This window comes from Diadema antillarum, unplaced genomic scaffold (assembly GCF_040938485.1).
Source record: "Diadema antillarum isolate AM-2024a unplaced genomic scaffold, OU_Dant_1.0 seq00002401_RagTag, whole genome shotgun sequence".
Classification (NCBI taxonomy): domain Eukaryota; kingdom Metazoa; phylum Echinodermata; class Echinoidea; order Diadematoida; family Diadematidae; genus Diadema; species Diadema antillarum.
The window spans coordinates 35,206-107,294 of record NW_027273012.1 but is presented as its reverse complement, the minus strand read 5'-3'; the positions used below and the strand labels follow the sequence as shown (position 1 = coordinate 107,294).

At 39.3% G+C, this 72,089-nt stretch overlaps 2 protein-coding genes across 2 annotated transcripts; both read right to left on the bottom strand.

Annotated features, from left to right (window-relative positions):
• Positions 1-14,398: 14,398 nt before the first annotated feature.
• LOC139714742 (syntaxin-5-like) lies at positions 14,399-28,692 on the bottom strand. The gene is given in 10 exon segments (XM_071626411.1): positions 14,399-15,315; positions 15,919-16,100; positions 16,102-16,151; positions 18,443-18,512; positions 19,087-19,215; positions 20,058-20,170; positions 20,788-20,843; positions 21,352-21,422; positions 22,429-22,664; positions 28,588-28,692. Coding segments are annotated over 9 exon segments (1,041 nt in total). The 5' UTR covers positions 22,639-22,664; positions 28,588-28,692; the 3' UTR covers positions 14,399-15,155.
• A 14,892-nt stretch (positions 28,693-43,584) lies between these two features.
• LOC139714741 (proteasome subunit alpha type-3-like) lies at positions 43,585-55,896 on the bottom strand. Its single transcript, XM_071626410.1, has 9 exons — positions 55,767-55,896; positions 53,025-53,231; positions 52,034-52,066; positions 50,037-50,105; positions 49,342-49,415; positions 47,900-47,969; positions 46,491-46,618; positions 45,000-45,132; positions 43,585-44,224 (listed from the first exon to the last, which is right to left on the bottom strand). Exons 1-9 carry the CDS (start codon positions 55,785-55,787, stop codon positions 44,180-44,182), a joined length of 780 nt encoding a protein of 259 aa, XP_071482511.1. The 5' UTR covers positions 55,788-55,896; the 3' UTR covers positions 43,585-44,179.
• Positions 55,897-72,089: the final 16,193 nt, after the last annotated feature.

The following is a 72,089-nucleotide window of genomic DNA, read 5'->3' as shown; positions in this document are numbered from 1 at the left end:
ATAAGAGAGGCCACTTTTGTACCGGTCGTTTTCTAGGTCCTTCCTTTCTTTGTGTTATGAATTCGATGCGATGTGGTTTTTATATTTACACACTGAGATTAAGGTCTACATCTTTATCTTCTTTAGTTCTTGACACAGACAAAACTGAATATCGAGGTTTGTGAATGTTAATGAATACGACCTTTTTTACTCTATTTCAACAAGATTTATGTTTCACACTGTATGCTGCATACTGTGATTTTGATAGTAGGCCTGGCATAACAAGTATGATAAGCATAACAAACACAAGTATGAGATGCATAGAAAAAGAGCAACCTTGACGTTTCACTCTCAATAGAGCATGTCGTGATTAACCTGTCTGTTCTATATCTCACCAGGATATGAACGGTGTATGACTTGGTTCCTCTTTGAATTCCTCATATTATTGTACATAATCTACATGTATACGTTTTATCTCCGACCATTGCATAGACAAATTTGCATAGATATAATTATATCACACGACAGATAACATAAAGAATTCAAAGGCATTTCATTGCTTCTCGTTGTTGTTGTTGTTGTTTATACATCAGGATGCATGCACAGAGAGATGCATTTCAGGTACACCCGATTAACATTAAAGCTTGGGCTTGGGGCTTCTCTAACAGCTTCCACCATGGTAGGCCCTAAATATTCAATTAAGAGTAGTTGTTGTTGTTGTTGTTTTATAGAAAGAAAGAAGAGAGAGAAAAATGAGTGAGAAAAAATGAGAGAGAAAAGAGAGAGAGAAAGAGAGAGAAATGAAGAGTAGGCGCGAAGATGACCAATACAGCCTATAATGAGTAGAGGCATTTTATCAAAGCAACATGGCGACTTTTCAATGCTATACGTTCTTTTGGTGTGTACTGGGATACACGAAGGAAATGTTTCTTTCGAATACGGTGGTGGAGGGCTACATCAATGATCGATGTCCAACGGCTAGACCTTTCTACAACCTCTCCTGTTTATAATGTTGTATATTATGCTAAAGATAAATAAGCAAATGCTCAACGAGAGGTAAACATAGTTATAAGTGGTGGCATGCATGATAAAAAAACAGCGGGGTGGATGGATGAGAGAAGGGCATATCTTACCGGCCGCTGAATCTTCATCTTCCATCGACGAGTCTTCTGGCTCGAGGATGAGCGGCCGCCGAGCGGTTCTCGGCGTCCCTTCCGTATTCTTGGCCGATAAGAAGGCGGCGTAAGCGAGGAGGACGAGGGCAGCGAGAGTGCAGGCAAACGTGACTCTGCAGCGGAGTCGGCAACGGGGAAATCGAACTAGCCTGATTACCCTCATACCGGGCCGATGTCATTCACGAGTTGGAAGAAGCTGTTGCCGTCGTCATGAGAGTTGCTGACAACAGGATGCAAACCGACGAGCAATAATCTAGGTTACTATGTTTTCAGGTTCACAATTTTGTGTCACATATTAGCCTTGCAGTATATCGCATGTTGTGACATAGTCTGTTGTTTATTTTTATTGTTTTTGCTATGAGCTTATAGAAGACGCGGAATCGATGAATTTTCTGGCTAAAATTGCTTTTCTCTGTAAATCTCCTAGAAACGCTGCTATGCATTCAGCTACTCCCATCTGCCATGCACGCGCTGATAGTGTCGACCAAACTCCTCCAGTGCAAATAATCATCACACAACAAATCTCTGCAAATCTTTCGCTTCGAATCAGACTTACAAGCGAGTATGACAAGATACTTTTTAGTATGTTGGTTCCAACTCGTGTAGAAAACACAAAACAAGGAAGGCAGCTCGGGACGAACAATGTTCCGCGCCGTTACAAAGCGATGCTCATGAGTGCAGCTCCATACGCCCGGGGAACGACTTGTTCGCGAGCAGTGATCTAATGGGGGAAGTGAAACAGACAGACAATGGGGTCGCTACTTTATCTATACTTGTTTGAAAGGCGCGTGTCGTCTAAGAGCATTCAACTGCAACTGTGTTCCAGCGCAGGTAAAAAAGAAATGACAAGTTTTTGGTAAATATGTTCATCGATCTCCATGCCATTGTTCCGCGCCGAGGAAGGCTCTGGGATAACCCGGGGAAGATCGATGCTCTTCAATGTGCGGTACACATCCACTTGAGCTGTCTAAATAGGATCCCCGAGAGAAAATTTAAATAAGACGCACCTCGCCGTGCTGGGCGACAAGCACGTGAAGAACCCTAACGACCCCCACGGAGTTTCTCCACTCCTCGCGAGTCGAGAATGCTTCAAATTCTCACTGACGAAAGATGCAGATTTAACGAAATCGGCTTTCCTTCAGCCGATTGAATTGCGTCCACAAATACGTTTGTTTCTAAAGGTGGTGTCAATCACATTTTTTTAACACTGGCCATCGCGCTGTTATAAGTAGACGAGTACAATACTACCGAGCAGCAATATTACGCAATAAACAACACGTTTTCCATATCTCCTTCAAAATACGTCAATAATCTATCATTCAATCTTGCGCAGATTTCGTTACTTTCATCTTTACAACACATCCGTCGCCGCGTCGCGGACTCAAGCATCTAATACTATATATCACTGCCCAATATGATCTTTCTCTTCTTTTGAACATTCTGATTGCAGATCGATATATTGGGCTCCAAACTTGAAAAAAAAGTCTTAAACAAAAAGTGTCCAAAGTCATTCTCTGGCATGGTGCCAGCAATGACGAAGGTATACCCCCCCCCCCAATCTAATAAATGGAAGACTTTTGAATTGGGTTTGACTATTAAAGCAAGACATTTTAAAGGCACGTTAAGGAATTGTTTTGTTACATGTATATACCTTAGGTCTATTTCTATTATATTCATTCATTGTGCTCTATATTCCATATTGCACTGAGGATGAACTTTCCACACACTTTGTTTTGTCTGCTGTTAAAGGGATGGTACAGTATTGGTGGAGATGAGAATTGGGTTTTAAACTTTTTGCAAGATAACAAGAAAACACTTATGATATAGCACAGAGCATACCATTTTAAGAGGAATTCAGAGTTTATTTGATGAAAATTTGGTTTAGCTGAAACATCACAAAATAAAATAAAACAAAGCGATCGCAATAAGGTGCGGGTCCCGCACTTTATTAGAATCGCTCTTTTTTGGATATCGCAGCCATTTCAAAACCAATTTTCATCAAATAAACGTTGAATGCCTCAAAAAAGTACATGCTCTCTCATATTTCATAAGAGGTTTCTCATTATCTCACCAAAAGATTTTAGAATTCTGAAATTAGGTCTCAACCAAAAGTGTACGATCCCTTTAAGGAGTGCCCAACACACACTTTGTCTTGATGGGTGCCAAACACATTGTCATGTCTGTAACTCAATATAATTTGACCAAATGTTTAACAAAATATTGAAGGAAATAAAGTGATGTATGAATGTCCCCGATCCTGTATGTAGGTGTCGTGCGCAATGAACAGTGAGCGTTCAAGAATCATTTGCGCATGCGCTCAAGTGGTGTCTCCTATCGTCAATAAACAATCATAATTCTCTCGATATAAGATTTTCCAATGACTCATGGAAGCGATAAAAACTCACTGTTGCGTCAATTCCGCTGCGATGATTAGAACATCATCTTTTCCGATGTACAAACTAGTATCCAATGGATTGAAATATCATGGGAAAAAATGAATCAATTATATATTTTGTTGTGCTCAAAAGAGTATACTGTGTATTAATAGACCGAATCTATTCGAAGAGGTTGATAAGCCGATTTATGTACCAAAGCAACACTTCTAATTTCGGTCTGAAAGATATTACTCCGACTCACGAGTCTTCGATTATGTAGAAGACTGTAAGTCAGCATAACATTTTGTAGGGTGGATTATAGGAACGAATGATAAATTTGTCTTTGTAGCGGAATATTGTGATCAGGGGGTGTTTCATCAACGTTTGGTCAGCGCTGACAATTTCAGCAAAATCCTTGGTTTTGATTGGCTGAGATGCTCTGGGCACTGACTGTTACTATGGTGATTCAAGTTGTCAGCGCTGACAAACGTTGATGAAACACCCCCCCCCCCCCGCGAACGTCCACTCACTGAAGACAATCCTATAGTTAAGATAAGTTGTGGGCAAGTGACAGTGCTTACATCAGATTGGAAATATCACATTCACCGTACAAAAGTTTATGATATGTATTAAGGTTCAATGTTCCAAGAACATTATCCACACCTTCCATCAAAAGGAGTAAACAAGTTATTTTGACATTACATGCAATTTTATTTGTCTTCAACACATCTTTGACATGTTCATGAGGGGAAATTCGATAAACCTTGTAGGCAGAATCCTTCGGCAGAACCTGTTAGGCGTCATTAATTCGACGCGTAGATAGAGGCGAGAAGGTTATCCGTTATCGCCACTGTGCATCCTATGTCGTCTGGCGAGGAGAAACATTAGTACAGAGGAACTACTGTACAGTCTCTAAACTATGAAGTATACGTAAACCCCTGTAATATCCCAAACTATTGCATCGTTTTTCCGCATGGCCGTGAGTGTACATTCAATCTCGCAACATTAAAGTCAATCTAATCTCCGTTAGGCAAAGTATTCTGTCATCTAATTAAAGTCAAACTAATCTCCGTCAGACAAAGTACTCTGTAATTTCCTTAAAGTCAAACTCATCTCCGTTAGGTAAAGTATTCTGTGATCTTTCGTCTAATACTCATTCCCGCGGGAACACCACACCTAAATCTGCTTTTGTTCATAATACATCATGTATTACATTACATTATTCATGCTATACAGCACTGTATCCGCGAAGTAATACGATTAATGTCAGTATTTTGCCAGGGTATTGTCAATTGAGCGGCTGACTCACGCTCACCGACGCTTATATTTTCGTCATTCTTGTCCAGCATAAGATATAGTGTTTGTTTTGGTTTTTTTTGTTGGCAAACCCCATTTTTTTTTTTTTTACTCCCTGTGCTCAATTCGAGTATGAAAAACACAAACAAGAAACAAACAATAGCATGATGTTGGGCGCTTTTTTCCCTTTTTTTTGTTTTTGTTTTACTGAAACAGGGTCACGGATATGATTGACTAAACCGGGTATGTGCTAGTTATATATAATATATATATATATATATATATATATATATATATATATATATATATATTCTTTAAACCGTTGTGGGAACCTTGGGTCCTTTTTTAATTCAGTAATTAAACAGAAACTGAAATCTTCCTAATGGAACCTTAAAAAAACAACATTGTCCTAAGAGCGGAAGAGGATTCTTGGGCGATACGAAATTCAATTTTGAGGGTAAGCATACTCGTGACAGAATATGGATGAATAGTACTATCAACAGGTTTTATGCTTCCTTGTCCCAGCACCAGTAAATAATGATAAAACGCTAAATAATGTAAGATTTTATCTCAAATAAAACAATGAAACAAACAAACCCCGATGAAAATACAACATCTTTCGATCGGTGAGATTATTGATGGCGATTGCTCAAGATTCTTTACCGAGAAAGTGTATAACTCATGTTAGAATAAATATCTTGATTGTTGCAGACAGTCAAAAATGGTATTTTAAGAAAGTTTGTATGAGGCGGGGAGCTGCATGACTGGTGTAAGGTAGATTGTCGTCCTCGATTTCCACAACACACGACACGAAGAGAACTCTTCTCCCTACGCGCACGGCATGAGACACGTCTGAGGTCAACTTGTGTCAATCATTCATTAATCTTTCCAGTAGACATGCACTGGCATTTCTGTTACCGCTCAATTTTCAGCTCTAACAGGATCATGCTTTACAGCCACCGCGTTCGATCCGTGCGCGCAACACATACCCGATCACATACAGGTGCATTGCGATTTCCTGGCTTGAGCCTTACGAATTTATGGGGGTTTTCTCTTACCAAGGAATAGAGATGTTCATTTTATTGTAACATTCCTAACATACAGAGGCTCTTCGGCCCCTAATGAGTGAATGATGATCACTTTATATATCAGAAACATTATTATATAATATATATTAGAGGAATATAACGGTAAATACAAGGCAATCCAACAAGCAAACGTTCAACATGTTCACTTCTATAACCTCTCTCTACCCCGAACATGCAAATCGTATTATAAAATGGCGGGGGTGGATACAATAATGCCAAGAGAAAGCCCAAAGAACTTTCCACAGTGAACCATACTTTCAATTCATATTGTCTTTATTATCATAAAGTCCATCCACCTCCCATTTACGACTACACAAATACATGAACGCACATTTTGGCTTCACTTTGAATTAAAAGTATTCACCCGACACAAATACATTCTGTGCGAGATACTTCAGTATAACAAGATTGTGAATTAAACGATATCAGTATGCCTGACAGTGGCCACGAAACTAATCATTCAGTATCGCGTGAAATAATTTACTATCTGTGATCAGTAAGAAAAATGAAACTGCATGTAATATGTATTTTTCTTTTTTTATCTTTCACATTTCGACACAAAGCAAAAGCTACATTAACTGTCGCTATTGCTCCACGTCTCCTCAGGATAGGGCGAACCACAAGGCTAAGGATTTAAAGGACGCCCTCTTACTTCCAGGGATAAATAACCTCGCTTTCTTCTCAATTACAAGTAGTACCCTCGTACGTATTCGGGCAATTACCCCGAGAGGGCAATTACCCCCCGGCTAAATACTGGTTAGTGGTAAGGTTAGAGTAAAGATTAGGGTTAGGGTTAGGCTTAGGGTTAGGAGTTTGGGTTAGGGTTAGGATTAAGTTTAGGATCAGGATTAGGATTAGGGCCAGGGGAAGGGTCCGGGGTAATTGACCAGGGGGTAATTGCCCCCAATCGTAATTTGTGTGCTTCGACAGCATCGTCCGTGTTTCTTTTTCTGACATTTTTCCTCCTTTCTTTAGAACCACAATGCAACTGATAAACGTGAAAAAAATCAAACGCGAACCAACGACAATAATTGTCAAAAAATCAAATGTTCCAAAAGCAGAAAAATTATCACCTGAAATAAACTTTATACCTCTAATCACGAGAACATTCTGCATCAGTGTGAATAAATAAATGTATAAACAAGCAAATAAATAAAAACACTATCAAGAGAGGCAAATGATGGTCACGGGATCATTGACACTTGACTCAAGCAATACTAAGATTAAAGGTTGAAATCAATCTATACAACCTTGAATATCGTGAAATTTTTTTCAACTCACAAGTGCAATATTGGTAAACACAAGTAAATTAACTTTGAACAGAGATTGAAAAGCGCACTGATGCCATTCGTCCTACCTGAAGCTGTGTGAGATACCTTTTGATACATCTTCTGACATGTATGAAAGAATGATTTTCTAATCTTTCAGATATTCATTTGCTTGCAATGATAGAGATGATATAAACGGCAATGTATGGAGATGAACATGCGTACGCCCAAGCTATTGTGAAATGTAGTCAGTATATGAAAAAGGGCATTACAAGCCTTACGGTGTGTTTTGAGTGTCAATTGGCACTGAAACCCAATAGCATTGTACACACTGTCCAGAGTCCCTGGCAGAGAAAGGGCTGCCGCATAAATTATGTCATTTATCAAGCTTTAAAGCCCTTTGCGTGTGAACTACTGACTTGAGGCATTGATTTGGGATTGTTTGGGAGATGTGCTCCATATGCAACATGGCATCCTTTAGCCCCCTTCAACAATATTTTGTTTCCCCACACGGAATCAGTTTTAGTACTCCAATCCAATCTACTAATAACTGACAAGAGTTGATGTGCACAATAATTATAGTCTTTTGGTAGGGGTTAGTGTATTGATCAATTGCATCTTGCTATACATGTATTTTTATTCACTCTAATATCCATGATATAGAAGATAAGTATGAATACACATATCAATTAATTTTCTAAGATCAGCTACGTCATGACTTTCTGAATTCGTGCGGTGATAAACAGCCAATTAAATAATTTACATAAGCAATAAAAGCATACCATACATGAAAATAATAACAGGCAAGAATAAGCACTCTTTTCAGAGTACAGAAGATGACATTTGAATACTTCTACGAAAAAGAAATAGCAAATCTGCTTAAATTGCAATTAATGCAACTGAATAAATTGCTATGTGCAAACGTAACAGTCAGCATCCAACAAAGAAACATGTATGAAAATACTTTGATGTCATCATCATCATAAAATCAATGTTATACAGCTGAAAGAAATGGCAATAAACTGAACCACCAACATAATATGTGTATATGAAAATACGCTTCAAAATTTCATACAAATCAGTTTAGTCTCTACCAACTGACACACACCCATGGGACCCACCAATGTGTCATTACAAGTGCTAATTAACTGAACACATTGATCATATCACTAGCATGTATACCTCCAAAATCCAAATACTAGACAGGGGCGGATCCAGGAATTCCGTAAAGAGGGGGCACGTTTACAAAATTAAAGGGGGGCGCTCGCACCCCTCCCCCATTTTTTCTTTTTATTTCTTTTGTTTCAACAAAAAATAAAGGGGGGGGGGGCGTGCGCCGGTTGCGGTCCTCCCTGGATCCGCCCCTGCTAGAGGATTTCCATGGAATCTACTTGAACAGTTACGAAGAGCTCGGATATAACAAAACCTTATATATTCCTTTAGTATAACAGTGTGATTTTGCAGGTCCGAACTCTTAATATTTCTTTGTTTTTGAATCAAGATATAGTGAGAAAGTTAATATAACAAGGGAATTGTCATGGTTTTAGTTCCTCATTGTATATACCCACGATCCCCTGTAATCACCCACTACTTCACTTGGCTTCAGCGATCTGATTGACATTAATGAAGTGATCGGGAGACAGCTTCTAACATGTGCAATCCTTGTGCTCTAAATATGTCACATTTCTGACTAGAGTGGAACAGATAAATGACAAGCAGGCTGGTATGAGGATATAAACACAGAATTGGCTGGAAAATCAATTCACTTCGCATGCTTGTATAAGTGTGTGTGTGTGTGCATATTGTGTGTGTGTGTGTGTGTGTGTGTGTGTGTGTGTGTGTGTGTGTGCGAGTGTGTGCGTGTGTGTGTGTGTGTGTGTATGTTACTCAGTATTTGATTTCATTGAAGCTCCTGTATCTAGACATGATTAATGTCATCCAGAATAATGATAGTGTACCCGCTTCATTATAGTTCTGATAACGTGGAGTGGACATGTATCATGTAGTTTATGTCGTATTATGTAGTTATGGTACCGAACAGTACATGTGTTTGTGTGTGTGTGTGGGCATAATGCTATGCAGAGCATTGTAAGTTTATCATGTGGTGTATGTTTCGACTACAGCACTCTTTGTGTGTGTGTGTAATAGAGATGCCATGATACACAGCTGCAACCAGGTACAAGCATGACACTTGATATTGGTTTTGAATAGATATTCACACAAAGGCCCCCAAGGCTAGGTGCACAGTAGCTCTAGGTAGTCTTAACCATCTTTAGCCCGGAAATCAAAATGTGATTGGGAAAAAATATATACATATATTTATAAAACTAACGCTACTCAATGCCTTTCGTTGTTTCTTTTGTTTACAGTGCTTGAACTGTACATTGCTTATTAGAGCACACATTCACTTAATATTTTAAGGGCAAGGCACATCTTTCTGTATGATCCATATGTTAATGCTGCTTTTCCCTTCTAAACACTACATAATTTACTTGTATACGATTATAAAAGTTGCAAAGCTTTAGTCATGGATCAAGAGTATTAGCATATTTTACTTCTGCACATAGGAAATATCAATCATGTTTCTCTGTTGCTTTCATAGAAAACAACATTTAAAGACTTGGTTTTCTGTGTGTCTTGTAACTTAAATGAGTTAAAACAAAAACTTTGACTCAATGTAAACAACATCAAATGAAGTATTGTTTAAAAGACAGTCAAACAATGGAATGTTTTCCGACATTAGTCTTGTCAGTAAAATATATTTTGGACAGCAATTTACAGTAATCTTACAGAGCGCAGAACATAGGTCATCATCATATGAAATAATTTACGGAGTCAAAAATCAGAAATTAAAAATGGATTTACATTACAGAGCAGTTGTATTACTTTTAAATAACATACATCTCTTATATACACAGGCAGATAATATCAAAGCATACTTAAATAATATTTAAAGAATACGGAAATAATATGTGAAGTAGAAAATTTTTACTTCGTCATTCTTACTTCGTCTCTCAAAGTATCATCCTCTTCTCCATAAAGCTACTATCTAGAGTTTTTTTTTTTTTTTTTTTGGGGGGGGGGATGACCTACTGTACTCATGTTGTTCAGTGTTGAAAGGAATCGCAATATTTCATTTTTTTTAAATTCTCTGAACAAAGACTGCATTTAAAACTTCTATCAATACAGGCAAGGAAATCCTCCTTTAAAGAGTCACCTTTTCATTAATTTATCAGTTATAAAAAGTGCATTGCAGCAGTTCCTCCATGCCTTACAATGTGGTGGTGCCATAATTCAGCACTATATTCCCCATAGTCTGCTATTCCGTGCTTTGCAAACTATCGTGTGGGTTCTTAAATCATTGTGACAGTTCTTACAGAAAAACACCATTTTCTCCCATTCATATTTCTGGTCTTTATGTTACATCAACACAGACACATAAAGAGCACAAACACACACATTCTAAAGTTAATAAAAAAGGTAGAGAAACATATTTAGCTTCCCTTCCAGTCCACATGCTGTTTGATATGGTAATTGAAAACACTGTTGGACTCAATAAAATAAGTATATTATTGAGAAAGTCACATGGATAATGCAAGGCTTGTCATATCTATACTTGATAGTATACAAACTAAAATGCCATCGAACTGAAATGTGACTGGGCCAGATTGTACTGGCGATCTACAGTGAGTCCTCCCATCTCTCTCCTATGGAACAAACCTTAATTTATGATTTGGCATCAGACCAATGAGAAATGTTGCAGTCATCCCCCTCTTCTATATGGCAGCAAGCAGTTAGAACATTTCAAATTTCTTCTGCATAATTTTACATTTTAAAGCCGTTGTCTTTTATTTTAATCATATCTCTAGCAAAACAAAAAAACAAACAAACAAACACTTCCAAGTGCAATTTTGTTGTGTCTGGTACAAGTGCTACATTATGACCCTGATCAGATGCTAAGGCATATTTGGGCACATAACTAGAACGATGCATTGTAAACGAAGGTAACTATTACGCCAGAGGCCTGCCCCATAATGAATGCCAATTAATGTATGGTACATTTTCATTTAAAGACATATTAGGACACTTCAGGGGCAGAATGTATCAAGAATAATATTGAAAGCAACAGTTGCTTGAAATCCACTTATTATAATGATACTGAAAAACAGTATACATTGTATTTCATTCAAGTCCTCCTGTAGGCCTGTGCCTGGGGCATTTGAACACCGAGTGTTCAGTATTACAAGCATCAGCTTTGTTTCCGAGTCAGCAGAGTGCCTCTCAATTGAAGTTTACTACTTGCGCCGCAGACATGACATGCAATGTGATATTCCAGAATATTCTGATGAGGTCATAACACTGTCACAAAACCCTATCATCCTGCCGCCACTTCACCACACACACATTTCCATTTCATGAAGAATGATGCAAAAGTTGCTGAGTATGCACACTTTAAATACACTGGTTTTTAGTAGATAAATTGATTTTCACAGATCTATCATGCTCATATGACACTGATGAATACATGTCTCCAGTCATGTACAAATAAAAGTAAAAAGAGCAGAAAAAGAAGAGGAAGAAATAAATTAACTGATCTGATAGTTTGTCTAACTTCTTTTCTTTTCACACCTGCATTGTACAAAGTCAGCTGCAGTACAGCACAATCTTGCCCCAAACAGTTTTAAGTCTGTGTTCCTCACATTGACTGTATTCAGCACATCCATATTTACATATTCCATTCAAGATTACTCTACGGACAGTGACTTCTACTTGCACTGAAAGCTGCATTTATGGAGAACCACTGGAATCAGGCACATAAGAATAACAAATGTCACTGTTTTTCTTTTTTCTCCTCCACATGAAAATTGCAAAGGAGTATCTTTCAAAAACATGTTTCATTTATCACTGTGTATAATCCCTGTCCAGAAAACATGCTTTCAGACAAATGAGGTAACCTGACTTAAGCAGATCTAACCATGAAGTGTCTTAAAAGTGAAGATATTATGTCAAGCGACAAGCTAACATACGAATGCTACAATTCAGATGAAGTACAAAAGACAGACGATTAAAACAATTATTCATAGTCATGAAATCTTATTTCACTGTGACAGGCAAACTCGTATGTCTTTCATTCTGTCTCGCTGTCAATCAATCCTTGGCATAATAGATGGTTTTCAGGGTAAATAGATGCTGCTTCCCCTCTATCTGTTATATCATTTCAAGGTCACAGCGGCTCTCATTTTCATGGTAACCCCCCTGATATCACACTGCTTTCATTTCCAAAGAACTAACATTACATAGTAATGAATGACCAGTTTGATGCCACTGCAGGGTATAGCTGTACCATGACAGAAATCGGGCACACCTTTCACAGCAAGGAAAAATACACATGGATGGAAGGTATACAAGGTGGTATTCCTTTCCTCCCCCCCCCCCCCCCCCCCCCGCATTACACATGAACCAAACTGTCAACATGATTTTGCCGGTACGTTTTGAGCATGGTGGTTTCCCCATTTCGTTATCTTGCTGACATATCACAACTTGCATTTTTCTCCTTTTTCACAAGCAATTCATACTTTTAAACCAAACGTATGATACGCTTGCGAAACTGCAGTCATTATTTCATGGGACATTGCAGGATTATAAGTGGCAACATTTCTGAAAGGGAAACTACTTTCAACATGGTACAAATGACACTAAAACAGTTGCAGTCTCCACACTACTTACACGTACAAATTCAGCTATGCACATGCAAATTCATATCACAAACAATGACAAGCTACCAAAAAATTAACAAAGAAACAAATCAATCCAGGATGTGTCAGTGAGAGAAATTTATCACTACCCACAGTGGGAGAAAAAATAAAACACGAACATATCTGGTGATCTGATACAATAACAGAACGAATTTTATAGAGTGAAATTTTGCTCTCCCTCTGAGTAAAATGGCACACAGAATACAAAATGTAAAATGGAGCCCCAAGGCAACTTTCACCAAGCACTCCATTTTTTACCTTTCCCAGCACTTTCCAACACAGCATCTTCACTAGGCAAGCTTTATTCAAGTCACTTACCTACGAAAGCCAAGAATCAAAGTATCTCCCCAAAGCAAACACAACTGGTTTCACTCCAGCTTAATGCTGCCTAACAGAAACATCAACATACATTCGTTTTAATGAGGCCAATTAATAGAAGTCTATACCTAGGAGGCATCCTGTTTCCCTATTGTCCATGTTAAAGCTTTTTTATCATATGAGAAACCCCTTACCCTACCTGAATTAGGGGACTTTCCCCTGATCTAAAGTAACACTCATGGCACACATACATTGTACTTTTTCACACAAGCATCAGACACATGGGACTGCAAAGCAGCACTATCACATCAGAAAAACTGAAATGTGTTCAGTAAAAATGCCTGCCCATGAAATTTGGGTTTTGGGTTGCACTGCAATTCCAGACAACCATTGCTCACCATTGGGTACTTGGAAGTTCATTTTCCATCATCTTTATCATCAAATAATGTGGATAATGTAAGTTTCCATTGCACATTATAAAAACTACATACCTTCAAGCAACAAAGAACTACATAACCCAATAAACTGTGAGATCTATGTATACCTTCTTTTAGTAGATTGGTATTGCAAACCTTTCTATACAAAATACTGAATTCAAATATGTATTTGAGGCCCCTGTTAAGGAGTAGTTATGTCAACAAATATTGCGGTACTATTTCTCCTGCCATGTGTATGCTTTCTTCTCATTAAATCCCTTCTGTGTTTAGTGAAGGCTATGTTAGCTTGGTAGATCAGTATGGCTCACACAATGAAACAAGAGATCATACATCACAAGCGTAAATTCAAATTTGCATCACAAAAGTTAAACTGAGCTGTGAACACTTTCAGTTAGAAGCATAAAGGGTGCCATAATTCAATGAAAAATGAATGACTGCTTCCATGGCGTGCACTCTACATGTACAAGAACTTCTACTCCACACTACTAGTGCTTTCGAGGAAGTTTGTTATTCAGAGTTTTGAGGTACATGCTCACATATTTGACGTGACAGCGAGGGATAGGGACTAGATGACGATGGAACAAGTTTTTCTATCTGCTATGGTCCAGATGTTACTCCTCTGAAAAAATAAAAAAATAAAAAAAAATCCACATCTAAGAGATCATTCTCCCTTTGACTGACACAATATGCATTAAAAATTTCACCATCGCTGTAACCATTTTGAGGAACTCTTATTTTGATCATCAGCCATATCCCCCCACCCCCCCCCCAAAAAAAAACATACACACACACATCGCCATAACCTTTTCTCATACACGTTTACGCAAAATGAGAACATCACAAAGTGCAATCAACAATCATTTTCATTGTAAAAGACAAAAATGATTCAGGAAAATCTATACCTCATTCACATATAGACCTTATATTGTGTTCACGTAGAGAACGACCACGCATTCCCCATCAATGTCTTGTATGATCAGCACTGTGAAATAAGCAGTACGGGAAATGGTTCTTACTGACAGGAAAGAACAAATGCTGACTCTTTGATTTGCTGTGTGCCAGTTGTCGCTACGCCCACTCATCAATCATACACCATCTCACAATGAAAATGCGATATATCAAATACCAGGTAGACATTCCCAAGTTTCATCAAGACCCTTGTTCCTTGAGTCTTGACAATCCGAGAGAGGCTGCATGCAGAAATTACAGCTACTATTTTGTTTCAGCTCCTGTATCAAAACAGGTTAACTACTCTTTCTTTTGTTATTTTGGCAAAGCTCTACACGACGCAGACCAGCAGCCAGCTATTAAGAAAGAATGTCTGATTGTTCACAAAGGTCTTTTGTCCGTGTCACATCACAACACTGGCTGTGTGCCCCTAAGCAAGGCACCAGGCTGCTTGTGGCCGCCGGCAGCGATTCAGGCCAGTGCGAAAGTGCGAGTGAGGCCTGCAGGTATCGTGATCAAGCAACGAAGACAACGAAGACGATGAAGAAAACGATGAGGACGAGAAACACTTTGATCATGAGCCACCTGTTAGATGTCACTGACTGGAAATACTTCAAGAGCTCACCGTGCGCTGCCTCCACATTGGTCGCCGTGTCATCAATGTTACTGTCAATTCTGGGTGCAGAGAATAGCAAAATATATTCATTTAGTAAACTGATGTATAATCATTCTTTATAACATGTTGCCATATAGCAAAAAGATATCAGTGATGGTGACAACTGAAACAATTAGAATACTAATACTACTACTACTGATTAACAATAAAAGTGGTAATAATGAGAGGAACAAGAAGAAGAAACAGAAGAAGTCATCCTTCTCGAAAATAACTGTTAGTACCACAAAGGATACGATTGTACATGACAGCAAAAACGACAATTCCTCATGATTTTGTTTCGGCATTTTTCGTAACTGACAAAGTTTTGCAGCAGCTGAATATTTTCACTAATTTCATTTCCTGTCGATGAGTTACATGTATACCATTCCAATTTCCCTGGAGAGTATCACTTTACCCACTGTATTTTCAGACATGCCTTGAGAAATGTAACATCTTGCATGATTCCATGCTTTCTACACAACATGAATGAAAGTCAAGCTATGGGACATCACTGCTACTGTGTCTAAGGTTCGATCACAGAGAGTAATCGTACAGAGCGCAGTGAGTAGACACAAGAGCATGACATGGGGAACCCTCTGGAGATGACCATTTGAGGGACTGACCTCTGAACCTGTTCCTCTTGTTCCTTGACCATGTGAGCCAGCTGCTGGAAGATACCGCTGAGCTCCACAATGGTGCTCTCAATGTTGTGCATGGTCTCCTCCCGGCTCTTGATGTAGTTGTCCTGCTGGGCCACCAGCTGCATGGACTGCTGGCCACGGTGGCGCGTCCCATCAAAGCCACCCCATGTCGATGGTAGTGTGGCCGTTGGACTGCTGATCATCCAACAGTGAGCCTTTTTGGGGTTAAGGAAGGAAAAATACAAAACAAGGTTTCAATGGAATTTATGTAAATTCACACAATAAAAGAAACATCAAAAGTGGCATTGACTTGGGCCTGTCTTTGTTTACAGTTTTGTTTTGTTTGTTTCTAAGATGTGCTGATTGTGCTGATGAAGGTTGTGTACACATCTATCACCTTGACCAGAATCCTAATATCCATTGCCAAAAACAAGAAGAAAAAAAAAAGAATTTGCATACCATGACCTCTTAACATAATCAAAATGTAAATAAGTGAGTACCAATGGCAATCATATATACAGTATTTGCACTAGGTCTGCTTACAGTGATATTGAAATCTTATCACTCATCACAAATGAATTATAGTTCTAATTACACTGATCATAACAACTGTTAAACTAGAAATGTCGCTACGGCGACTGGTGTATGCTTCTGCCATAATGCATGGTTCTCCTAATAGGTCTATAGTACAATGTCTTGACAATGTGTGATGACAGTTTCACACAATTGGCAAAATATTAAAATGACAGGTTTGCCACAAATGTGCTGAATGTTCACTTTCCTAGAACTAGGTTCAACTGGATGAATGATTAAAACGTCAGAGTGCAGTTATTTGGGGGAACTGATGATTTTTACTTGACTTTTGACCCTTTTATAAGTTTATGCATTGAGTAATTTTCAAGGTATTGAGAAAAAGTATAATTTCAGTATCAAATGGTAAAATAGTATTATCTAAACCTGGCCTTTGACCTTTGACCTCACAGTTCCAAAGAGAATCGCTGTTAGGTAGAACATGCATAAATATGTAAGTTTCATGATAATACCTTGAGTTACTTTTGAGATATGGAGGAAGAAGTGCAATTTAGCACTTTCACTTGACCTTTGACCTTTGACCTTTTGGCAAGAAACTTCCCACAGAATATATATTGGGTTATACATGCATACATCAAGTTTTAAAAAAATCCTTCAGGCATTGCATAAATATAAGGAAAGTAGTGATGTTTTGAGGAGTTGACCTTGACCTTTGACCCCCCTGACCTTTGACCCATGACCCCCAACTTCCCTAGATAATCACTGCCTATCGGTACATGCATATATACTAAGTTCCATGAAGATACCTTAAACCATTTGCGAGATATGGAGAAAAACATGAAATTTCAACCTTTTTTTTCACAAAAATAACCTGTGACCTTTGACCCCGTGACCCTAAAATCCAAACAAAGTATCATCCCTCAAGGATATACCCTCATACCAAGTTTGATGCAAAACCACCTCACGGTTCTTGAGATATCGACAAAAACAAAACAGGACGGACGTACGGACGGACGGACGGACGACCCGAAAACATAATGCCTCCGGCCACTTCGTTGGCGGAGGCATAAAATGGCAACCTAATAAATAAAATTAGGTTGAAATGTAGGCAGTTGCTCATGAGATGAAAGCTTCTCCTTGGAAATGGTTAGCCTTATGAGAACCAAACAAACACAGGCAGACATAAACACACTCACACATACACACTTCAGTCGTCCCGACCTTCACATCTATCAGCACGTGAAGTGATTGTAAACGACACAGAATATTTCGAAGTGTCTCTATTTTTCATGAATTCTGCAATTCACTTGATCCTTCCATAATCAATAATTCTCAAAAACATTGCCAGACATAACACAAAGTCTTTGTACTGTGTATCATCTCTAAGGTGGGCAATCAACTTTTCCCTTGAAAAAAATAATAATTCTTCTTTCTCACTCACTCAATGTGGTTCTGAATCAAGAAATCAATCACTCTCAAAATTGTCTAACAAGACCCAATAGTGAAATGTATGGTGCACAATAGCAGGGCTTGACAGTTTTTTTTTTTTTTTTTTTTTTTTTTTTTTTTGGCCCATCCAGGCCATTAAAATCTTAGAATGTGACATTTTGGTGGCCCAAAAAAGAAATGTAGAGGGCAGAAATAAAAGGAAATATAAGATTTCATTTTGAAATTTAGCTGTACAATCATGCCACCAAAAGATAACCTTGTTAAAAATTTGGTTGCCCGACATAAATTTTTAGTGGCCCTGGGCCACCGGATGACCGCTAATGCTGAGCCTGATATAGTACTAGATTACGGTTTATGTTCAAAAAATATTTCCAATTTACCAGATTGTTAAAGTATTGACATTTACATAAAATGGATTAATACATTTGAATTACATATATGTTTCAATGGATGTTTCACAAATGTCATTAGTGTCAAAGATTGAAATACAAGTTTATCACAAAATCAACAAAAATAGATTTCTTACTTGATCGAGCTGATGAAGGTGTTTGACTCGATGAGAACTGCTCTCTTCTCGATTTCTGATCTTTCAAGTTCTATCAGTGAAATTCAAACATGAAATAAGTCAGCTACTAATAAGAAAGCAACACATCCATACAGCACAGAATGAAAAAAACAACAACACACACACACAATTGTGTAAAGTATGTAGTCGTGAACTGAAAATGTTGTCATTAGCATTAATGTAAGGCATAAAATTAGCAAAGATGCATAGATACAGTATCTACACAATAAGTACAAGTTGATGAAGCCTTTAAATAATTGGAGTACATGTAAATGTTTGCCCTTATTTAATCTACAATGGTGCTATAACATCAACCATAATTATGTTTCATATAACACTACAACCACATAACCTGAGGGCAATTGGATACCAGTAAATCCTACAAGATTTCTAAAGAACAAACCATGGAAGGATTGTAAAATAAATGCACGCTACTCTGGAACAGCCTATGACAGACACACACATGAAAATCTTCAATCTCCTCAATCACTTTCTTACACAGGTTAAATCATATCTATTATTATGCTGAGCAGCTCAGTACCAGTCTTTCCATAAACAGACTTGCGAAACAGAAAGCAGTTGATGATTCAGTAAGGCTGGCTTACCTGCGTCCTCACTTCAAGCACAGTTTTGAAGGAATTTGACATGTTGGCCAGTCTTGACTGAAGTGACAACACCACAGTGTTGGAATGTGTCTGTATGTGACGGCCATTCTGTCCACCTTGCTTCGCATGCTGCAACACAAAGGAGACATAAAGTAACAGTTGTAAAGCATGGAGTTCAACACCTGCTTTCAAAGGACTATACACTGGAGAAAGAATCACAATCATCAACACATTATAAATATATTTTTTAATTGTAGACGTATCAACTTTTTCTGCATTTCTACATAATAGCATATTTTTGTCTATTGATGATATTGTATCTCCAAAAGAAGCAGACTGGATTAATCGTATACAAAATCATTGTAATAAGTTCAATTTTAAGTCTAATCTTGACCTCTGACTGTAATCTTCATGGACATGTTCCTTAAGTTATAACTACACCTGCATCATTATCATTCACATCATATTCTGAAAGCAATTTTAACACATACACTGTCGATTATCTTGCCATTGCTTCTGTACAGATTCAAAGTACAAATGTATGTGGAAATTCAAAAGGTAACTTGAGGGTGTTGTTCATAGCCCATCACTAACACTAGTGGATCAATTTGATTTCAAATTTCACAAACATGCTTCATTTGAAAAAGATGGAAGGTACGTTGAGTATATTTTTATGTTGCATCACAACACCAGTGGATACATTTGATCTTATATTTTGCAAATTTGTGACCTTGGTCCTAATCATATTCTAATTATAAAATCTGTTCATATTTTACAAGACTTTCAAAACAAGGAATGCTTCATTGATGTCATGCTATAAAGCACATTACTGTTTATACTTCTACAAATGACAAACTGGCCAATACTTTGCATGATGCCAAATCTTTCAATGTGTGATAAGTATGGCGACACCTACAAGCTGTACACCATGGACACACACAAGCACTTCATCACCCCGTAAAAACACATACCTGCTGCAATTGGCATATCTGCTTGTTGAGACTGTTGATGTCTTGCTTAATGATGTATGTGAGTTCTTGAATCTCAACGGATTTGTCGTCAAATAATGATTTCCTCTTCGCCACTAAAGGAGACAAAGATAAAGACAAGTGAAATGTTTTTTCTCATTTCCTAAACACAATATACTGCACTGTGGATTTTATACAGAAAGACAACAGACAATTTTTAATTGTACAACAAAATGAAACACCAACAAAACTTTCTTGCAATTTGAAATCCAAAATATTATACTGATTAAGAAAGAAAAAAGAGAACATACATTTGTAGTCATTACAACCACCACAAACACGGCAGCTTGATAACAATAATAGCTGGTTTTTATATAGCGCACTTCACACTTGTCAAGTATCTCATTGAACTTTACAAACTATTATTGCCCTGGTCACTGGATACATTATTTCAAACCAGCACTGCCAGTGTTCACTCTCCACTCCCTGGGGAGCATTCCAGCCAGTCGCAGCCATTTTACAGGCGCACACATGTCGATCAATGTATCAAGAGACTAGTAGCATCATAACAACATCATATGTAAATTGCCTGGCAATGAGTTGAAGATTTGACTTTTCCACCACTGTCACAGTTTATAAACAATTGCATAGTGAACACACTGTGGAGAAATTCAGTGGTATTCATACACACACACACACACATGCTGAAATGAAGATTAGTGTGCAAACTTACATATTGTTAACTTCTCCAGTTTTGTGTAGGTATTGCTGAGGTCCTTGCCAATTTTTCTGCAATGTTTCAAGAAAAAAAAAAACAGACTCACATTCATTTTCGGCAACATTTAACCTTCTCATTTGTTATGCGCTGTAACATTTGAGGCAATAACGCATATAAAATGCTGAGGACTTCAAGTATGTAGCACATATATTTTGATAGATTCACACAAAAAAAGATTATCATAAACTTGGAGTGAATACATCTAGAAGCACAAGAACACTGAAACAGAACCAGGGTTTCTTTTACACAGTAAACTACTTTTGATAATGCAACGTACGATGCAGGTTGGTGCAGCTTGATGCAGACGCTGCAGAAGAGTTATAAGGTCACTGAATTTCACCCTCTGAACAGAAAACTTATCACCAGTTATCACTATCAAGAAGTCATTCCACGGGCCATACGACTTTCATGATGTCATCCTGCTTTTACTCCCCCCACCCACCCCACAAAAAAAGAAAAGAAAAGAAAAAAGGTTCAGCAGCCTGAGAGACTTGGGGACTGAGAAACATCATCACTTACTTGGCAATACGCATGAAATCTGAATGCTGTTGTTGCTTTCCATTTTGTCTGTTTGGGTTGACTCCGTTGCCCTGCAAAGGATGTGATTAGAATGCATCAAGTCGAGAAAATCAAAAGGGGTAAATCTTTGTCCTCATTTTTTTTTCCTTCTATGGACAAGGATATCCCCAATAAACAAGATTTAAAAAAATATAACATTCAGATGTGCATTGATTGGTGAAAGAAAAAGGATCACTGCCAAAATGGCCACAACTGTCAACAGGTTCACAAAGTATGACGCTTCCTTCTCAAAAAATTTCAAATATCTGTCACCTTAATGTAACTCTTGTTTTGATTTGCTAAAAACATGTCATTACTATCAAATCATCCAGAAGGTAACATTTCCTGCATGACCCTTTTACAGAGAGACGAAGTACTGACTGAACTTTATAGCCTCAAAATATTCAAAGCTCTCTCTCTTGCCTCTCAGTTCGGTGCAATACTAGCAGTTCAACCTCAATAAAGATAGTTGTAGCATATTTTCACTCAAAATTTTTTAATCCCCAACAATGTGTGTGATGCAGACTGTATCCAACATCAATGACAATCCTGTTTTTATATCCCGTACACTAGCCCTATATACTATTGATCTCATTAGCATACCTTGCTCATCACCGTTTTCTTTCTTTTCTCTTTTATTATTTTTTCTATGAGGGCCAAATCATCTTGTTTAACCATGGAAAAAAAAAACACTCACTTACAAACAAAATTATAATGAAGCCAAATGACATCACACTTCCAGTTGGTTTCAAGTCAGAAAAAAAAAAAGCAGGGCTCAGAGGGAAACCATGTAGGTGGGTTTTTTAAATGGTCTGGATGTCATAATCTTTGGGTGGGGTCACAGCACAACTTTGTAAGTATTAAGAGCCTTTGCTTTCTTACAGTACATATAAATCATCAAATGGGATAGGACGTGTGAGATTGCTAGAAGTTTGGACACCTCTCTGGCCTCATCGGCACATGACATCCTGGTATATTGCCTCCCGGATGCTGCATGTGATTGTACTGCATTGAGCAACAAATGAGAAATTCAAGTACCTGTCTTGTCTGCATGGACTTGATGGTGAACAGGAACTCCTGTGTGCGATCCCGACACGTCATCTCGCTGGCGTTCCGAGCCGCGGCTGCACCGAGTGTGACGGGAGGAATGTTGTGTGTTGTTACAGTCCAACCACTACGGTGATGGTAACCAGAGGTGGAGGACTCGCTGCTCTCGTCAAGTGATGTATGGCGCCGTCTATTGTACATTTGTATTGCCTTGCATCACTCACTTCCTAATAGATAATAGTTCAAGGAGAAACAAGTTGAGGTATAAGTAATGAAACAATAAAATGAGCAATATTTGTCACAGCTCTCTCATAAAATAGCATTGACCTCAACCTCCCTCCCTCCCCCCCCCCCCCCCCACCCAAACAAAAAAGTTTGATGGCCCCTGCATAGTAACAACAACCATTTACATGCTCTTTAATTGCATTGGTATGATCTCTTTTTTTTTTTCTTATCATTTCTTTTGTTGTAGCAAAGTTAAAGATAAAGAGGGGCACATGCCCAGCCCAGTGCACCCCCAGTCCGCGCCAATGAATAGCAACATCATGAACTACATTCTAAACACACAAACCAGAATTCTATGTTAGATACATAACGTTAGATTTGCATCCCAGTATACTGTAAAAGTGGAAATTTTCGCGGTGTTGAAATATTCGCGCACTTCGCGCAACCAGACACTAGCGCGAAAATAAAAGTGCGCGAATGTTTTTGCTTGCCATATGTACCTGTACTTGGTGTCTTGATTCCGTGGAAATGAAAACACGCGAAACTCCTCTTACCCGGCCAAGCGCGAAAAATTAGTCGCGCGAAAATAACCACTTTTACAGTAGATAGAAACTAGTAGCCAGTACAAAGTAGTACAATACTGTAATAAGCTTCCTTGGCATTTGGCTTGGACACCTTGATCCTTGGAGCTGCGATTGGGATTAGGTCCCTACTGCAACAATAGACCAGGAGCTGGCTGCTGGTCAATTTACCCCATCAAGCCCAAAAGGTTTGACCCCTCAAAGTTACTGGGGCCACCCCCCTCATTACAAAACTGGGCGTCAGCCTGATATCTGAGGGCGGGGTCGTCCCCCAGGGACCCCCCCAAAATGGCCCCCGGCGGGTGTAATTTACCCCATGGAGCCCATGGACCAAACCTGGTCTAAAAGAATGGCCTAGGGGTGTACATAATAAAAATATAAAAACTGACAAAATATCTGGTCGGGAAAGGGGTTGCCAGACCATCCCCCCCTGGGCCCCCCCTGGCGGGTGTAATTTACCCCACGCAGCCCATGCACCAAACTTGGTCCAATGAAAGTACTATGGGTGTACATAATGAAAATATAAAAACTGACACGATATCTGGTTGGGAAAGGGGTTGCCAGATCCCCTCACACCCCCCCCCCCCCCCAACCACCGCCCATTACGCCCCTTCGTGGGTTTAATTTAGCCAACAGCACCCATGGATCAAATTTGGCTGGGGGAAAGTAGGCCCCACTATGGGTGTGCAAAAAATAAAGATAAAAGCTGACAAAATATCTCACTTACAAAGAGTAATCAAACATGTCCCCTACCTTTGCTACCCCCCCCCCCCCCATTTTTTAGTGTGAAGGGCCTATACAGTTTGGAGAGGTATGAATGAGCGTGTCATAAAAAGTAATAAATGGAACTTCTTGAATTAAGATGAAGTTATGACAACAGAAGCATTGTGTGTGTACATATATCCACATGCCCCATCCCACTCCCTCCCCCAAAAGAATGGAGTTATTGATATCTACACTAGAAACATAGTCAGACAGTGCAGACCTTTGCCAAGCAGCTCATTTCCACCCATCCACACATGCTAAAAACTGCCAAATTTCCCATATAAAAGCCTTTTGCTTTTAAATGCCATCAACTTCCAGCTGTGTGGTAGTGCATTATACCTTGAGCACATGCCTTTACCTTTAGTGCGCATGTATGCAAACCTCAAATCCATGCAGCTTGAACTCCCAATTCCATTGATCTCATCTGCCATAAGATAAAAATCATCAAAATTTCATAAAGATTCCCAGATCACTACCAAAATTTATATTTATCATCTGTTTTTAAAATGTAATTGTGTTATTATCATCTTTTCATACAAGTTTCATCCAAATGTGTTCTCAACCTTTCAAGTTGTTTTGCATACAAACAATAATGCAGACAATACTATATATAAGTAACATAAAATCTCAAGTGGCAGAAATAATCACAACTGTATCCAACATCCTCCAGTTCAACTGTGTTACCATGCATGTGGAGCAAGCTCATGTACAACAGTACAAGAAACTGTATACATGTGATACAAAATTGTACATGCAGTGGGTGCATAGGCCATAGTGTGGTTAATTGCATGCATATATTTGTATGTTGTATACATTTTACTTGTTGCATGCAATTATACATTTCGAAGATCGGCAACACGTGTATCATCAGTCTGCAAACAATAAAAAGGCGGTGTTTTCCTGACCTTGGGAAGTGAACTGGGCTTTCCTATGGTACTATACTGGTAGGCCCCTATGACAGTAGTACATGTATTTCATCACTGGATGACAATTGGTGTCAGTAACAGAGCAAACAAAGAAAGGTCAAGAGTCTAGATCTTGGACTAGATCTAAGTCTCAAATATGCTATGATATGGCTAGATATCTAACGTTAGACCTATATTTCCTATACATGCTATAGCTTGTAGAGTACCTAGTACTATTTGGCGAAACCAAATGAACTGGAACAGGGGATGGATTATCAGCGAGATGTAGTGTATTATGAGTCATAACTGAGAAACCAATAAATAGAACATCAATGTTCTCAGCCTATATAGGTTTAAGTGTCAAAGGTGTGCATTGCTTTAAATTTGCATAGAACACTTAAACCCTGAATTTGTTAAAGTCACTGCACTTCCTATTATTCTTTATAGCTAGAGTCAAAAAGGCAGAATTATACTACATTTCAATTTCTCTATCTAATAGACAACTTTGACTTTAGGATTAGAAATAGCCTTATTAATAGCTATATGTATCATAAGTGTTGAAGATGCAGATGTTCCAGTGAATGAATACTTGCAGAATTGGGTATGAAGATTAGGCAAATAATCTGAAACTCTCTTTAAATATAGCAAAAGAAATAACAAACTGTCCCTGTGTTGTAGCCTCTCCCAGGAGAGGCTGCAGTGCCAGTGTGGTGCATGTAGTAGTCTTTGTGCAGACTCATTGACAACCAACAAAGGTTTGTACCTGTAAACTATGAGAGCTGCACAAGGTATAGAAAACAAACAACTGAAGTGAAAACAAGCTTACAATGTATGTGTACTTTTGCCTCATACATCAGTGTAAACAAACTCAGAGTTGAGCATAAATACTGTAGCAATGCACAATTATAGCTTTGGCTCTAACAGAGATGTAAGTGAATGACCTTTGGTACAGATTCCTATATTTTTGCAGGTATTTAAAATATTATCTTACTACCAATGGTTTTGATTTGCAATCTAAGCAATTTGAGGCTTCATTCGGTCACAGCTCTTCAATCTTAAGGCTCTCTGTCCATGTTTCTGGCATGGGAGACATGCTGCATGTACTGTAGCTTGTTAAGACATCGGTATCACAATATTTGCAACTTTAATCAGGCTGTTTGTTATTTCTTTTGCTATAATTAAAGAGAGTTTCAGATTATTTGCCTAATCTTCATACCCAATTCTGCAAGTATTCATTCACTGGAACATCTGCATCTTCAACACTTATGATACATATAGCTATTAATAAGGCTATTTCTAATCCTAAAGTCAAAGTTGTCTATTAGATAGAGAAATTGAAATGTAGTATAATTCTGCCTTTTTGACTCTAGCTATAAAGAATGATAGGAAGTGCAGTGACTTTAACAAATTCAGGGTTTAAGTGTTCTATGCAAATTTAAAGCAATGCACACCTTTGACACTTAAACCTATATAGGCTGAGAACATTGATGTTGTATTTATTGGTTTCTCAGTTATGACTCATAATACACTACGGTACATCTCGCTGATAATCCATCCCCTGTTCCAGTTCATTTGGTTTCGCCAAATAGTACTAGGTACTCTACAAGCTATAGCATGTATAGGAAATATAGGTCTAACGTTAGATATCTAGCCATATCATAGCATATTTGAGACTTAGATCTAGTCCAAGATCTAGACTCTTGACCTTTCTTTGTTTGCTCTGTTACTGACACCAATTGTCATCCAGTGATGAAATACATGTACTACTGTCATAGGGGCCTACCAGTATAGTACCTACAATAGGAAAGCCCAGTTCACTTCCCAAGGTCAGGAAAACACCGCCTTTTTATTGTTTGCAGACTGATGATACACGTGTTGCCGATCTTCGAAATGTATAATTGCATGCAACAAGTAAAATGTATACAACATACAAATATATGCATGCAATTAACCACACTATGGCCTATGCACCCACTGCATGTACAATTTTGTATCACATGTATACAGTTTCTTGTACTGTTGTACATGAGCTTGCTCCACATGCATGGTAACACAGTTGAACTGGAGGATGTTGGATACAGTTGTGATTATTTCTGCCACTTGAGATTTTATGTTACTTATATATAGTATTGTCTGCATTATTGTTCGTATGCAAAACAACTTGAAAGGTTGAGAACACATTTGGATGAAACTTGTATGAAAAGATGATAATAACACAATTACATTTTAAAAACAGATGATAAATATAAATTTTGGTAGTGATCTGGGAATCTTTATGAAATTTTGATGATTTTTATCTTATGGCAGATGAGATCAATGGAATTGGGAGTTCAAGCTGCATGGATTTGAGGTTTGCATACATGCGCACTAAAGGTAAAGGCATGTGCTCAAGGTATAATGCACTACCACACAGCTGGAAGTTGATGGCATTTAAAAGCAAAAGGCTTTTATATGGGAAATTTGGCAGTTTTTAGCATGTGTGGATGGGTGGAAATGAGCTGCTTGGCAAAGGTCTGCACTGTCTGACTATGTTTCTAGTGTAGATATCAATAACTCCATTCTTTTGGGGGAGGGAGTGGGATGGGGCATGTGGATATATGTACACACACAATGCTTCTGTTGTCATAACTTCATCTTAATTCAAGAAGTTCAATTTATTACTTTTTATGACACGCTCATTCATACCTCTCCAAACCGTATAGGCCCTTCACACTAAAAAATGGGGGGGGGGGTAGTAAAGGTAGGGGATATGTTTGATTACTCTTTGTAAGTGAGATATTTTGTCAGCTTTTATCTTTGCACACCCATAGTGGGGCCTACTTTCCCCCAGCCAAATTTGATCCATGGGTGCTGTTGGCTAAATTAAACCCACGAAGGGGCGTAATGGGCGGTGGTGGTGGGGTGGGGGGATCTGGCAACCCCTTTCCCAACCAGATATCGTGTCAGTTTTTATATTTTCATTATGTACACCCATAGTACTTTCATTGGACCAAGTTTGGTGCATGGGCTGCGTGGGGTAAATTACACCCGCCAGGGGGGGCCCAGGGGGGGACGGTCTGGCAACCCCTTTCCCGACCAGATATTTTGTCAGTTTTTATATTTTTATTATGTACACCCCTAGGCCATTCTTTTAGACCAGGTTTGGTCCATGGGCTCCATGGGGTAAATTACACCCGCCGGGGGCCATTTTGGGGGGGTCCCTGGGGGACGACCCCGCCCTCAGGTATCAGGCTGACGCCCAGTTTTGTAATGAGGGGGGTGGCCCCAGTAACTTTGAGGGGTCAAACCTTTTGGGCTTGATGGGGTAAATTGACCAGCAGCCAGCTCCTGGTCTACAAGACAAGGGTCCCTATCCTACCTGCAAAACTTTAACACGGTGTCTGGCTGGTCGGGCGGCTAGGAATAACATGAAACTTTGAAAGGACGTGGATTTTAGACTTAGTAAGCCGGCTAGTTATTTATTTTCTCACACTCATGGTTTTGAGAAAAAAAGAAGTATTAACAGTTACATTAAACGTTCAACAATATCAATACCGATCAGCTGCTGGCTGTCTGTGCACGCCGGTATTGCCATTGGATAACTAGTATGACAATGTCTCGTACAACATAGGTTTTATGCGTTTACAGAGTGAGTGTCATCACGAAGTTCGAACTTGCAGTAAAGAAACACTTACAAATATCTTGACTTCTTCAATTCCTTCAATGGTTGAAAGTTGATGAGGCTAAATGTGTCGCCGATCACCATGCATTTATCCACAATAAATGTAACTGGTATGGGGTGAAACGTTAGTGTTTTATCAATATTCCCGTTGTAACTCGTCTCACAAATGCAGTTTTCCTCCACCGTACGCAGCAGCTGTATTGGGTTTACGTCTTTGGTTTTGTGTGTGAGTAACGAGTGTGAATTCATGATGGAGTGAGTGTGTAATGTGTGTGTGTGGATGAGTTGACGTAGCAATATCAGGTGTATGATGGGATATGTGTAAAGCGGAAAAGGATCTTTAACCCCATACCACTTTACTACACCTTATATTTGAGTGACTTTTCGTGCCTATCTCTCTCTCCGATTATGTGGTACTTGTGCTGAGAAACTTAATAAGCAAGTTTAAAACTCGATACTGTGTGCAACAGGACACTGAGAAATTTAAAAAGTTGATTGGATTACTTGTACTCAACGTATTACCTTCGATGACAGTTTAATACGGAAAGACCATGAAGGAGAGTTTGGACCACGCCCCCTCTTCCTGTTCTTGGGTAGAGAAGCGAAATAAAACAAAGCAAAATAAAGCAAAAAAAAAAAAAAAAAAAACTGAAACAAAACAAAACAAAAACAAAAATAACACAACAACAACAACAACAACAACAACAACACCAGCATGATACACACAATGTCACACATGATTTTTTCATTTCATTTTATTTCATTTCCGACTAAAGTATACAATGGCATTTACATTTAAACAAACTAAAGTACAATGTGACTTTTGCATATCAAATGAGATTTAAATGCAAGTCATTTGTTTACAATGAGACAAAACTTACTTTAGATGAAGAAATGCATGGACAAATTGTAACTTAATTGAAACAAAGAAAAAAAAAGTCGGAAATGGAGGGACTCAAACTTAAAGAGCCTATAGCTTGTAGAATGCAGTCCCCTCGTGAGTAGTAAATTGTAGTATAATTATAATCAAACGATCTTAGCCAAAAGGCTGATGTTTAAATAGTCCCATGCTAAGACGTTACACACACACACACACACAAACACACATTAAAAAAAAAACTCGATTGTGTCTATTGTGATCACAATTAAACAGAGTTCACAATGTCTTCCATCCACAAATCCGAAAATCAAAAGAGGTTATCAGATATAAAAGAAACAAGTATAGGTCCATAATTCCTGGTATAACTTCTTTGTAAAGTCATTTTATGCAGAAAAAGCACATACTGCCCTAAAAAAGGGGGATTATACCAGACATGAAGACCGAGTTCCTTTCCAAATGGTGCTAAATCCACATTTCATCAAATTTGACTTTTTGACAGAAACGCATTGGTCTCGTACAGTATAGTGAGATTCTTGTGAGGAACCAGAGAAATCAGCCTGGCAATCATCAGAGTTTTGTTCGAAAAGATGCTATATACTGATCCAGTCACTGGGGCCATGCTGGTTAGCTTTCTTATATCTGTCAGGACTCTATAACAACATACAATCATGCCAGGAAATTGTATACGCAAAGTCACAGAACTATATCACTTGTATAGACGATTAACCATGTTAACCATTGTTGTACATCGTTTTTTTTTCTTTAAAAGGTGCTAAATCCACAATATACATAATAATATTAATTCTTTAAAAATCTGTGTAGAAAGATCCTATATTCCAAGGCATATTTTCTTTACCCCATTATGGAGTATAATACATGAGACATAAGGTCATTGCGTGCACTTTGAAATTAAAACCCATCTTTTGGATTTAGTGCCTTTTGTAAGGGAACTCTTCACATTATAATTACATTATTGGAATACTATATAAAGCGTCCTAAGTATAACGAGAGATCGATCCTGACTGAAGCGTATACGCGGTGTTAGTGTGAAGCATATGATTTAATAATAATATGTGAAAGAGAACAAGTTAGAAATCAAGTTAGAAAGCAACGTTTACGTCAATAACAAATTTTCTTCATGTTATTCGTCCGGCTATTAACGGTATATCATTATGAAAAAAAAAAAAAATCTTTCTTTCCAAGATTTTTTTCTTTTATATTCGATATAATGCGCCAACTTCAATTTTTATATCTTGTATAAAGACAAAATAGCCAAATTTACAGTATTAAACTCCTTGCATAGCATACTATCTCCCTATAGTTCCCTCTCCTTATATGCACATCTTGTATGAATGTCTTTGTAAAGTAGATCAGAAAGACGCCTCTGGCTCTTAGCACCTATCTTTAACCTGCAAAATCAATACCGGTATACGGTCATGCATTTATGATAATGAAACATGCTTTCTTGTGCAGTCTCAGGCGTAAGTTCATTATTTTTCTCAGGGCCGGCGTAACCGGGGGCCAGGCTCCCACTTCTTTGCATAATACATAGGATCTTAATTACCACTTGCCCCCCCCCCCTTTTTTTTTTTTACTCCGGAAGTGGCACCGGAGATATTTCATCTGAATGTTTTCCCTCTCTATCCTCAAAATGAATCGACGTCCCAGTTCCCATAAACTGGGCCCCTCAATTACGAATAAAAACAAAAACAGTCAGTTAATTGCCAACCGAAAATGGCTTAATGTAGGCTAGGCCTATCCATCCATTAGCGGAGACTAGGTGGCGACTCGCTCTCCATGATTAGTTTCGAAGCGTCTCCACGACGTCTTCGCGACGTCGTTTGAGACTAGTCGGGTCTCGGGGAGTCGCTGGGGAATCGAACATGTCGCCGAAGTTCGATGAGACTTTTTCCTGTCTCTACCGCTTTGTCTCTGAGACGCAGCGAGTCTCCGCAACGTCTCTGGGTCGTCACCATCAGTTGCTGCCACGTCGCTGAGACTCATCTCCATACGACCTCCCGGCAAACTTGGAGGAAGACGTTTCCGAACAGTTGCCGCGACGTCCCTGAGACTTCCCGGCTAAATATGTTGCTCACCTTCGTGGGAGATTGATGCGTCTCAGACATTGCCCTGGAGTCGCCTTGATGGTGAGAGCGCAAGCCATTCTTATTTTTCCCTTTCCAGAGTCACACAATTATGCCTATGCTGCTACTTTTATTATAAGAATCTTATAGTATAGGTTTTCTCGGCCAATATCGCACTTTTGTCAGTCCAATTCCTAATTGCTGCATTCAATTTAGCAAAATTTAGCGTAGATGACATGTTCGGTAGTTCAATTTTATGATCTCTTCATTCAAATTAATTTTGGAGCATTCAAATTACCTTTAGCCTCATTCTAATTAACACTTTTTCAATTGAAATTCGTAAAACAAGCACCATTTCGTTATTCGTTCATTCAATTTAGAATGATATAGTCACGTGATCACGGACATGCCGCACTCGTTCATTCAAATTCATTTTTGGGCATCCAATTTAACATCTTTTGCAGTCAATTTAGCACGCATGTTTATGCTTTGGTTCTTTCTTTATTTTTTGTCAACATAGATATTGTTTTGCAAGCGTCATTACATTCATATTTTTGTACTTATTTTAGAGATTTTGGAAACAGTTTTTTTTTTCAATGTGCTTAGTGATTAGTGATTCTTCCAGTCCGAAGATATAGTGCATCATGTGGCCACAACTTATCTGGCTGTTGAGTGCTTTATTCCGAGTGTGTCGGCCAGTTCTAGAAAGTCAAGGTTATGATCATCAAATGTTTCTATAATTCTTTTTCTGTCTTCTTGAGAAATACGTCTGTATCTAACTTGTGCTGTCATGACTGTAAGAAGATGAAGTTAATCTGTAGTATTGGTACATGTAGGCCTAAAATGACATGTATGAAAGAAAATGGGCGTTACAGAACAACAAACTCGAGTTATATATGGTAAAGAATATAATACTTTTACTGCTTAACAGTGCGTGGATGAAACAAAAAGTCACAAGGAAATACACGTTTAGATTTTATCACCTTTTCAAAAAAAGAAATAACATGACGTTAATTTGAATGAACATGTTAGGAATTTGACTGCCCATACGCGAAATTGAATGACTGAAATACCCCTTTCGGCCAGTGTTGGCGAATTTGAATGACTGAAGAGCACGTGCCAATTTGAATGCTCGTTTTACGAATTCGAATGGCACATGAGCGAATTTCTTTGATCGAAATGCTAAATAATTGAGCGACCAACTTGCAATTTTGAATGGCAGAATATGCAGTGACGAGGATTTTCGCTAAATTGAATGAACCTTTTATCAAATGGACTGACAAAAGTGCGAAATTGGCCGGGAAAACCTATTATTTCCCTCGACCCGCTGGAGAGTCTGTACAGGGCAATTACCCCCAAGGCAATTACCCCGGACCCTTCCCCTGACCCTAATCCCAATCCTAATCCCGCACCTAACCTCAACGCCCAAACTCTAACCCTAACCGTAGTCTTTACTCTAACCTTATCACTAACCAGTAATTAGCCGGGGGGGTAATTGCCCTGACACGCCCGCTCGGATCAGTCATTGATCTCTACACTAAAGTGTGTAGAAATATCTTGATTATTATATCTACACTGTACAGTGTAAGAGACGGGGGGGGGGGGGGTGGGAATCAATCACAGAACATCAGGGGCGTCACCAGCTTTTTTTCAAGGGGGGGGGGGGTGCGTTTTGACCCTAATGTAACGAGATTTTCTTTTTTGGACAGACATTTGGAATACAGGAAGCTCTCAATCCCCAGACTTTTACTGTTTTTGAGGGAAACCAAGCGGGGAAAGGGCACCGGCGTAGCTAGGATTTCATCTTGGGGGGGGGGGGGGGGGGGTGATGTGTTAGTATGCGAGGGAGCGAGCAAGGGGGGGGGGGGTGTGGAAGTGCCTGTTGTCTCCCCCCCCCCCTCCCGCGGTGAGAACTTTTTGCATTTTGATGTTGTAAATGGTGCAATTTGATGCAGGTTTTTTGCGTGTTTTTATCGACTTGAAACAGTCCCACTTGTTTAAGGTATAATAGCAGCACATTTTGTTGGAATTTGTTGTTGAACAATGTGCCTATAAACTATATCATTTCAATAAACTTCTTGTATTGATTCTTACACTGATGTCATGAACGCGATCGAGCCCGAGCAAGCGGAGAGAGCGAGGAGGGATTTGATGCATGTTTTGCTTGTTTTATCGACTTGAAACAGTCCCATTTGTTTAAAGTAAAGCAGTATATTTTGATGTAGATTATTATCGAACAATTTGCCTATAGAATAGTATCATCCAAATAAACTTCCTGTTTTAATATTTACACTGAATATCATGAACGCGGCCAAGCAAGAGCGAGAGGAGTGAGCGAGGGGGAAGATGTGGGAGGGAGTGTCCCCCTCCCACGGTTAGCACTTTTTTCATTTGGATGTTGTAAATGGTGCAATTTGATGCAGGTATTTTGCGTGTTTTATCGACTTGAAACAGTCCCACTTGTTTAAGGTATCAGTACATTTTGAAGTAAATTGTCATTGAACAATTTGCCTATAAATGGTGTAATTCAAATAAACTTCTAGTGATAATTCTTACACTGATGTCATGAACGCGACCGAGCCCGAACAAGCGGAACGAACAAGGGGGGAGGTTGTGGGAGGGGGTTGTCCCCCTATAAATGGATTATGGAATGACGGTGTGAAACGACAAATTACTGGCAGCAATATCGGGACAATGGCTTAACGATTACATGCGAGCGAGCGGAGCGAGCGAGCTTGAAAATTTTGACATTTTACAGTTCCAAATCTGACGTTTGTAGCCATATTTTTTGCTATGGAAATTAAGGGGGGAGCGCACCGGGCGCAACTGCTGGCAATTACTGGCAGCAACATCAGGTGAATGGCATAACGATTAAATGCGAGTAAGCGAAGAGAGCGAGCTTGAAAATTTTGACATTTTTACAGTAAAAAAACTACCATTTGGAGCTATATTTTTTCGCCTTGGAAATAAAAGGGGAAGGGCGCACCGGGCGCAACTGCCGGCAATTACTGGCAGCAACATCAGGAGAAATGCATAACAATAAAATGCGAGCGAGCTTGAATATTTTGACATTTTACAGTAAAAAAAACCTGCCGTTTGTTGCTGTATTTTTTCGCTTTGGAATTTAAGGGGGGCGCATCGGGCGCAACTCCTAGCAATTACTGGCAGCAATATCAAGAGAGCATAACGATTACATGCGAGCGAGCGGAGCGAGCGAGCTTGAAAATTTTACATTTTATACAGTCCAAAAGCTGCCATTCTTAGCCATATTTTTTCGCTTTGGAAATCAAGGGAAACAAGGGAGGGGGGCGCACCGGGCGGAACTGCTGGCAATTACTGGCAGCAACATCAGGTGAATTGCATAACGATTAAATGCGAGCAAGCGAAGAGAGCGAGCTTGAAAATTTTACATTTTACAGTCCAAAAACTGCCGTTCTTAGCCATATTTTTTCGCTTTGGAAATTAAGGGAGGGGGCGCACCGGGCGGAACTGTCGGCAATTACTTGGCAGCAACATCAGGTGAATTGCATAACGATTAAATGCGAGTGAGCTTGAAAATTTTACATTTTACAGTCCAAAAACTGCCGTTCTTAGCCATATTTTTTCGCTTTGGAAATTAAGGGGGGGGGGGTGGAGCGCATGCCACCGGGCGCAACTGCTGGCAATTACTGGTAGCAACATCAGGTGAATTGCATAGCGATTCAAGCGAGCGAGCGAAGAGAGCGAGCTTGAAAAATTTTTACATTTTACAGTATAGGAAAACTGCCGTTTGTAGCTATATTTTTTCGCTTTGGAAATTAAGGAGGGGGGGGGGGGGCGGCGCACCGGGCGCAACTGCAGACAATTACTTTCAGTAACATCAGGGGGCGCTGTGTGAGTGGATAAGACTTCCGACTCCCGAACGGAGGATCGTGAGTTCGAATCCCGCCCAGTGCTTACATCCTTGGACAAGATGTTTTTACCCACAATGTCCCTCTCGACCCAGGTGTATAAATGGGTACCTGGCAACGCTAGGGTAATAATAATAGCAGGGCCCTCTGGTAGAGCAGTGGCAACACTGAAGAGGCTACCCTGGGTAAATAAGACCTTATTATTATTATTATTATATAATTGCATAAAGATTAAATGCGAGCGAGCTTGAAAATTTTGACAATTTACAGTCCAAAAACTGCCGTTTGAAGCTATAAAAATTATCTTTTTTGCTTTCGAAATTAAGGGGGGCGCACCGGGCGCAACTGCTGGCAATTACTGGTATGCAGCAATATCAGGAAAATTTAAATGCGAGCGAGCTTGAAAATTTTGACACTTTACAGTCCCAAAACTGCCGTTTGTAGCTATATACTTTTTCGCTTTGGAAATGAAGAGGGGTGGGGGGGGGGGGGGGACGCCCGGTGCGCCCCTCCCCTGGATCCGCCACTGGTAGTCAAGGGTGTCGGTTTATGTTCATGACTGGGGGAGGTATGACCAGCGAGGTGGCGTCGAAGTGACCAAGTATTGGAAGGATGTCCAAAATCTATCTAAATAGTAAACACTGTATAGAATACACTTGTACTAGTAGATATGTATAAAAGCAGTGCTGCCAGAACCAGGGGTGCGAATTGTTTTTGCCCACGATTTTTTTTCTCTTTTTTTTGTCCCCGATGCAAAATTAAAAAAAAAATAAACAGATAATAAAATCATAATTACTTAGGGTCCGGCGTTGAGCTCGCTCGCAGACTGAAGTTTTTTTTTTTTTTTTTTTTTTTTTTTTTTTTTTTTTTTTTTTTTTTTTAAGGGTCTGAAGGGGGGGGGGGGTGCGTTCGCACCCAACGCACCCCCCCCCCCCCCCCTGGTGACGCCCATGGAACATGCACTCCGCATTTAACAATTCACGGTGCAAATTGCAACGCGAGACCGGTGTCTGTTTATGTGGTACTGTAGCAGGGAGGGGTCCCTTCCATCTGTATTAGCTATGTGCATAGCGCGATACAGAGATTATGAACAGGTGCAGTAGTAGCGAGTACAGCGTAGAAGTCAATGGGCAAATTGCAACCATTTCATCGACATCGTCTTCAGAAATAACAACATGGGTGCAGTTAGTCGTCTTGGAAACTTTATTTCCTGGCTGTATCTCCGATATACACTCCTTACAGCTGTGTATATGTTGGAACCAATGGAAAGATGGACATGCAGTATCCTTTCTTACCGTGCACCGTGATTATGTACTGGGTGCCTGGCTTTGTGTAGTCCCTTATACAAAGTTTCGTGATGTAAAATGAAAAGGTTGTAACTCTAATTCTAATTCTAATTTAGGGACCCAGTTGCAGAGGTGTGCAATAAGCCCCAGAAATAATTTCAGCGGCCTTTACCGCAAGAATCGCATACCACTTACTGTAATATGAAGATATTGGTTTTTATATGTTATTTTGTACGAACTACGAAAAGTCATATAATGTTAGATATTAATCTGCATTAGTTTTCTGCATGCGCATGCAGCTGCAGCATGCTGTGCAGTGCAGTGCACAACTTGACACGAGTACATGTGTATTTAAGATTTATAAATGTCTTGATTGAGTTGATCTTATGAACTGAGCTGAGATGTCTGAGTAGGATATGATGGCTGCATGTACTTTTGTACTGTGATCTGTTTCGTGACAGGCTCTTCTCTGCTAATCTGCTGTAAGATTTTATGAGCCATTGGCATTGCTAGACTTATCATCTGCATTGGTGAAAGATTTTTCATGACAGTAGCCCGACCAGACGCCGTGCGCTAGCACGGCATCTGACAGTGTGTGATACACCAATCTACTAAACCCCTTGAACATGGCCACACAACAACAAAACTGTTGAAAATTTCTACATTCTTATCATAAATTTTACGAATCACTCACGTGAATTGAGATGTTTGGACTATGGGTATGAGCATGGTACATGTATATCAGTCCATAGTTAGCCCTCACGCAACATACAGTACATACACAGAGCAAAAAGTCCAATCTTAACCCGGAATGCTGTGATCATCGCTGGGCGAGTCAAAATAAATCTTTCCCAGCTTTGAACGATGCAAATTGTGCTGCTAGAGTTTGTAAGCCTGCAAGGTCGACAGCGCCCCCTTTGCCCATTATTTTGCAGTTGCTGCGCCAACATTTCTAATCACTTCTGCGATTTTTACATTATCTGCGGCATATACGATTAAAAAGGCTTCATTTGGGGTAGGTTGTGATATCTGTATGTCAATATCGATAGCTTAAGACGGTAGCTAAATAGATAAAATTTTCATCTCATGCAGTCTGAGTAACAAATATGGTGCAGTAAATTCAAAATAGAATCGGCGCCCCGGAATTATAAGATTATGTAGTGTCCACACGGTACAGCCCTGTCGCGACTTACACTTGTGTACAGCAACAGGGCTGTGTATAGTTATCATGACAGAAGCCTTTCTTAGAAACCACACAAACAAAAAGTCTTGACAGCCAGTCAATTTTCATTTACTTCTGCGTAGTTCTGGCTACTGGTGTCCTACAACACCAAGGCCATCATTGTGTCTAGCATTCTAGTGAAGTTTTTTCATGCATCATGGTGTAGTAGGGCCCTCATAAATGACTGATTTACACAAAGATTAGTTTGACTTGTTTTATCTAGTCTGCTTTTATGCTATAAATCCCAAATATTTTTCTAAGCTTACACGTAATGTATCTCTCAGACTTCATAGTAGTGATGATCATCGCCACCTCCGCCTATACCACGTATGTCTACCTACCATCACACTGCACGATGATTCTGAGCTACCTTGGGATTTTGGAGCTGGAGGAGGGAACTGAGAGAACATGATGGCTAATCTGAAATGACTTCTTTGGATGGCATACAGGAAGGCTGGAGCATTTTGCTCACATTACGGCTAATTTGAAATGACTTCTGTGGATGGAATACAGGAAGGCTGGAGCATTTTGCTCACATGACGGCTAATCTCAAATAACTTCTGTGGATGGAATGCAGGGAGGCTGCAGCATTTTGCTCTTACTGGATCTAAGACTCTGACCTGCCAAGTCTACTCATCACATGCTTTAATGTCAAGAGGCTTGGGTTTTAGATTTTGGTGTTGGCATCAGCTGTTTGTACTCTATCATAGTGTATTAAAAAAAGGTTTTTCATTGCTTTTCTACGTAACAGTCTTGAAGAAGAAATGAACTTAATAGTGACCATTATTACTTCAAATTTGTACATTGCAAGCCTTCATTATTCCAAGAGGTTTTGTAGAGAAATTAAAGGTGCTTTGTTTTGAGTCTTTTGTTTTGTTTTTAGATTACGAAGAACATTTAATTGCTACTCATTGGTACAGTCTACTTAAAGCAGAACAGTACATGATGACCACAACTAGTATTGTGTGATATGTACAAGTGTACTAGGTGAGTAGATATACAGAGCTACAATGAACCTATACCTGCCTCAGGCTCCCATGATGCTTTGCATTGACTACATTCATCTATCTTATGTTCTTATTGCACTTGCAAACCACAACAAGTGTATATCATGTGCTCTACAAAATATTTCCAACACTGAATAGATTAACAGAACCATGAATTTAAAAAGAAAGATTAAGTATGTATAATACAATTGTACACCCCACAGAAAATGCTGGTATAGAAGTGGTCGAACATAAATTTCAAGTTACTGGTTCTTGATTCTAACCAAGAGTCTTCAATATTCCGTATTGTTGCTATATGATTCTATGGTATTTTACCCCAAAATGGCAATCTGTGCCTCAGACATGCATGTACATGTGTGCTACTACATTGTACCTGTTGAGTTACAGTATACAGGGAGTATTTTGCACCATTGATTTTTTCCTGTTTGCCCATTTAGTGATTTTTTTTTTTTTTTTTAAGGCAATATTTTGTACAGGAAGCATACATCTTTTTTTTTTTTAAAATACATGTACTAGTATTCTATGTAAGTACAGTTAAACTAAAACAAAATTTTCCACACGGTAATATTCTGTGTAGAGGATATAATGCACTTTCATGTAGTGTTTGAATAGCAAGGCTTTCTAGGCTATTCCAGAAAAACAAGAGAACCATAATGAGTACTGTGTAATTATTTTGCAGTGTTTCACAGTAATTGACAAGATCAGTTGTGTACGCCTACATGTAGCTGTAGCAGACTTGAATACCCTCCTTATCAAATGAGGTGGTGTTGAAAATTATCTTTTTCCCTTTTCAAGTATTCTTTTTTAATTAACTAAAAAAAAATCTGTTACACAAATATAATTTCTTGTCAGTAATTACACATTGGTTGTCACTGCCTTGTACCAACAAATGACATGTAGACTGTACTGGTCAATGTTTAAACGAGTTCTTGTACACTAGAACCCAAGTTGCCTTTTGAATCCTCGCAACATCTTGTTAGAGGAATCCGGTTTTCAGATTTTTCAATTTCTTTGTTATTACAGCTGTATATTATATTATGATGATGATAAGATAACGGCGTAAAATTGAGTTATGTTATGTTACATATTTATGCATGTTCAACCTAACAGTGATTCTCTTTGGAACTGTGAGGTCAAAGGTCAAAGGCCAGGTTTAGATAATGCTATTTTCCCATTTGATACTGAAATTATACTTTTTCTCAATACTTTGAAAATTACTCAATGCATAAACTTATAAAAGGGTCAAAAGTCAAGTAAAAATCATCAGTTCCCCAAATACCTGCACTCTGACATTTTAATCATTCATCCAATTGAACCTAGTTCTAGGAAAGTGAACATTCAGCACATTTGTGTCAAACCTGTCATTTTAATATTTTGCCAATTGTGTGAAACTGTCATCACACATTGTCAAGACATTGTACTATAGACCTATTAGGAGAACCATGCATTATGGCGGAGGCATATCAGTAGCCGTAGCGATATATCTAGTTTTTTTTTCATTGTACAAATGTACTGATTTTTCACCCAAAAGTATGTACAAGGTTGTAACTGTAAAGTGTAAAGCTAGAAATATATGGACGGATAATGTGAGACAGTTGTTTGTGACATAGTCATGCACAACATAATTCAACTTTGTTGCAAAGTTTGACAAGAAAAAAAGAGTGACTGTCAGAAGTTTTGTATGTATACATACAGCTATACATGTATACAAGACTCTTGGATTTTAGAGTGAGAGTGAACAAAGAGTTATTAGCTGTGTTGTGAATGCATGTATTGTTAAAAAGTTTGTGGAATTTCAGGATCGTAATCTTGAGCTAAAACTTCAGTCGCCATTAATGAGAGAATATGATCCGTACATGATTAACTCAGACTTTATCTTGATGCAGAGGACTTTGACTGATTGATTGTAATTGTATACAGTGCAGTCTATGATGTCACGATGTCTCCACTGTCAAGAGCTAAAAGTTTAATGATTGATATTTTGTAATAAAGATGGAAACAAATTTGATACCTGAATAAACCAAAAATCATGTACACATGTAATACATTGTATGATAATTTTTGGAGTGAGTGTTGATCAGTATGTTTTCACCATAAAACGCAGTAGTTGACAAGTTTGTTTGTGCATGTTAAACATAGAAACATTTGAACAATGAGTATGAAGCACCTCTTCCTGTAGTGTGTAATGTTGGATGGTTGGAAATGTAACAAAAATTTTATTTACATGTGTGCAAATACATGTAAACAAATTTTTTGTTTCATGACCATCCATCCGACGTTATAGGAGGAGCTGTTTATTTATACATGTACTCATTGTTCACTTTAAGGGATCATATTGTTTTGGTTGATTACTAACCTCAGGTTTCCAATATTTTTTTCTGGCGGGATGAATGGAAACCTCTTGTCAAAAATGAAAAAGCATGTAATTCTATGAGGAATTAAATGTTAATTTGATGAAAATTGGTATTGAAATGGCCGAGATATCCAAAACAGAGTGATCCCAATAAAAATTGGGACCCACCTTTAATTACGATCGCTTTGTATTACTTTGTTTTTGGATGTTCCAGCCATTCCAAAACTGATTTTCACCAAATAAATGTTGAATTCCTCTTAGAATACTGTAGTATGTTCTGTACTACATGTATTTCAAAAGGGGTTTCTTGGTATGCATGTACAGTATCTCACAAAAAGTTAAAAGCTCAATCCTCATCTCACCCATACTATACACCTGTACAATCCCTTTAAGGCTGCTTGTTTGCTTTCATTTCAGTAATCATCAGTAGTGCAATTTGTTTCAGACTTTTCTCTTCAAAGGAACTACACATGTTGGTTCTGGTAACTTTGTGAATCAGCGATCTCCTACTATGGATTCCTTTTTCTTTCTTTTTTTTTTGTGCGGGGGGAGGGGTGGGTGCTGGGGATGCACATGTATACATGAATGCATGCAATTACCAGCATACTAATGACCAGTGATCCTTTGGCAAGAATGAGTGCAGTTTTACTGGCTAAATTACAATTGTATGCTTTACAGTACCTATACATGTACAAGTTATCCCCTTATTAGACATTCACTGTTTAAAAATTGCCAGATACTCAGTAAGTTTAGAGATAACATGAAGAACAAACAGAACATGAATTGATGGTTCCTTGAAAGGTTTATTACATGAACATGTACAAAATAAGCAAAAGAGATACCTCACTGTTTCCCTGAAGGTTCTCAATGTACAGAAAAATCAATTTCATTGTACAGCTGTACCTTTCACATGTACATGTACATGTACATTAATTGACATTTCTCCATGAAATATACAATGTAACTCGTGTAACTTCCTCAAGCAGTTATGCTACAAGGACAAAGCTGTGTGTCTCCCTCTTCATAATGTCAAACAAATCAAATTCTGTAGAAAAACAAAAACAAAAATGTGAGGCATAATGAAAATTAAGAGAAGTTATGACACAGGCATGCACAAACACTGAAGTTCTCATCATAGTGTTGCTCCTACTATGTGTAAACTACATTGTATGTTGTACATACAGTCACTTTGAAATGTTTTCTTTCCATATTTTTACACTAAAAAGTTATTCACAGTGCACTCGGATTATTTGTCTTCATGCCTTAATCATAGATTTATGCAATAGAGAACTTCTGTGATTCTTGGTTCACAGATGAGATCAAATATGGCATGTACACCTGTCTAATCAAGATTTTTGTGTTTCACACAATGCACAAAATACATCTGCAATGAAGATTGGGACTCGGTCACACTCGTATTATGCGGAAACGAATTTCACCTTAATCTTTACGACAATGTACTTCTCTGCATGATTAGTACATTGTACATCCTGTTCCCTTTAACAATGGGCAGATGGAGATAACAATGAGAAGCCCGATTCTCATTTTCTCAATAATACCAAAACACTGTGTAGTCGGGTATATTTCGTCGCTGAGGCGACAAGACCTCGTATCTACAAAATGTCAAATGTTCAGGAGAGCAAAAAAAAAACATGGCAGCCAAAGCACTGTATCCAATGGGATAGACATTCCTTTGATATGCTGTGGTGGCTTCATTTTGGGGGTAAGACATCTAGAATTTGGACAGGACATCACTTAACTGATTAACTGACCATTAATCCAAAAAAGTGATTTTCACCAAAATTGCAGATACAAGGTCTTGTCACCCCAGCGACGACACTTTCACACATGCTGTTTGTCTCCAAGTGTTTGTAAACCCACGATTCCTGCAGTTTTTCAAAAGTGCCATGTAATATCTACTAATTCTTCCATTCCAACACACTCGTACCACATGTCAGATCCACTCTTAGTATGATTTCAATTTGACTTCAAAGTTAATATATCATACACTGCGTCACATGTCATTACAACAGATTGGCTGCAAAAGCGTCATTTTGATTCTTCAAACCCGCACATACAGTATTAAATCTTTTATACCTACTTATATATTGATTGCGCATGATTAACATCATTCTATTCCATTTATGGGGCATGAGTTCTTGTCCAGGATTTTGTTTGAAATACAGTGTATATTCTTGGCCTAAAAGTTAATCAGACCTGACATTTATAATCAACCAAGGGTATGCACCACAAATCAAGCTTGTAAGTAAACCCCCCCCCCCCCCCATGAATACATGAAAGGTCACAAGTATTCCACATACATTTATTGATGAATTCTTGCTCTAGGTACATGTACTTGGCTGTAAATGAGTGCAAAAGAATTTGTGTTTCTAGTCTTGCACACCAATCAGTCCACTACGTATTTACATACTGGATGCATAATTGCTATGCTCAAGACACATTTCTGTTGTCAATCAAACAGCTACAAATACGATTTAATTTGCAACTCATACAAAACTCTTGATACCATGTCACTATTCCTTATGCATCATGTGCTGTGCCTGAAAGGCTATTCAACTACCTTTGGTATTAGTTTTGGGGTATTGTATTGCAAACAAGTTATCCCAAGCTTTACACACGTTGATACCTGCAGGGTTTGTACCATGCTTTTATATCATCATTTATGGTGTGAAATGACACCTGTTGCATCATGTGAATACACAAACTTTGAACTTTGAGTGATTTCCCTGAAAATAAAACAGCTTTTACACAGCGATGTGTTAATAAGGTCAGAGTAGTTGAGCCACCATGGAATCTACAAGTTTCAAGTTTTATGTACAAACGACAGGACTGGAATTATATACTAATCACATCAATCTTTCACTACAGGTCGTCATCATCTGAACTGGATGATTCTTCTAGGGCCTCCTGTTAACAGAAATGATAAAGAAGGAGAAAAAACACATGGCTACAGATAAAATAGAATTGCACATTTGATGTAACACTCTACTCTAACTTGAATATTATTTTGAGATTATGTGAGAACATGTCTGTTCATTTTATTTTAATTTCTTTCTTTTTTTGATAAAATACTCTACAATAATCTGTTCCAATATTGAGCACACAAATGCTACATGCTTATACAGTACCTGCCAACATTTCAAGATGAAATATCTTACTCGTGGATTGCAAAAATCTTATTTTATATGCAAACTGAAGTTAAAAATCTTACTTTCAGTCAAATCTTCAAAAAATACACATGAAAGGTATACCTAAATATTTTTCTAAAATCTTATTTCTCCGACAGAAAATCTTATTTTGCTATTTTCAATGTAAAAAATCTTACTGAATCTGATAAAATCTTATTAGTTGGCAAGTATGCATGCTGATAAACACAACTGAGGGGCAGGAAAATCACACATTTGACTGCACCTTTCATTTGCATCACATTAACCCATTGAGGATGAGTCCCGAGTATACTCGGGCAAGTGTCTATGGGAAATGCGCGTTGTAGCAAAAATGAGCCCGTCCTTGACGGGTTAAAAAACCTTGTCATAGCATTACAATATATGGCTACAATAGCAATACATAATAATTCTACATATATGATTTTCTTGGACCTTCACCCCCACTCCCCCTCACCCCTTATAGCATCTGTATCTCCATCCAACAAACCAACCCTGAAAGCTACAAATGACCTCACCTTTCCATATTTGTTGGCCTCTTCGGCGATCTTGGCTGGTACCAGCTCATGCCGTCCATTGGTGACCTTGCCGACCCAGCTGAGTTCCAGTTCAAAGGCCTTGTCTTTGACTTCGTCATGGACTATGTGAACACTGTACAATAATGGAAGGAACGGATACCAGGCTGACTATGATGATGAGCATAAAAATCACTGTGATTGTAACAAAAATCTACAGCATGCAATCTGACACCGGCCAAAGCGGGTCTGGTAACTCATGGCAATAAGTCTGGCCAGTTCGCAGTTCCACCTTGCGCATGAGCAGAATAAAGGTCATTCGTACCAACAGGCATGTTGGTTTTTAAATTTACTGGGATAATCATTTGTGATGTAATGATTATTCATGTAAGTCTTATAAATGCTGCTTGCCAGCACATCCACCTGACAGCATAAGTGGTATTTGGCACTATCAATAGAAAGAGATTGTTGAATACATTCCATGCAAAATAATGAAACGGATGCTTTCCCAAGTGTTAACTGATGGATCATTCTGGTCATCTGGTCTACACAAGTTTATTCTTTGTTTGAACAGGATCATGAATTCCATAAATTGTTATGTAAAGCTTACGCATCATGTCGCTCTAAAACAAGTGAAGCAATGTACCCATGAGCTAACTCCGAACTGTCTTATAAACCAAGGACGAAATAACTAGATATACAGGATGCATCTCATAAACATAATCTAATTGCTATCCTGTTACAGTGGACTCCCGTCATAACGAAATGCTAGGGACCGGCAGTTTTCTTTCGTTATAACGAAATTTCGTTATAACCGAACAAATACAATATATAACAAAAAAAAGAGGAAACCACGCATATATTATATTCTGTTTGTTGAATACTCATCTTACACTGTGCAGCTATGTGAAACGGGATGGTACACTGTACCTTTTAAATTTCGTTTGGATATTACATTAAAGAGAGCATAAAATTGACGGAAACTGTGCGTGACACACGGAGCGAACACACCGTGACGTGAAGCGTTCGCTCATGCTTGTTCCGCTACGTATTTGCGAAAGCGATCCGCATTTCGTTATAACGGAGCACATTACTTTTGTTTTTCTCTGTCCGTGGGGCTCGGAAAAGACTTCGTTGTAACGAAAATTTCGCTATAACCGTGTTCATTATAAGCGAATTTTGTACCATAGACATTAATGGCGATAATTTTGGGACCAGAAGTTTTACTTCTTTATAACGAAATTTCGTTATACCCCTGTTCGTTGTAACAGGAGTGCACTGTATAGGGAGAAAATTATGACAAGTCCAATGTCAAGGATGTTAGAATAAAAGTTTACAGGCTGAATCTGAAATATTATTACAAATTGACATTTGAAGTGCAGCGTGCCTAACTCTGGATGTTAACAAAAAGACCAGAGAGACAAGTAGAGTGCAGTGCAAGTATCAAAAAAAAAGAAGAGATGAGGACTGAATCCTCATGTTGAGCACACTCACATCTTAGCAACCTCCTTGAGAGCTTCCTGGCAGGTCATATCCTTGAGCTGTTTGTCCCCAGTGAGGAGTTTCTCAATCTCCGTCTTGGCACCCTGCTTGGCCTTCCCTATCGCACAGCCATAGTAGCCCTGCCAGAGAAATGGGGGTCAGAGTTACAGTCTCTGCATACATTCACATGAAACTAAAATCCTATCAAAATTTCCTTTTCAGTCGAAAAACCATCTAAATGGGATATGAATGATTGACTATACACTCAGTGCTCTTGAATTGGTGGATTTTTTTTTTTTTCAGAGTGTATACATCCAATGTGATTTGTTCACAATCATACTTCAAAATCGTATCATGACAATGAGTTATTGCTCTCACCTATCTTTTGCTTTCTGACAAAGTTATCTCAAAATAAAAATGATAGCACATGTTTTCAGCAAAAAAAAATTGGTACATGTATAACATTTTGAATTCAGAATATTTGCCAATATAGGGGGGGGGGGGCGGAATCCGCCCCCCCCTCGACGTTTCGCGCAATATCTTCGCAGCGCGATAAGCTCCTGTCGCGATGTTTCATGACTTTTTTCTTTCAAGTATCGCGCAACTTTTGAGACCAAAATTGTTGCGCCCGCGCGTACCGTTTTGACGCGACGCCCGTTCGAAAAAAAATTGTCAACCCCCAAATTGCTCCAAAACGTGATTTTGTGTACAAATCCAATGCAAATTGTGTTTTTTCAATTAATTCACATAAAAATTCATATCTTGACTTAGAATGGACGAAATTAATTTATTTTAGCATAATAAAGCTTCGAAATATGTCTGTGACAAATTTTGGCCAAAAAACAAACAAAAACAAAAGGTCGAAAAACAAAGAAATACATAAGAAATTCAAAAAACAATCAAATACATAAGAAATTAATTTCGATACAGATTTTTTTTTATCCTATGTCTCAGGAGAATGATACAAGAAACATTTTTAAAAAGAAATTAGCTTAATTAGAGCATTAATAAGTGATTTAGAGCCCCAAACTGATTTTATGCATAAATTACAATAATTAATTAATATAAAATATAAGAAAAGTTTTTCGGAGAAAGCAACCATACATTTTGATAGTATACGTCGCGGGCGTCGCGTGTGCCGATTTTCGGCGCGAAAAAAGCCCAGCCTGATTAGGGTTAAAGAACCTTGAGCCCAGTGATTGCTGATATAACAACCTCACCTGTCTAAATATAAACTTATTATTCAAGAAAGGTAGGAGCTGAAAGCAGATCTCACTCTGTTCACACGCCGAAGTAATCATTGACACAAAGTGCATAGTCACACAAGGCAACCACAGCCATATTCTATAGTGCTTCATCTTATTATAAATGATCACCTATACAGATATCCACCAAAAGAACAATAAAATATGACAACTCACCCATGACACTCCAGATGGATCAATCATGTACAAATGTGGTGTGTCTTTCTCATATGACCCCAATAATACACTGAAAGGTAAAATGCACAGAGAGTTAAGAGGTTACACAATGAATGGATCATACAACAAAATGTGATGCACTTGCTATGACATCAATGACAGGCTAAATATGTACTGCAGTAATCATTTGTGGTGCATTTAGATTCTCACTTGATTAAAATGCAGGTTGAATTGTATTACAGGCAGATACAAACATGTAAGGAGATATGAATTTCGATTAAAACAGGAGTCCTACAGGGTTTGATGCTCACATGAGCTCAAAGGTAGATTGACTTAGACCCCGTTTACAGTGCGGGGCTGGGCCGAGCCCATCCTCAATTGCAAGGCTGGGCCCCGCAATTTTATCCGTTTACACTGCCGGGCTCGGCCGCGCTTTTGATTCAAACCTTTCAATATTTTGTCGTAGTGGCGCTCTGCTTGTAAACAAACGCAATTTGGTATTGTCTGGTTTTCAGACCCTTTGCCAAATGAATTCCGTGGCGACGAAGTCGCCGTTCGGGCAAAGGCCTTTGCCGAAGGAAAAAATCCAAAGGAAAAAATCCAGGACAAAACCACCTTAAACTATACTAGTTTTCGACGTTGAGGGGGTTAATATCCTGAATAGCGAAAGATACAGGCAGAGGGTTTGGAAGCCAGACTAAAATTGGCCGCGCAATTGGCTGCGCAATTGGCCGCGCATTTGGCCCAGTTTGCGTTTACACCAAGAAAAAGCCGGGCTCGGCCGCGGCCGAGACCACCTCCAGAGCGAGGCCAAATGCGAGGCCAATTTGGCCTCGCATTTGGCCTTTTGCACGTTTACACTGACATGAAGGTGGGCTCGGCCGCGGCTGAGCAGCGACCGAGCCTCGCACAGTAAACGGGGTCCTTGATGCAAACTTGCTACTGGTATGGTACCCTTTGTTCCTGTTGAAGTAGCTAGTAAGTGTCCTATCACATGGCTATACAAGCAACTATGCATTCTGGCCTAAATCAAGGGTAACTAAACAAAGCAACAATAACAACAAAATACATGTCCTGCTCCGATAATATGAGAGAGAGACAATGGAGAGAAATGGTAATTGACATGTCTTAAAGACTGTGAGAATGGCAAGGTGAATAAAAACCGCAGCATAGAAGGCCAGCTACACAGCTTGAGGAATTTCAAGGTTGACAAGAACATGGATCTTAAAATTGACAGGTTTAAAAACTCTCAGAAAGGAAGAGTTAAAATGCAGGAAGGTCCAAAGAGCAAAGAATTTTCTAGGCTTCAGAGAAATGTGGTTTCTAGGATTTCAATGGATTTCATGCTGATCATTGAGCTATAAACACATCAAGTCAATATGAAAGCACATACTCTCTCATTTGTACCATATACAACTTGTGTGTGATAACTGAGGTCTTACCTGCACCCAAAAGGCCTGATTGCACTGTACAGGGTATATGCATGTACATACATGGCAACCCTATCTGTTAGGTGCTGCATAAAAATAAATCACACGAAAACAAAGTAAGTCAAGTTTTCAGTACAAATGTTTACACAAAGAACACATACAACAGTATAATACAGCTGTACAATGATGTTCCTAACTGAATGGCTTTGGTATGCTGTGCCTTCAGAAGAATTATGAAAATACAAAATGTGTATATCCAAAACAATGGCATTAAAAAGCAAACAAACAATTCTTATAAGAACTGTTGACACTATGCAACTTAAGTTCCAACTCAATGCATAAGAAAGTTGCAGCTTTACAGAATCTGGTAACAATCTAAATGCAAAACTTGTATCATCTACTTGTATTTATTCAAAACTGACACTTAACAGTTAAGATGAATACCTCTGTATTTATACTATTAGCCTTTATCTTTTGAGACCAGGATTTGTTAGAACAAGCCTCTGAGACTACGTACATATTTGAATCAAGTTAAATATGATCAACATTTACCATTGACATTTCATTGCTGGCAGCAGATTGTGGACAATATCTACTTAGTCCATTTGCACACAAAGTAGTACACTAGTGCATAAAAAAAAGCAACATACTGTCAGTAGATTAAAAAACTTAGAAGTGATTATTGCCTATGTTGCCTCATTTCTTACTTTGACTGGAATAGCAGCACCGTACGAAGCTCTGTAGTCTGAAGACTCTTCTCTGGCAATGTCAACAACCTGTGGGTTTGGGACAAACAGATGTACAGTACGAACACGGTTATAACGAAATTTCGTTATAACGAAGTAAAACTTCTGGTCCCAAAAGCATCGCCACTAAAGTCTATGGTATAAAATTCGCTTATAACGAACACGGTTATACAGTGGAAACTCGATATAACGAGATGGTCGGGACCGAGTCATTTTCCTCGTTATAGCCGATATCTCGTTATATCAGTAGGCATAAAAAGAAAGCATAACATAAAGACATTAATTTGCACATATGGGACTACCCATCATCTTTCAATCAATACTGATAACTTGATAATGTGTGTGAGGGAATTACTCACCTTTATGGGTAAGAAGATGTTTTTCGCCAATGAAATCCAATATCAAGAATGCGTTTCTTATTAATTGTAGATGTTTGAATTTGTAAATTTATATAGTTTGCGATTGTGTCAAGATCGTCTGTGGATTGGTATGTGGTTAGTGTGTGTTGTGTGTGGAATATGGTCTGCATGCAGTGCTGTGTGTGTATGTGACACATTCTGTATGTACATTATGACTGCGTGTGTGTGCAGATGGGGAATTCACTACGTAGAAAGCTAATCACAGCATCAGATTGCCTCACACCTGCTAAACGTCATGATGATGTCATGTATACATATGGGCGTCCCACCACATTTTCTGCATGTATCAGTGTGCGCGCACACATACACGTACAACATGCGGTGCTAGCTGGAGTGCACTGAAGAAAATAATATGTGTGTACAAGGCAGTTTTTGGCGCATCAAGCTTTACAATCTCGGAAGGTGATAGCACAGGCGAAGTAAAGCTTTACCCGAAGACATTTTGCTTTACCTCGCTATAACAGGCTTGATTGGCTATGTTTTTCTTTGTTTGGAAGTCACAAAATTTATCTCGTTATAGCCGTTATTTCGTTATAGCCGATCTCGCTATAAGAGTAGCATTTTACATAGACTTGTGTGGAAGGAAATTTGGGACCGGGAAAATTTCCTCGTAATAACCGATATCTCGTTATAGCAGTGTTCGTTATACCGAGTTTCCCCCGTAGCGAAATTTTCGTTTTAACAAAGTTTTTTCCGAGCGCCACTGACAAAGAAAAACAAAAGAAATGTGCAACGTTATAACGAAATGCGGATCGCTTCCGAAAAATACGTAGAGGAATAAGCATGTACAGCCTCTTTGCATAGGCAAACGCTTCACATCACTGTGTCGTCGCTCTGTGTGTCAGGCACAGTTTCCGAGAGGAACTTGCGTTATTATAAAACAATAATCTGAAATTAAATAAGGTTTGTTTTATCGTTCCAAAGGTTCTTTATTACAAAACACACAGATTCTGATACACCTAAATTCAACAAACATAATATGATGTTTTATATGCGGGGTTTCCTTGTTTTTGTTAAATATTGTATTTGTTCGGTTATAACGAAATTTCGTTATAACGAAAGAAAACTGCCAGTCCCGAGCATTTCGTTATAACGGGAGTGCACTGTATCAACAAAACTTCTCAAGCATAACAGCAATGCATTGCATGCTTGACTTTTTCACATTGAAATTACCAAGGATAGCACTTAAATCCATGTAGATATTGCCGCTGCAAATATCAGTACAGTTATATTGAGTCAATGTAAACAGTTACAGTTAACTTGGACAAATCAATACGGGGGCTGCAGTTTGACTTCTGCAATCACTCAGACAGAGCAATATCAAACTTTCTTCTGATTGCAGATGCACAAATTGCACTCTGATATCTCACAGGATTAAGTTGTACAGGTTGGCGCGCAAGTCCATTCAAAATTGACTTCGATCACATGACAGACTAGCTAAATATTGTAACAGGGGTAAGTCAATTGCATTCATCTGAAGTATTCTGAATCCTTAATCATGATAATTTCAACAATCTTGCATTATTTGAACCTCCTCACCTGCTTTGCATCTGCGATAAGACCAGCCACTGCCTGTGAACAAAAGTACAAACAAATTAATGAATAAAAAGTTTTAGCAGTGTACACAGTGTAGGATTACAATTATGACCCTGCATTACAAAATCTAACCACTGCAACAAAGTTGCTAGAAAAGATGGCAGACTTATATGAAAGTCAAATGCCAAAACATCTTCGGCTTTAAAATGATGTATAACTCATGAAGAAAACCAATTCGACTCAAAACAAACTGAAAAAAAAAAAACTGGTAAAAAAAATTCCTGATGCTCATGTTACAATTTTTGAAGCATTATCAACTGAGTTGATCAAAAAATTGGGGGCTTAGGGGAAAATCAACCAGCAAAACAGCATTACGGTAGTACATAGAAATCTTCACTGCTTCCTGTACATACAATGTCCCTGCAAGGGGGGTTACAAACTGCTTTTTGAAGTCACTGTCCATTGAATAGAGGCTCCAACAATTAATATGTCTAACACAAAGTTTGGCTGCAAGCCGGGTCACAGGCTGAACAAACCTCTTGAGTATTGTAACGAATAGATCACTCTTTCCATGAATACATGTAAACCATTATCATTACAATTAATTTTGTGTTGCATACCAATTTTAGGAGCTTGACTTGTCCCAAGGTGTAATCAATAACAAGGAAAAGAAATACAAACTGTTCCTCAATGATGTCAAAGTGAGAATGGACTCTTTATTCCATTGGTCATCATTTCTCCAGAATTAAATAAGCACGTCAAATTCATTCCTTTACTGCAAAACATAAAAACATGGTAACCATAATCTTATTCATAGTTTCCTATGTTCATTAAGTGTCATTTACAATGTCTACATCATCTGTGTCAATTGCAATATCTACAATGCATTCAACTCAATTATGATCTAACTTCCAAGAAAAAAAAAACAGACAAGGGAACCACAACAGAGAGAGAGAGAAAAAAAAAAAATCCAATACAATGTATAGAGACCCACCATTCCAACATGTCTATCAGCGCTAAATATCCTCTTATTGGAACCTTGCTCATACAGCTTTGATGTCACCAGCTTCTCGACTCCAAAGACAACGCCATCTTTACACCGTAGACCAACTGCAGTGCCGCTATTTTCCACAGCTTTGAGTGCATACTCCACTTGGAACACTCTCCCATCTGGAGAGAACTGTGATGCTGACAAATCGTACTGTGGGGGATGAGGTAAATAAGCAGCAGACAAAAGAACATGTAATTCATGCTATAACTTAATGGTTTGTCATAGTTTTGCATTGTCCTGTCTAGTCTACAGGTCTACAAATCATCATAATTAGTGATTAAACTTTCGAGTAGAGCTTGACTTCTGAATTCTATTCTCTACCAACTTCTCTAATGTCGATTACCATTAAGTCACCACTACCTAAAGTCGCCAGGCATTCACATCGCATGTAACGCGCGCTGCGATCAGAGATCAGCTGGGGTGACGGATTTTCATCGCTCTCTAAAGACATCACTAATTCACCTTTTTCCTCCATAAAAACACAGTCAAACCTGTCTGTAGCGGCCACCCAAGGGAGACGGAAAAACTGGCTGTTATAGACAGGTTTGACTGTCTATAACAGGTAAAATTATCATTATTATTATTATTAGATCTACACTCCTTTTACTCTCAGATCTAATTAGAGTAACATGCATAACTTTGGTACACTTAAGGGTTTTTGTGCTATACGCTGTACAGTGCACTCCCGTTATAACGAACACGGTTATAACGAAATTTCGTTGTAACGAAGTAAATCTTCTGGTCCCAAAATTATCATCATTAAAGTCTATGGTAAAAAATTCGCTTATAACGAACACGGTTATAGCGAAATTTCCGTTATAACGAAGTCTTTTCCGAGCGCCACAGACAAAGAAAAACAAAAGAAATATGCTCCGTTATAACGAAATGCGAATTGCTTTCGAAATTACGTAGCGGAACAAGTACATGTATTATAGCGTCTCTGCATGGGTGAACGCTTCACACCACTGTGTGTTCACTCCACAGTTTCTGAGGGGAACTTGCGTTTATTATTGTGATACAGTTATCCCATCACATTTCACATAGCTTTCCAGTGTATGATGAGTATTCAGGAAACAGAATATGATATATATATATATGTGGTTTCCTTGTTTTCGTTATATATTGTATTTGTTCAGTTATAACGAAATTTCGTTATAACGAAAGAAAACTGCCGGTCCCGAGCATTTCGTTATAACGGGAGTGCACTGTAGTTCCAAAATATATGAAGTCTTGAGCGTATCTCTTGGAACACTGTGTGTCAATATAGTGACATTCTAAATGCATATTTAAGATATTAAAATTTTCTAAGAAATTTGGCAAAAAAATTGGTTTTTATGTTGCCTTCTTTGGTGCCATGTTTGGTACAGCGCATCCTTGATTGGTACACACACATGATTTGTATGCGCTGTAATACAACTTCATTCATTTGCGTGCATTAACATTATCACCCATAAGAATCATGTACATAGCTGTACCAATCACGGCACAGCACTGCACTGTCTGGAGGAAAGGCTGACAATTAAATACATGTACAAATATCTCTGTGAGCTCGCTAGTAATCTTTTATCTGGCTGCTGTTGGGGCATGGGACATGACCAACTTCACTTTCACAAAATATGACTATTCTGTATTCACCACCATTCAGAGCGCAACTGGTAAATAGCGGTCCAAAATGAGGACCGCCTCTTAACTCGCCTCAGTCCGGGAAACCCGCTCACGAGGCCTGCCCCCCCCCCCCCCCCCCCCCCAGTATGAGCAATGCGCACCTAGCGGCCTGATCCTACTAAATATTTTCAGTGCTTTTTTCTGCGGCTCTCGCCTGTCCAAAGGTGAGCTGACGGCGGAATTGACGAAGAAAGTGAACTCGTCATACCTACAAAGTGATCAGTTTGCTAACAAACTGGAGTACCCACCTACTCTATCAGTGTGGAATAGCAATTTGGATATATGCACAAGATCAGGTTAGTACTGATTTTATTTTTCTCGTTGCAAATTTTGTAAAAAAAATGTCAAGACTTCAGCTTCACAAGGCTGATTCGTGCGAGGAGAGGTGAGAGCCGCAGATAAAACTTACTGAAAATATTTAGTCGGATCAGGCGCTGGCGGCTAGGTGCAGCAGTCTCGCATTGTGCGAACATGCTGGTGCCAGTGGTTTGATGGGTCGCTCTGCATCAGTTTATTAAAACTCGAATTAAAAAATAAAAACAGACAGAATTTTTTCTTCTTTTCATCATGGATAGTGACATGTCTACATGTAACAAAAAATCACCGTGCAAAGTTGCGACAATTTATACGTCAGATGTGAGATGAATAAAAAGTGAATGGGGAGCTTCTTGAGCCCCCCCCCCCCCCCCCCCCCCCCCGGAGGCCTCATGAGGCCTTCCGGGGATGAATGACCACTTTGTATACGTGGGAACAGCTACCTGGTATTGAAAAATTGTGTTTTACTTTGGTCATGGATTCCGCAATCCATGGCCATGCATTGCCATTGACCATTCTGCGTTCAGTTATCTTAGTGTGTGTAGGTAACGCAACGTCATTGTGAATATATGGGACCATGCGTAGCGCTGACTACACAACCAGTTATCGGAGAGCAGTACAACAATGCTCAGTCGGTTGCATGTCTATTCGGAAAAAAACAAAAAACAAAACAGGTAATGATTATGCAGGCTGGAACTAACTTACCCCTGCTCCTATTGAACTCATAATTGCAGGAAATGGTTGCTTTTAGGTGAGAAATAAGGCCCAAGAGTCCCAACTCAAAGTTTGGCTAGTCAAATTTGGCTAGTCACGTTCTACCTTACAATCAATTGTGATGGAGCCCTCTACCGACAGAACTCGACGAATACTTCTCCCTCTAGCTCTCTGCGAAAATTTTCTCTCTCTTTCCCACTTACTGTGAGTTGGTTTGTTGTAGGTAATTTTTATGCCTCCGCCAACGAAGTGGCCGGCCGGAGGCATTATGTTTTCGGGTCGTTCGGCCGTCCGTCCGTCCAGTTGTGTTTTTGTCGATATCTCAAGAACCGTGTGGTGGTTTTAGCATCAGACTTGGTATGAGGGTATATCCTTCCGGGAGCCAGCGGGGGTCAGCCTAGCTGAAAAGGTTACCAATTTTTATGTGTATAGCAATTTAGTACATATGCCCCTGAGTATGGAAATGCACGTCTGGCTGGTCATTGGTGGTGGGTGTGGCCAGGAGGGCCACAAAAAGGACCCCCCAAAATTAGGCTAGCCTAGCTGGAAAAGTAACCCCATGAAAACAACTGGAACTTGTTCGTTACACTTACAGGATAAATGAATGACCATTGCCAGACGTTTTAAGTGCTGGGGGGTAGCCGCCAGACGCTCTTAAAGGCCCAACTCCAGCTAGGCTAGCCTAGCTGAAAAAGTAACCTCATGAAAACCACTGGAACTTGTTCGTTACACTTACAGGATAAATGAATGACCATTGCCAGACGTTTTAAGTGGTGGGGGGTAGCCGCCAGACGCCCTTAAAGGCCCAAATTTTTCCAACTAGGCTAGCCTAGCTGAAAAAGTAACCTCATGAAACCCACTGGAACTTGTTCGTTACACTTACAGGATAAATGAATGACCATTGCCAGACGTTTTAAGTGGTGGGGGGTAGCCGCCAGACGCCCTTAAAGACCCAAATTTTTCCAGCTAGGCTAGCCTAGCTGAAAAAGTAACCTAATGTAACCCACTGGAACTTGTTCGTTACACTTACAGGATAAATGGATGACCATTGCCAGACGTTTTAAGTGGTGGGGGGTAGCCGCCAGACGCCCTTAAAGACCAAACTTTTTTCCAGCTAGGCTTGCCTAGCTGAACAAGTAACCTCATGAAACCCACTGGAACTTGTTCTTTACACTTACAGGATATATGCATGACCGTTGCCAGACGTTTTAAATGGTGGTGAGGGGGGGGGGGGGGGGGTAGCCGCCAGACGCCCTCAAAGACCCAATTTTACCAGCTAGACTAGCCTATATAGCTGGAAAAATAACCTCCTGAAACCCACTGGAACTTGTTCTTGTGATACACTCAAAGGATAATTGAATGATTGTTGCCAGACAATAGCCGCCAGACGCCCCAAAGACCAAACTCTTACCAGCTAGGCTAGCCTAGCTGAAAATTAGGAAAGTAACCCCATGAAACCCACTGGAACTTGTTCTTACACTTACAGAATAAATGCATGATCGTTGCCAGACGCTGTAAGTGGTGAGGCGTAGCCCCCAGACGCTCTCAAAGACCCAATTTTACCAGCTATAAAGTTCACATATTTCAGAAATGATAGCAGTGTAATTCCATAACAATACCGCTTGCTTGCGAGTTCACCAGTCTATAATCTATGCATGCCTTATTCTTTTGTTCTGCTTCCTTGACCCCCACCTCATGCATTCTTATGGTGACTCTCCCATGTCATCATCCTTTTTCATTGCAATTTGTTCTATTTTTTGAAAATATTCTTATTCTTCATCCCAATTATCACAAATTCTGAAACTCTGTCCTCAGTATAACTAATTCATAGTTGTACAAATGTAAAAATCTGAGAATCACCCGGAGGTCTCCTTTTAATGGGGGAGTTTCTTGAGCGCACAGGGAAACATGCTTTGAAATATCAATAGGGCAAGTGTTGAGACGAAATACTGTAGAAATATGAGAATATACAGTGCTGTGGTTTTGGTAGAAGAAATAGGGTATCTGTATTTGTCCTCAGTGATAACCAAAAAACTTATTTGGAAAAAATAATAGACATAAAAAAAGAATTGCCCAATCAAACATGTCGGGATTTTTCTCAAACATCAGTGTTCTCATTTTCTTTGCAGTGTAAGAAAAACAAAAAAAAAAACAAACAAAAAAAAAACAGGGCCGGATACAGTTATATCCGGATTGAAATTGGTGGGATGGGCGTAAACCCGCGGGTATTATAACATACTGACGTGAAAAAAAAAAAGACCAAAAACTACTTTCTGTCTGTGCCCTGGGGAGAAATATTAATCAGTTGCATTTTGGAAATGTTGAAAATCACAACTTTTGATGAAATTGTCAGTATCTCTTCTTAAATGAAGGCTTTTTTATAATTAAGTTTCTTTCCTCTATGACCATGATAAAACAAACCCCTGATGATTAAAACAAAAGACAATTAAAACTTGGCAAATGAACTCTTTGGACATTAGCAAAAGGGAATACATTAACAGTTTTTGCAAACACTTTATACAATTGTCTAATACTCCATCAAGCTCATAAAAAAAATACAATTCTACTGCAACAAGAAATCCATTCAGTAAGACTCGTCCTCGGTGTACATAGCTTAAGAAGCCAACTTTTTAAAATAATGCCCCAGCTCTTAAATTTACTTTAAAAAGGGGAAGTAAAGCTCAACACCTTTGGCCTATGACTTTTTAGGTACCGTATCACCTTACGGTTGAGGAGATGGGTAAAGAAAAATTATTAACGAAATAAAACTTATAGGAACATGCTTCACATGACCTCACCGTTTTCTTCTCTTAAGAAAGAAACGAAATCTGAAAATTGTTTAAGAGTGTTTTTGAACATAGTACATTGCAAAAGCAGAAAAAAATCAGTGTTTTTAAGAAACATAACTCACAACAACAAGGAATTCCTGTCGTATCTAGTATTGCACGTTTTGGGTTTGGAGGGTTTTGGATGCTAATATTTCAAGACAAGTTTATGCTCCGGCACTTCAATAAACTTAAATGTAAACTAATGATCAACCTCTCTTGCCAATAAACTCGACATTTGCTGTTCTTCAGTAAAGCATATGACAGAAACATATGAGAAACATGTCTAAAATTCATATGAATAAGCTCACAGCAACAACAAAAATATTATGTTATCTATAAACTAATACTGCATGTACTTGGTTTCGAGGGATTAAGATGCAAAATGTTATGACAAAAGCCCCTACGTGGCTACCAGCAATTAAACATCCTTCAACTTCTTTAGCAAATGAGCTCATGTGTATCATCTTCTTGTTGAGAAGACGAAGATGAGTATTGATAAAATAACCAAACTATCAACTTTCCTTAACATGTTTTACATGAAATCATTATTGCCTTCTCGTAACGAAATTGAAAAAAACCAGAACATCTGAAATTGTTCAAAATCGCTTCTTGATAACGAGGAAAGCAAAGGAAACTTCGTGTTTGTAACCACTATGACACGTGTCTACAGATCTGTCATGCTCATAAGAAACGTAACTCACAGGAATATAATTTTATACAGTAAGTACTTGGTTTGGAGGACATTTAGATGCCAACTTTTCAAGAATAATACACCAGCACTGACATTAACTGATGAAAAAAAAAGCCAATGCTCAGCTTCTTTATCCAATTAGCTCATAGGTAATTCCTTGTAGTTGAAAAAAAAAACGAGTACACATAAAAATATAGACTTCCCGTAACATGTATCACAGGTCATGATCTCCACATTTGCTCCTCTTAACTTTAAAGAAATAAATATATATTTAGATTTGTTTTAAATGACCTTTAAACAATATGAAGAAAAAATTCTGTGTCTGCAAAGGCTTGACACGTGTCTAATGCTGGGTCACGCTCATATTAAACGTAGCTCACAGGAACAAGGAAATCACGTGTGTATAAAATAATACTGCAGAGAGGGTGCAAAGTTGAACCCTTTATTGAGGGTGCGAAAATGTTCCCTTGGGTACATCTTTCCACCCACACTAAGTGGTGCTAGATTGCACCTCTTCTTGAGGGTGCATCTTTCCACCCACACTAAGTGGTGCTAAGTTGCACCTTTCTTGAGGGTGCGATCTTGCACCCTTTACCTTTCGGCGCACCTTTACACCCCGTGTAGCCTTTACATCTTGGTGCAACTTTACATCCTTTCGTGAGGGTGCAAGGAAACACCCAAAGTTCAAAGATTGTGCCTTGTTTTGAGGGTGCAATCTTGGAACTTTGGGTGCTACTTTGTACCCACAAGAAAGGGTGAAAGTTACACCCTCGGGAGCAACTTTGCCCCCTTGAAAAAGGCGCAACCTCGTACCTTTAGTGCAACTTTTCGCCCGAAGGATGCAAGAATGTACCCTCTCTTGAGGGTGCATTCTTGTGCCTTATTGGTATGATGTTGCACCTATGTGGTGCTTATTTGCTCTATGACTGCTGCAAAATTGCTCCTTTAAAGAAGCAAGTCAGTGTCAATGCCTGCTCCTTTATAGGGACAATATTGCCCATCATCTCAAGGTGCAACTGAGCATCACATAATCGGGTACGATTTAGTTCCTTAACTACTCTAAACCTTGAATAGTGCGAACTGATGTAAGCCTATTTGCTCAGTATATAACTTATTTTGTTGTTGCACTCTGCAAAGTAAATAGGATTAGTGTAACTTGGATCTTGTGAATCATGAAACTGTGTGCGTGTGGAATTTGTGAGTTGTGAAAATGTTGATGTAAAAGTTAACTTAGTTGTGTTTGAATATTATACTGAAACCAAAAATTTTACCCAATTACCTTTTCAATAAGGTGAGCATTATATCTATCAAACAGTTAACCTTCTCGGCAAGAGTATACATCTGCATGAAGGAAGAGGTGAAAATATGATATGCAGTTGTCTGGATACGTTTTATTCAAAACGTTCTTGAATGCGTAATTATTCATTCACATAATATATAAGAATAACATATGCTTCTTACCAGTACTCAAAGCCTCTAAAACAAGAGCATGCTTCTTACACTTCTAAAGTATACACCATATCTTAAAAACAAAATGTAAGAGGATTTAAGAATTTGTTTGTACGCATTCAAACGAATCCATATTTCTATCTAAAATCTGAAACGTGTCTTGTAAAATGGGAATTCGTTTTATAATGACGATGCCAATTGTCTTAAAGTCCTTATCACGACATGTCTTGGAGTTCACGCTTATTGAAAACATGAGATTCTTGGCACGTAGATTACAACTATGGTTTAAAGAGTTAACTGAGATACGCATACCGTATACGGGCATTTAAATACAAGTTACTGTAAATAATATGAAAATCAAACTTGATACCAGCCCTTATCGGCAACCAATACAGACTATGGAGGACTGCAGTTACAATTGTGTTCAGATATTGTTTTGGGTGATACACGCATGCCGACTGATTTGGGATCAATTCGAGTCCCTCGAGCTGAGATTCCGGAACTGCAATGAGCAAACCATCATTATGCATAACAAAGTGACTGAGAATAATGCATGCACCAGTTTCTGTTTCGTTGTTCTATACACAGAAAGTTGTTTCGTTTTCCAATCCTGTGCAGGCACACAGAGATTTACAGAATTCAATCATCTTTGGCTATAACGCCATGGTCGCGTGCAAAATGAATGCAGCTTATCTAACTTAACCTGTAGTTACTGAATAGGGGACTACTGTATATTCAATTTATACACTACAATGTATTGATCGGATGATAGAACCTGTCAAAGAGTAAATTGCGGATATCATATACCATTGTCATATTCACTTTCTGTTCTATACATAGTATCAATGGAATGTTATGAACCACTTCAGCATTACCAATCATCATAATTATTTCCCTGAAACGGCTGCATTTGTATGAGCGGGAAGAGTTTGGCATCATACATAGCAAGAGTCGTGACTACAAAACTAAATAGGGCCTACATGTATTATACAAGGTTTTAGGACACTTTGAATCATGCCCCCCCCCCCCAAAAAAAAAAAAAACAGCAACAACAACAACTTAGTGAAATGTTGTACAATGTATGCCCTACTTCCATTAACCTATGATCTTTGACCTTTGAATACATGGCCCGCATTTTTTCAATAGGCATTTGGATGCAACGTAGGTATTATATAAAAGAAAAAAATGTTTTAGGAAAATACATTTAACCACTTCAGAAATAATTATGAAACAAATAGCAAAATAGTGACACGTTTACTTCTTCCGTAATGACATGACAGAAAACTTTCCTCACCGAATCGTTCTGCCGTAATTCATGAGCAAGTCATGGATATATATGTTAGTTCGATTAAAAGTATACATTGAGTCATTGCAAAAGCATTTAATGAAAAGTATGCTTCAGAACTACATCATTGTCATTTATTCTATAACACTGATAATATAGAGCTATTGGTCCGCCATATTGCCGAACAGGTCGTTGTCCTCCTACCACATTAATTGTTTAGCAAATAAGGCACAGAATTTAATTTCGCACTTGTTGCCAAAGACTCTAATCTTCTTTACCGCTATTCTCAGACATGTATGCTGGTGCTGTATGAATTAGAAACGGAAGCTTACTAATATTCACCATCTAACAAGGCAAAAGCGAAGTGATGTCTCGTCCACGTATCGACTTTGTGATTACAGAGATTTTCAAATGGCATAGGCCTAGTTCATTGACTTTTTGACTGTTGTCGTAGTCGGACTTCACCAATATTAACACTTGACAGCAATCATTAGATGATCTGAGGAGTGAATTTGGTGGTCATATAGCTCAAAAGTGTGGAAAGTTATTGAAAGAACACCAGAATACTATGTCGACAGTGTTTATCAGGTGAGATACAAACATAGAACAAGTTCCAGTGGGTTTCAGGAGGTTACTTTTCCAGCCTAGGCTAGTCTAGCTGATAAAACTTGGTCTTTGAAGGCATCTGGCGGCTACCCCCCACCACTTAAAACGTCTGGCAACGGCCATGCATTTATCCTGTAAGTGTAACAAGTTCCAGTGGGTTTCATTAGGCTATATTTTCAGCTATAGGCTAGCCTAGCTGGAAAAAGTTGGGTCTTTAAGGGCGTCTGGCGGCTACCCCCCACCACTTAAAACGTCTGGCAATGGTCATTCATTTATCCTGTAAGTGTAACGAACAAGTTCCAGTGGGTTTCATTAGGTTACTTTTTCAGCTAGGCTAGCCTAGCTGGAAAAAGTTGGGTCTTTGAGGGCGTCTGGCGGCTACCCCCCACCACTTAAAACGTCTGGCAATGGTCATTCATTTATCCTGTAAGTGTAACGAACAAGTTCCAGTTGGTTTCATGAGGTTACTAATCTTTTTCAGCTAGGCTAGCCTAGCTGGAGTTGGGCCTTTACGAGCGTCTGGCGGCTACCCCCCACCATTTAAAACGTCTGGCAATGGTCATTAATAATTCATTTATCCTGCTAGTGTAACGAACAAGTTCCAGTTGTTTTCATGGGGTTACTTTTCCAGCTAGGCTAGCCTAATTTTGAGGGGTCCTTTTTTTGGCCCTCCTGGCCACACCCACCACCGATGACCAGCCAGACGTGCATTTCCATACTTAGGGGCATATGTACTAAATTACTGTATACATAAAAATTGGTAACCTTTTCAGCTAGGCTGACCCCCGCTGGCTCCCGGACTAAGAGTTCTGCTGGGTTTAGACCGGGGGCCCAGAAGATTTATTCAGCTGAAAAGGGTCACACTTTTTAATAGTCTCATCATATAAAGATGTGTCCAAGGGTCAATAAAATGAATTGCTGGCAAGTCACATCCTGTACCGTAAGCCTAGGGACCACAAAAAGGGACCCCGAAAAATGGATTTATTCAGCCGAAGGGGGTCACGGACAAAAGTTGGTGGATATTGTTCCTTTGGGTGTACTTATCATGAAAACAGCAATGCCAGCTATTTTATCCTGTATACGGGGCCCCAGACAGTAGCCCCAAAGGGCCCCACAAATATGGTGTTATTCAGCTGAAAAGGGTCACGGCTAATTTCTTTTGCAATGGAAGTAGTTCCCATCAGAGATATCCAAAACACCAATGCCAGCTATTTTATCCTGTAAGGGGCCCCAGACAGTACGTAGCCCCAAAGGGCCCCACCCCCCATAGGCCTACGTACAAACACACACAAACATTGATTTTATTCAGTTGAAAAGAGTCACGGCTAATTTCTTTTGCAATTGAAGTAGTTCCCATCAGAGATATCCAAAACACCAATACCAGCTACTTTATCCTGTACGGGGCCCCAGACAGTATATAGCCCCAAAGTGCCCCACCCCCCATAGGCCATACGTAAAAACACACACACACAAACATTGATTTCATTCGTGCAGCTGAGAAAAGTCACGGCTAATTTCATTTGCAATGGAAGGAGCACCCATCAGAGATATCAAAAACAGCAAAGTCAGCTATGTTATCCAGTACGGGCCCCGGACAGTTTTTAGCCCCAAAGGAGCTCCCCCCCCCCCCCCCCCCACACACACACACACGTTAGTTTCATTCAGCTGAAAAGAGTCATGGCTAATTTCTTTTGCAATAGAAGTAGTACCCATCAGAGATATCCAAAATACCAAAGCCAGCTATTTTATCCTGCACGGGGCCCCAGTCAGTAGCCCAAATTGCTCCCTTCCCCCCCCCCCCCCACACACACACACACTGATTTTTTTCAGCTGAAAAGGGTCATGGCTACTTTCTTTTGCAATTGGAAGTAGTAGGCATACTCATCAGAGATATCCAAAACACTAAAGCCAGTTATTTTATCCTGTACGCTGTCCCAGACAGTATAGCCCCGAAGTGCACCCCAACACACACACACACACACACACACACACACACACACACACACACACACACACATTGGTTTCATTCAGCCAAAATGGGTCACGGCTAATTTCTTTTGCAATGGAAGTATACCTATCAGAGATACCCAAAGCACCAAAGCCAGTTACCGGTATTTTATCCTGTACGGGGCCCCAGACAGTAGCCCAAAGTGCCCCCCCCCCCCTATCCACATACACACACACACACACACACACACACACACATTAGTTTCATTCAGCTGAAAAGAGTCATGGCTAATTTCTTTGCAATGGAAGTAGTACCCATCAGAGATATCCAAAATACCAGAGCCAGTTATTTTATCCTGTATAAAACGGGGCCCCGCACAGTATAGCCTCAAACACGGGTAATTTCTTTTGCACTGGAAGAAGTACCTATCAGAGATATTCAACACACCAAGGCTAGGGGGGAGGGGGGAGGGGGGAGGGGGGAGGGGGGAGGAGGTAGGGGCAGAAACCAAATCAAACAAGATAAAAACAAAACATGATGATGATGCGGACAAAATGACAATGTATATTGTGTTCACACATGTCATTTTATATTTAGCAGGCAAAATGTTACACCGACTTTATTCGTTCTGAAGCGATCGCCGATTGGATCAAAGCAGGGCGCCAATGGTTTGGAACCTGGGGGGGGGGGGAAGGGGGCGCAAAAAAATCAAACAAGATAAGAACAAAACGTAATGATGACGCGCAAATATACAAATTTCGGCTCACTCGCTCATACTAATTTAGAGTATTTTTTCAAGTCCTCAGTTTGTTCGTATAAATCGTATCTATAAGGCCGTCACTATATCTTGATTAGAATTGTAAGATTTAAAAAACAAAAAATGACAAGAATTGCATGTTTTGTAAGCTGAAATACAAAAATTTTTCGGCTCGCTCGCTGCGCTCGCTCGCCAAAATTTATATAAAAAAAGATAAGAACAAAACGTGATGATGACGCGGAAATATACAAATTTTGGCTCACTCGCGCGTAGTAATTTAGAGTATTTTTTTCAAGTCCTCAGTTTGTTGGTATAAGTCGTTAGGTTATCTATTAGTTTTGTAAGCTGAAATACAAATATTTTTCGGCTCGCTCGCCAAATTTTGTCACAAAAAAAGATAAGAACAAAACGTGATGATGACGCGGAAATATACAAATTTCGGCTCACTCGCGCGTACTAAGTTCGAGTATTTTAGTTTGTTGGTACAAATCATTATCTATAAGGCCGTCACTATATCTTGATTATATAGAATTGTAAGATTTAGTAAGCAAAAAATGACAAGAATTCCATGTTTTGTCAGCTGAAATACAAAAATATTCGGCTCGCTCGCTGCGCTCGCTCGCCAAAATTTATCACAATTTATTACATTTAAATCACTCTCAAAAGACCCCTTTTAAGTGCTTGAAAAAGCATATATTATGAAAAAGTATAAAGTCCCTACCGTTCCGGGATGGGGTTGGGGTTGAACACTTTTTCAGAAATTAGGGGCGTAGATTTCCTCGCTTGCCCCGGGCGCCGTTTTCCCTAGATACGCCACTGTATCTAATAGTATAACTGGATTTGGTTGTTCTGTAACCAGACTGGTAACGCTCCTTCTCTTTCATATACTAGTACATGTCATTATTATAGGCCTATACATGTACCAGTAATGCAGATTAACTTCATTTTTTATAGTCATGACAGCACAATAGATACAGACGTATATCAAAACATGAAATGCTATGATGCTTACAAAACAATAACTACGATGAAAGAAAATAAGGAAAGAGGCCAAGCACGAACATATCTGTTTAATTGACTGCAGAACATGTTAAATTAGATGGCCAGAAATCAATTTGACTGAACGAGCGCAGCATGTAATCACGAGACTATATCATTATGAATTTATGAATGAACGGATAGTGGAATGGTACTTGTCTTATATATGGATTTCAGTTGAAAAAGTGTAATTTAGAATAAGGTTAGAGGTAATGTGAATGTTTCAAAATAAATTTGAATGAAGAGATTAATATGAGATTGAACTACCATGTCATCTAGGCGAAATTTTTGCTAAATTTAATTCAACATTAAAGAATTCGATTAAAAGAGGAGCGATATTGGCCCGGATGCAGGGCCCTTGACAGGTATAACCCCAAGGTATTCCCACCCCATATGAATTAAGTGTTTTTAGGTGAAAAGAGTCATGTATGCCTATTTTCCTTGGCAGTGGAATTAACAGCTGAGATACGTAAAACACAAACCCATCCAGTTAAGGGGCCTCCAGCCAGTAGCTGGAAAGTGCTCCCGTATTATTTTATTCTAAGTGAAAAGAATCACTGCTATAATTTCTTTTGCAAAGGAAGTAGTACTCAACGAGGTATCAAAAACACCGAAACCAGTTATATAGCTGCATACGGGGCCCCACGGAGTGTTCCTAAAGTGTCCCCACATGTAATTCCACTATCAAGATCTGCACCCCGATCTATTCAATCTGTCAGATCGGCAGAGAGCGGCAAAAGTGTACGGGGACCGGGAGCATCGTAGCAGCAGCGTTTAGGTGATGGGGTTGGATCTGGCAATTTTACAGATCGGGAAGAAATTTTGAACTGGTTCAAAATTTCTTCCTCATCTCCCTATCAAGATTGACCTATTTTGAATCGTAGCTCAAACGGGGAGAGAGCAGTGACAGTGTAAATACCGCGGGATGAGCGTAACAATTCTAGGTTTTTCTGACCGTAGTAACAGCGGCACAAGAACGGGAAATATAGTCTAAACTAGACACCGACGACATGATCCCGCTGCTGCGCCGCTTTCTTGATCAAAGCACGAACTTCCCGCTTTAACGACGCTCTCACTAATACCCCTTTCATGTAATCGCGGTTCAATTATCCGCATCCAAATAATGCGGATGAAGTAATCAAAATCGCGTTCATATATCCCATGAAGTGCGCACTACTTTTACGAGCGCCCGTTCATATAACGGTGCGAAAGACGGGAGTACTTGTCATGGTTACTGGGCACGCCTCTATAATGACGTAATGTTTCCGGTGATATATACTCACGTGTATGCACAGCTCTCGCTCAAGCTCAGCAATTAGTCCATGGGCCAGGCCAGATATTGGTACCATCTGAGGTGGCAATACCTTTTTGGTGTCATTTTGTTTGTCGGGCATAGATATGCTTATCAAGCTATGATAGCATTTCCAAATGAGTAGCTTAGTCATAGTAAATGAATTTTAGACCAACTTGGTCTCGTTGTTATATCCCTGTACTTCTGAATCGAGACCAACCGCTATACAAAGAAGAGCACTGTCTTCTGTATGTTCACATGTGTTCTGTTGTAAACGCGGTGCGCTTAGTCTTTATTCAAGGCAGCAAAGGGAATTTCCAAGGGTTATGATGTCCACAGCGCTTAGTCTAATATTCAAGACTGCGAAGGGAATATCCAAAGCTTATGATACAGTGTATATCCCTTTATCTAAAAACTATAACAACAACAAAGCAATTTCTAGTGAATTCTAGCGTATTTTTCAATTATTTATCATTTTCCGCTGAAAACGCTACGGTGAAAACGCTAATACCACGCCAATGTCGCTTTATTTCCATCTAACAATGAAAGATTATGCAAAAACAATGTACCGGTACACTACAATACATTATAATTAATAATGTTGTAAATGAACAGAGTGATTTTTGTTTAAAACTGATGTATTTGTTGAGAGGGTGGTATAAAAACAATATAGATAATCCCTTTTATTAGGAACTTTAGATATGATTAACGGTACTTTGTTCTAGATAAAGACTAAGCACACCGCGTGACAGCTGTGGACATCATAACCCTTTGGATATTCCCTTCGCTGCCTTGAATAAAGACTAAGCGCACCGCGTTTACAACAGAACACCTGTGGACACATGCAGAAGGCAGTGCTCGTATTTATATAGCAGTTAGTTTCGATTCAGAAGTATAGGGATATAGAAACGAGCCCAAATTGGTTACAAATTCATTTATTATGACTAAGCTACTCATTTGGAAATGCTATCATAGCTTGATAAGCATATCTATGTCCGACAAACAAAATGACACCAAAAAGGTTTTGCCACCTCGGATGGTACCAACAACCCATTTTTCGGCTCTTGGCCCATGGACTAAATCAGCGGTTGTGCGGCGGGAAATCGAGTAAAAAACGCGTTCATGTATTCTCGATCAACTCCTCATGCAGCAATAATGCGCATAATAGCAGCATCAAAATAATGCGCACTTTTTTACTCCTCTCCGTTCATGTAATCAAAATTTTACGACTTATTGCTCCTATTATCCGCATCCACGATTACCTGAAAGGGGTATAAGTTCTCTACTCTCGTATAAAATTAAGGCCTGTTCCTACGACGCTTCATTCCTGCTTCGATAACGCTGTTGGCCGCTTTAGCTACGCTGTTCCTATAGCTTTCCCAGACTCAATTATGCATGTCTTCCGCTCTCGCCGCTCTAAAATCGAACGTAGCCGATACGCTGGAAAATGTTTGCCAGAACAGCAAAACTGATGATGAGGAGGAGGACGCGTTGTCGTTGTCGCGAAAATGAAGACGAAGGAGCGCATATTTAAGAAGAAGAAGAGATGCAAACAATAAAGAGAATAAAGCAAAACACTTTTGAGCTACTGTACGGGGCAACGGCGTAGCCAGGATTTCATCTTAGGGGGGGGGGCGGTTAGTCTGCGAGGGAGCGAAGCGACCGAGCCCGAGCGAGCGGAGCGAGCGAGGGGGGGAGGGTGTGGGAGGGGGGTGTCCCCCCTCCCACGGTAAGAACATTTTGCATTTTGATGTTGTAAATGGTGCAATTTGATGCATGTTTTTGCGCGTTATATCGACGTGAAACAGTCCCACTTGTTTAAGGTAGCAGTTTATTTTGATGTAGATTATTATTGAACAATTTGCCTATAAAATGCTATAAGTTCAATACACTTCTTGTATTAATTCTTTTCACTGAATATCATGGACGCGACTGAACCCGAGCGAGCGGAGCGAGTGAAGGGTGAGGGGAGGGTGTGGGAGGGGGGTGTCCCCCTCCCACGGTGAGAACTGTTTGCATTTTGATGTTGTAAATGGTGCAATTTGATGCATGTTTTTGCGCGTTATATCGACGTGAAACAGTCCCACTTGTTTAAGGTAGCAGTTTATTTTGATGTAGATTATTATTGAATAATTTGCCTACAATATGGTATAATTCAAATTCACTTCTTGTATGACTTCTTTTCACTGAATATCATGAACGCGACTGAACCCGAGCGAGCGGAGCGAGCGATGCGGGAGGGGAGGGTGTGGGAGGGGGTGTCCCCCTCCCACGGTAAGAACTTTTTGCATTTTGGTGTTGCAAATGGTGCAATTAGATGCATGTTTTTGCGCGTTTTATCGACGTGAAACAGCCCCACTTGTTTAAGGTAGCAGTATATTTTAGTGTAGATTATTATTGAACAATTTGCCTATAAAATGGTATACGTTAAATACACTTCTTGTATTAATTTTTTTCACTGAATATCATGAACGCGACTGAACCCGAGCGAGTGGAGCGAGTGAAGGGGGAGGGGAGGGTGTGGGAGGGGGGTGTCCCCCCTCCCACGGTGAGAACTTTTTGCATTTTGATGTTGCAAATGGTGCAATTTGATGTTGCAAATGGTGCAATTTGATGCATGTTTTTGCGTGTTTTAACGAGTTGAAACAGTCCCACTGGTCTTGTTTAAGGTTGCAGCATATTTTGATGTAGATTATCATTGAACAATTTGCCTATATAATGGTATAATCTAAATACACTTCTTGTATTAATTCTTTTCACTGAATATCATGAACGCGACTGAACCCGAGCGAGCAGAGCGAGCGAGGGGGAGGGGAGGGGGTGTCCCCCCTCCCACGGTGAGAACTTTTTGAATTTTGATGTTGCAAATGGTGCAATTTGATGCATGTTTTTGCGTGTTTTAACGAGTTGAAACAGTCCCACTTGTTTAAGGTTGCAGTATATTTTGATGTAGATTATCATTGAATAATTTGCCTATAATATGGTATAATTTAAATACACTTCTTGTATTAATTCTTTTCACTGAATATCATGAACGCGACTGAACCCGAGCGAGTGGAGCGAGTGAAGGGGGAGGGGAGGGTGTGGGAGGGGGGTGTCCCCCCTCCCGCGTGAGAACTTTTTGCATTTTGATGTTGCAAATGGTGCAATTTGATGCATGTTTTTGCGTGTTTTAACGAGTTGAAACAGTCCCACTTGTTTAAGGTTGCAGCATATTTTGATGTAGATTATCATTGAACAATTTGCCTATATAATGGTATAATTTAAATACACTTCTTGTATTAATTCTTTTCACTGAATATCATGAACGCGACTGAACCCGAGCGAGCAGAGCGAGCGAGGGGGAGAGGAGGGGGTGTCCCCCTCCCACGGTGAGAACTTTTTGCATTTTGATGTAGATTATCATTGAACAATTTGCCTATATAATGGTATAATTTAAATACACTTCTTGTATTAATTCTTTTCACTGAATATCATGGACGCGACTGAACCCGAGCGAGCGGAGCGAGTGAAGGGTGAGGGGAGGGTGTGGGAGGGGGGTGTCCCCCTCCCACGGTGAGAACTGTTTGCATTTTGATGTTGTAAATGGTGCAATTTGATGCATGTTTTTGCGCGTTATATCGACGTGAAACAGTCCCACTTGTTTAAGGTAGCAGTTTATTTTGATGTAGATTATTATTGAATAATTTGCCTACAATATGGTATAATTCAAATTCACTTCTTGTATGACTTCTTTTCACTGAATATCATGAACGCGACTGAACCCGAGCGAGCGGAGCGAGCGATGGGGGAGGGGAGGGTGTGGGAGGGGGTGTCCCCCTCCCACGGTAAGAACTTTTTGCATTTTGGTGTTGCAAATGGTGCAATTAGATGCATGTTTTTGCGCGTTTTATCGACGTGAAACAGCCCCACTTGTTTAAGGTAGCAGTATATTTTAGTGTAGATTATTATTGAACAATTTGCCTATAAAATGGTATACGTTAAATACACTTCTTGTATTAATTTTTTTCACTGAATATCATGAACGCGACTGAACCCGAGCGAGTGGAGCGAGTGAAGGGGGAGGGGAGGGTGTGGGAGGGGGGTGTCCCCCCTCCCACGGTGAGAACTTTTTGCATTTTGATGTTGCAAATGGTGCAATTTGATGTTGCAAATGGTGCAATTTGATGCATGTTTTTGCGTGTTTTAACGAGTTGAAACAGTCCCACTGGTCTTGTTTAAGGTTGCAGCATATTTTGATGTAGATTATCATTGAACAATTTGCCTATATAATGGTATAATCTAAATACACTTCTTGTATTAATTCTTTTCACTGAATATCATGAACGCGACTGAACCCGAGCGAGCAGAGCGAGCGAGGGGGAGGGGAGGGGGTGTCCCCCCTCCCACGGTGAGAACTTTTTGAATTTTGATGTTGCAAA

Excerpts from the sequence above, each read along its gene's own strand:
- LOC139714741 (XM_071626410.1), bottom strand. The coding sequence starts at position 55,787 with ATGAGTTCAATAGGAGCAGGG. Across the intron at positions 53,232-55,766 it reads TGAGTTCAATAGGAGCAGGG|TACGATTTGTCAGCATCACA; the intron begins GTAAGTTAGTTC and ends CATCCCCCACAG. Across the intron at positions 50,106-52,033 it reads TTATCGCAGATGCAAAGCAG|GTTGTTGACATTGCCAGAGA; the intron begins GTGAGGAGGTTC and ends CCAAACCCACAG.